This window comes from Dromiciops gliroides, chromosome 4 (assembly GCF_019393635.1).
Source record: "Dromiciops gliroides isolate mDroGli1 chromosome 4, mDroGli1.pri, whole genome shotgun sequence".
Classification (NCBI taxonomy): Eukaryota; Metazoa; Chordata; class Mammalia; order Microbiotheria; family Microbiotheriidae; genus Dromiciops; species Dromiciops gliroides.
The window spans coordinates 31,342,456-31,413,569 of NC_057864.1; the positions used below are offsets into that span (position 1 = coordinate 31,342,456).

Genomic DNA, 71,114 nt, shown 5'->3' on the forward strand with positions numbered 1-71,114 from the left:
ACAGTGGGACCACTCCCTCCCTCTTCCCAGAAGCTCTGTTCCTCTTCAGGTGGGCCAAAGTCACATGAATGTTTTTGGCAACCATATCACACTACTGACTTGTATTGAGCTTTCTGTCTCCTCAGAACCCCAGATCTTTTTCAGAACAACTATGGTCTGTACATGCCTCCCTCACTTTATACTTGTGGATTTGTTTTTTGGGGTTTTGGTTTTGGTTTTGTTTTTTTTTTGTAGCCAAGTTCAAGACTTTACATTAATCCCCCTTTAATTTCATATTATTATATTAAGCTGAATTCACCCCCCCTGTCAAGATCCATTTGGATTCTGACACTGTCATTGGGTGTGTTAGTTTTCCCTTCCAGCTTTGCATTATTTGCAAATCTGATGAGCCACAGCACAGGACCAGGCACAATCCTTGAGGTCCTCCACTAGAGACCTCTCCATGTTGACACTGAATTATTAACGACTCTTTTTTGAGTCCACTCTTGTGATCTAGTCTTTATCTCTTCATCTTCTCCACAAGAAAAGCCTGGGATACTTTATCAAAAACTTGGCTAAAATCTAGGCAAATTGTATCTACAACATTCCTCTCATCTACCAGTTTAGTGATATTGTTAAAAAAGGAAATGAGGTAGGGGGCAGCTAGGTGGCACAGTGGATAAAGTAAACTCCCCTCCCCCATTCAGTAGGACCTGAGTTCAAATCCAACATCAAACACTTGACACTTACTAGCTGTGTGACCCTGGGCAAGTCACTTAACCCTCATTGCCCTGCCCCCCCCAAAAAAAGGAAATGAGGTGAGTCTGATAGGAGCTGTCCAGCCTTGATGGAGCCAGTCTGTCTATTTGTGATTGCTTCCTTCTCTGATTATTCACCCACCATCTCTTTAACAGCTGACGCTAGACTTTTATTAGGAATTGAAGTTGATTCTATTCCCTCTATTGAAGACTGGGACAACGTTTGTCCTTCTCCAGTCTTGTGACACTTCTCTTGTTTTCCACAATCTTTTACACATCATTGATGGAGGTCCAATGATCACAACTGCCCCTCCTCTCAGGACCCCCAGCATGCCCTTCCATCTGGGTCAGGGGACTTGAATTAATCTAGGGCAACTTAGTGCTCTCTTACTGTTTCCTTATCTAATGGGGTACTGGCTAGTGAAGATTCAGTTCTTCGAGCAAGTGAAGGGAACAAGCACTGTTAATTACCTACTATGTGCTGAGCACTGTGCAAAGTGCTTTGTGAAATATTATCTCATTTGATTCTCTGTTATTATTATAACCATTTTACAGTTGAAGAAACTGAGGCAAATAGAGGTGAAATGACCTACCCAGGGTCACATAGCTACTAAGTGTCTGAAGCTGAATTTGAACTCAGGTCTTCCTGACTCCAGGCCCAGTGTTTTAGGCACTTTGTCACCTAGCTGCCACCTAGCAGGCTCAGATTTGTTCTTCCTAGTGGGTTATACTAAGCATGGGCAGATATTCCCTGCCTGGTTCTAATCCAACTTGATTTGGTGAGCCTCCTTCTGGCTACTGAGGGGGTGGAAGTATGTGATGACGAAGAGCTTTCTGATTGGCTGAGGAGCCAGAAAGACTGATGGCTCCTGAGTTGCTCAGAGGGAGCTAAGTGTGCACACGCAAGGTTCTCAGGCTCTTCCCTGATGGTTTTTTAGTGAGAGGGATTGCTTGGTGCTCCTTGGGGCAGGGGGGAAGGGAGGAAAGCTGCCAATAACACAGACATACACATAGACACAGACACAGACACACACACACACACACACACACACACACACACACACACAGAGGCCTTGATGCCATGTATCTCTGGGTGTATGATAACTCCATTTGTTTTGTGTTTATTCTGTCCTAATCTTGAATAGTTTGAGTGGGGAGTTCCTGAGTGATTGGAGATCCATCAGAGATCTCCTTGGCAGAATGCCCCAGAGTCACGGTGGCTGATGATGGAGAAAGCCCAACAGACAGAGGCAGAAAAACAGCCCCGTGAGGATGGTGACAGCTTCTGGGATCATGAGCCCTTTTGACTGGGAAATGCTGGCTGTGAATTCTAGAAGTGCACTTTTTCTTAGAGGCCATTGGAGATCTGCACCTAAGGGGAACCTTGCTAGGCCCCCACAAAGGTTCAAAAGAACTCCCAGGGTCAATGGTGGAGAGATACCCTTTGGCCACATGTATGCCATTAGATCATGGAGTCCTCAGGGTCAGGGCCATAGGTTTTCCTTAATCCCCTCCCCCTACACACACACACACACAGAGCCCTTGGTATAGTGCCTAATACAGAGTAAACACTTAATAAATGCTTGCTGACTTGATTTGTCTTGTTGGCAAATGCTTCAATACTATTGTGATTTAAGTTTGAACCTCCCCCCTCCCCCCTCCCCCCAGAGGTTTTTTGTATGCTTGGAATCAGAAGACAAAGGGTCTTGTTTGAGGGACAACAAGGTCAGTGTCACCGACTTAAGTACTTGAATACTTGGGGGAGGATGGAAGGTGTAAGAAGACCAAAAAGATGAGGGGAGCAAGTTATGAAGGACTGGGCGGGGGGCCTCAGGACTGTGAACAGAGAATGGCTGGGAGGGGCCTTAGAGCAGAGAATAAAGAATATTTAAGCTGGCAGGGACCGTAAAACAGTGTCTGAGGCAATGCCAGAACTGAGAGGGCTCTGAATGATCACTGAATCCAAACCCTCCATTTTACAGAGAAGGAAACTGGGTCACAGCATAGGGAAGGCGCTTGTCCAGAGTCACACAGCTCAGGAGTGGCAGTCAGAATTGGAATCCAGGTCCTCTGCTTCCCCCTACTCTATACTGAGCTCCTTGCACTATACCCCACTGCCCAGTCTGAGCAAGGGTGCAGTGGAAACCACCTGGAACCACCTGCCCTGCCCAGTTACTGTCTCCCTCCTTGCCCATCCCAAACTACTCCCCAGCTCAGGTTGCTTCAGCCTTATTCATAATGCAGCCCTCGCCTTTATCTCCTGGAGAACCTGAGCCTTGTGGTCTCTGTGTTTCACCTCTCCCTCCCCATGTGGGGTCACGGGGTCTCTGGAAGGAGCACTGAGCAGACGGGAGATGCCTGGGGCAGGAGGAGCTGCTCCTGAGTTCTCTCTGCAGTAGTAGGCAGTGGGCAGCTTACAGCAGGGTGAGACATGGTCCTCCCAACTCTCGACAAGGCCCAAGCAGAAATCTTGCCCCAGTGGGACCTGGATAGCAACCCTAGCCAAAGGGAACCTTCTCGAAGGGGGGCGGAGATTAGAGGCAGAGGAGGATCCGGGCACCTGGGAAGGCACAGGTGAGGAGGGGGTGGGGATGGGTCTGGGGCAGTGCCACCCAGGACTGCAGATAAGCCAGGATGCTGAGCAGCCTGCTGGAGTCTAGCCACAGGCCGGAGCAGTGGCTCACATTCTAAGGCCCGGGCAGGGTCTGGACTGCAGCAGCTGAGAGCTGGTGAGCGTTCATTGCAAGTGACCAGAGACGAGGCCCAGGCCAGCCCTACATGGATGTCCCCATCAGTGGCCGGGACCTCCAATGCCTGAAGCTGGCCTGTGCTGCCCTGGGCCTGCTGGCAGGCAGCATCATTATCGGGGTGTCCGTTTCATCTGCTGCAGCAGCGGTGGGAGGCATCTTCATTGGAGCTGCAGGTCTGGGTGAGTGACGAGATCCCGGTGTGGCAGGGAAGGGGACAAAGTGGGCAGGAGGGTAATTTGGGGAGGGTCTCAGGTGGATGGGAGGGCAGAAGAGAATGAAGAGAGCCTGCAGGGGGAAGGATGCCTCAGAAAGTTCCTTCAGAGAAGGGAAAGGAGACTGGGCACCTGCTCCCCTCCCTGCACCATGTAGGCCTCCATCTCTGATCTCACAGCCTGGCTTCAGGTGAACCTCACCACCTTTTACAGAATGGGGTGCCTGTGTCCCCACTCACCAGGCTGTCTAATCCTCCCTGAAGACTCGAGCTCTGATGTGGTCACCCCCATCAGGGCAGCCCATCACAGCAGGGAGTGAGGAAGAAGATAGGTTTATAAGAGAGAGACAGAGGAAACCCTGGGCATGGGCTTGAGGTTACATGATAATATGCACTCAGTCCTCGACTAGCACTCAGGGCCTGAGGACTCCAGCACTTATCAGATGCATGACCTTCCCCTCCCAGGGCCTCAGTTTCCCCCTCTGTTCAATGGGAGTGTGTTCACTCTCTTTCCCAGGGATGCTGAGAACAAAGGGCCATGTATTATCATTGTTAGTAACCTTCCTCCTCCTCCCAGCAGCACAGCACCTTGGGCCAGTCCTAGCTGCTCCCAATGGAGGAAGGAGAGTAACACCTGACCCCTTCTCTACCGTCCTCTGAGGTCAGGGGTGTAGTGAGTGCCTGTGGGCAGGGAATGTGGGAGCCCAGTCATCCCCTTCCTCCTAAGCCCCAAACAGCTGCCTGCTGCTCTTCAGTGTTTAAGAGGCAGGGGTCTGAGGGCAGGCAGAATGGTGAGGGAAGTGGGGGTGGAGACCAGGAGGATCAATTGAAGTAGAGGTAGCAGATGTCAGCTAGATAGCAGGAAGACCTTCTTAACCAACAGAAGATCCCAGAGTGAAGTGGGCTGCCTCAGGAGGTAGAGAGTTCCCTGTCACAGGAAGTCTCCAAGTGAAGGCTAGAGAAGCAGCAACCCGCTTGTGAGAGGGGCTTTGGAGTTTCAGAGATGCCCAAATCTAGCTCCAGAAGCCCATTCGCTGCCATTACTTGTGCGGGGGGAGAAGGGAGTGGGGTCCCAGACTGTTGGTTTTCTGGGCATAGAAGGTGGTACCCAGTCCCCAGGCTCCCAGGTCAGCACAGTGACCCAGCTTGAGGAGGAAAAGAGGAAGGCAGCAGGGGGTGGGGCTGGATTCACTAGTGTTGAATATCACAGTGACCTCCTTCTCCTGATCCAGAAGGAAACAGAATACCGGATCTCAAGTTTACCCCACCTTATCTCAGCCTCCATCTCTCAGGTGCTGAGCCGTGGGCTGAGGGGCCCAGGGAGGGAAGCTGCCATCCCTCAGGGGCCCACATCCAGGGCAGAAGGGCCTCAGACTCCTCCCTTGCCACCCCCCAGGAGAGCTTCACTTAGGGTCTCCTTAGAGCCAGAAGGGACCTCACCCCAACCTCCTAGTGTAGGAGCCCTCCGTGCAGTTTCCTTGATCAAGGTCCATCCAGCCTGTGTTTGGACACCTCCAAGGGCGGAAGGCTCACTACCTCCTAAGCAGCCCACTCCCCTTTGGGACAGCTCCAACTCCTGGAGAGTTCTTTCTGTCATCAAGATGAAACTGGCCCCTCCACTGGTCCCTTTGGGACCAAGCCCAATGAGCCTCCTCCGTCTTCCAAATGAGAGCCTTCAGATAATTGAACCCAGCTCTCATATCATGGCCTTAACTCTGCCTTCTCTTCTCCAGCCCAAACATCTCCAGTCCTTTTGTATCATCCTCTTTGGGCTTATACTTGAGGGCCTTTACCATCCATCCTGCTCTCTACTTACTGGACAAGACCCAGCCTGTCAATGTCCTTCCTAACAAGGAGTCCCAGACCTGGACCCAAAGCTCAGCACTGATAACATCTCACTGGAAACCCTAGTGCTTGGTGACAGATGGAAAGTCTAGGCCTGGGACAAGCCCCAGATCCAGCCACTCCATGAGATCGGGGGAGAGCTTTGCTGATCCCCATTCTGACAATCACAGGGAATACCAGTGATCCATTAGCAAATCTTTGCATACCTTCCCCCCATAGCCTGTGTGCCCAGACACGTGCCAAGCTCTGCACTGGGAGAGACAGAGGAGAAGGAGGAGGAGTTGGGGGAGAGCCAAGGTCTGCCTGCCCTGGTGCTTTGAGTCCCTCCCCCCTCTATAAAGCCACAGGGCCAGACTCAGTGGTCTCTAAGATCTCTTCCACTTCTTACCTTCTATGGTCCATGCCAGCCCTCCCAGTGTGGTTAGAGAAAGAGATCCCTGACAAGGAATATCCAAGGGAGTTGTGGGGGCTCTGTTTATTCACTCAAGCACTGGTAGCAGGATCTTCCTGTTGCTTAAAGTTAAGTGCTTCACAAATCATTTCAAAATTTACAAAATCCACTGTTAGAGCATGAGGTTCCAAGCCAGAGTTGTGGAGGCCAGAGCCATTGGTAGGGGATTCTGAAGGAGGAACAACCTGATCTGGGCTTGTTTGTGGGAGGCAGAGGGCTGAGAGACAGAGAGCATGGGGCCAGGATGGGGTAGAGTGGTCATGCGAGGGGCAACCTGAGCTCACCGGCAGGAGGGACCTGAATTCTCAACCTGCTGAGTCATTCTCCCTCCTTAGGGACTCACCCATCTTGGACACCTGAGTTCTTCCCCAACCCTCCAAAAGCTGAGTCTCTCTCTTCTCCCTGACTCCCCAGCACCCCCTTTTTCCTGCCTCCACTCCCAATCCCCATACACCTTTATTTATTTTTTTTTTTGCGGGGCTATGGGGGTTAAGTGACTTGCCCAGGGTCACACAACTAGTAAGTGTCAAGTGTCTGAGGCCGAATTTGAACTCAGGTCCTCCTGAATCAAGAGCCAGTGCTTTATCCACTGCGCCACCTAGCTGACCCCTCCTCATATACCTTTGCCCCAGAAAACCTGGATTTACATTCTGACTGCTAACCTGGCCACCTCTGTGATCTGGACAGATTACATAAGGTGTCTGGACCTCAGTTTCCTCCTCTATAAAATGGACTCGGTGGCTAGTTCTAGGTGTATGGTCTGATTGTCCTGCGAGTCTTCCCCATAGGGATGGTTTAGAACAAGAGTAGAACATGCAGTGGAATCACAGCGGCTCATGGGATCTTATTTCTCTCTCTTATGTCCAGGGCTCCTCATCTTAGCTTATCCCTTTCTAAACTCTCGGTTCAATTTGGATCGATTCCTGCCTTCCCTGGGTAAGTGTGATGGGGGAGGGGAAGAAGGGAGATGTGTCACATGCAGACATGTGACACTACGGGCGATTGTGTGAGGTTATTTGATTGGGGCTGGGGCTGGGGAGCTGCAAGGCAGTTCAGGGCTGCAATGGTGTACCTGACCCCAAACCAGGAGCCCAGGTTTGAAATTCAGATCCAGCATTTCCTAACTGGGTAATCACTGTCTGGGCATAGTTCCTTAACCCGCCTCCTGCCCCAAAATCTAGATACCATGCTACCTGTAGCCTGTAGCCTTCACCGAGGGACTAAGAGCTCTTAGGACCTTTTGCAGCTGTTGAGTGTGTGTGTGTGTGTGTGTGTGTGTGTGTGTGTGTGTCTCCCTGCCTGTGTGTTTGCATCTGTGTGGGTTTGAAGCCTTCACAGATGTGTTTAGGTGTTGCTATGACAACAGCGATGCCTTCGAGGACTTACATCCTGCTGGAAACAGACAAATTTAGAAAAGACCATACCCTCCCCACCCCAACCCCTTCCAGCCTAGCCCAGCTCCTCCTGTCTTGGATCTTCTCTTCAGGAACCCATCCATTGCTGTCTTTGATCCTTCCCTACCTATACACAAGAAAACTATGGTGGTGATGGAGAGGACCAAAAAATATAAAAATAAAAAGCTAGCTTTTATACAAGCCCATTTAAGTTTGAAAAGTGTCTTATTTTATTTTCACTTCATTTTATGATCATAGCAACCCTGGGAGGTAGGTGCTCATTTTTACAAATGAGGAAACCGAGGCAAACAGAGGTTAAATGACTTGCCCACGGTCACATAGCTAGGAAGTGCCTAAGGCCGAATTTGAACTCAGGTCTTCCTGATTCCAAGTCCAGCATGCTACCCACAGTGCCACCTACTTGTGGTGCCTACCATGTACCAGTCAATATACATTTATGGATGCCAGGCACTGCGCTAAGAACTGGGGGTGCCAGCAAGTCACCAGGTAGGGTACCTCATAGGGGAAGTGATTAGAAAGCCAGCCTCAAAGTTGGGAAGACCCAGATTCCAGTCTTATCTCTGACAAATACTGGCAGAATGACCCAGGTCAAGTCATTTAAACTCTCAGTAATGCCAGGCAATTCTTTAAGACCATGAAATGTAGGGAAAGAGGTTAATTTAGGAGTTTTGTCCCTGGGTTGTTCCTCACACTGATGAAATCATAGATCTAGACATCCCCCACCCACCCACCATTCACCCAGCCCTGTGCTATGTGTTGGGGACAAAGAAAAAAAAGAACTTCCTGCCATCTGGACTTCCCATTCTATTAGGGGAAGGGTTCTACAAGTATACAGATAAGTCAATGCAAATTATGCATCCAGTCACTTGTAGGGAAGCATGAACAATTGGGGTCCAAAGAGAGTACAGCAAACCAGAAGTGACAACAAGGAATGGTGGAAGTCAGATGTGAAGAACGTTCCTTCTCAATTGGGACTGTAGAACCAGAGGACAGGGTCAGGGAAGCAGTGGACAAGCTGTCTTATCTGAACTGAAATCACATCTCCCCCTGCAGGGAATCTACGGATCCACCCCCACCCTGGGAACAGTGGAGAGGAAGGAACATCCGGTGGCGGAGGGAAGAGTGACGGTAAGGATGCTCCCACCTGGTCCCAGCCCCAACCAGAGGGGAAACCCCTCTAGAAGATTCCAAGTGGACACAGGCTGGCCACTTGTCAGCGATACTGTGAGGGGAGATTCCCTAGCAGATGTCTCTGACGTCTCTAACTGCGCTTCTGTGTCCTCCCACCCTCCCTCCTATAGTTAATCAAGGAACCAACAACCAGCATTTATAAGCACCTATAGGCCCTCGGGTAGACCCTGGAGATACAAAGACAAAAATTAAAATAATCCTTTCCCTCAGGGAGTTTATATTCTATTAGGTGTGAGGAAAGAACATGAACACACTTGTGCATTCTAGATAGATCCCAAATAAATACAAGGTAATTTTGGAGGTGGGAGCATCTGTAGACCTCATATCCTCACCAAGCCCTGTCTCCTTAAGGCTTAAATGCCAACCCCACCTCTTCTCTTCACCCTGAAGTCATTGACTCCATCTCCAAGGCTCTGAAACAGGGATTGCCCAGAACCCACCCCCAATAACCAGGATATCTCTCCTCCCCTCATCCCCTCCCGGAGTCTGTCTTCTGTCTTCAACAACACAATTGTTTTTTCTCCCTTCCCCCAAGGAATAAGGAGCCATATTCCTAACAGTCTCTCCACTGTGAGCCGGACCCTGGAAAAGCTGAAACCTGGAGGTGGCAATGCTGCTGGGAGCCGAGGGACAGAGGAGGGCTGAGGGACCTTAGGCTACATTCTGCCTCATCAAACTCACCCCTTCTGCTTGGGGATGCATCGCCCTGTGGAGAGGACAGGAATGGAAATCCCATCGATCTCTCCCAGCCCTCCTCAGTCTGGCTGCCTTGGCTTCCCTGGGCTGTGTCCCTGGGACAGGAACCCAGCTGAATAATCCCAAGCCCCAGACAATCCTAGCAATTGATGGCCTGAGCAAAACAAGAGTTGCTAGAAACACGAGGGGCTCATCTCACAGCTGGACTCCCCCAGCACCATAGGACAGTCCCAAATGGTGGCGTTTGGCCCAGATGAGTTTCTTCAGGCCCCTCGTGAGTGCTGGCAGGAGATTCTAGGTCCTGCAGGGCTGGAGACTTACCCAAGGTCATGTGGAGCTGGGAAGGGAAGGCTGGAAGCCACAGACACCAGGCAGATGCCATCATGTTCTCCACCTGTGGCCCTAAACAGGCTGCAGCGGTATTTCTGTTTTCAAAGCCATTGCCTCATTTCTCCGTCAGACCCGCAGTCTGATTTCTTTCAAAGCTGTCGCTTCTTCTCTATGAACCCGATTCATTTCAGGCCCGCTGTCTGGTTTCATTTTTAAAGGCTGGGGAATCATATCACTTTATTTATTTTGGGGGGGAGTGAGGTAATTGGGGTTAAGTGACTTGCCCAAGGTCACACAGCTAGTAAGTATCGAGTGTCTGAGGCTGGATTTGAACTCAGGTCCTCTTGATTCCAGGGCTGGTGTTCTACTCACTGCACCACCTAGCTGCCCCAATTATATCACTTTTAAGGCTGGATGATGGTTTCTTTCAAAGCTCCACCAAGCTGAACTCTGGCTGACTCCCCTTACATTTAGCACAACTCACCAGGCCAAGAACTGGAATAGTCCAAGTTCCATCTCTTGTGGCCGTGTGACTCCGGCATGTCCCTTGCCCTCTGTGGCCTTCATTTTTTTTCATCTGACCAATGAGGTCCCTCCCAAGCCTGTGATTCAATAGTTCACCAGCTACAGAAGGCAGTACCTCTGTCCTTGGCCCACACTGGGCTCCCTCTTCAAAGGTCAACTCGCGCCCACCTCCTATGCAAAGACTTCTTTGCCTGGCTGACTTTGGGGTATGACAGGGAATAAACCTGTGAAGCCAGGGACTGCTGAACTGCTAGGCTTAGTTCATGTCACAATCAGGGGAGACCCTGGGGAGCAGGATTGGGGCGAGGGAGGAGATGGTGAGGGAATTCTGAGCCTATGCATGGGGCATAGCCCCATGGTCGTCTCACTGCTTTCCCCTTCCTAGTCATCCATAGAGTCTACAATTGGCTCTCCAACTGGGTCACTGTGAGACCTTGGCCTATCCCTTTCCCACTCTGAGGGTCAGTGTCTAACTGTGAAATGAGAGGGTTGGGCTGGATGAACCATGAGGGACACTCTTTTAACCTCCCTATACCCCAAACTAAGATGGACACAGATGTCTCAGGATGGCCCTGGTGCATGCCCTCCAGGCTCTGGGCACTCAGAAAGTCTTCCTTTCCCCTTTTTACTTTCTTGAAATAACCTGGAGGAAGGAAAAGCACCTGAGATTTGGAAGCAGAAGAGCCTGCATGGATACCCTGGCTCTGCTACTTCTCATCCATGAAACCCAGAGCAAGGCTCTTCCCCTACCTGGGGCTCAGTCTCTTTATCTGTAAAATAAAGGAATTGGCTGAGATCAGAGCTTCTTGAGAAGGCATCTGTGGGGAGATTTTAGGTGCTTTATGAACTTGGAAGGGCCAAAATGTAGCTTTCTTTTCACCGACTTCCCATTGAAATTAGCATTTCCTTCGATTTTGAATATTTTTTTAAAACCCTTATTCTGAGAAGGGGTCCATAGGCTTCACTGGTCATCATGCCCAGGGGGTCCATGACACTAAAAAAATGCTTAAGGGGCAATGAGGTGGCACAGTGGATAAAGCACCAGCCCTGGATTCAGGAGGACCTAAGTTCAAATCCAGCCTCAGACACTTGACACTTACTCTGTGACCCTGGGCAAGTCACTTAACCCTCCTTCCCTCTCCCCCCCCCCCCAAAAAAAAACTTAAATAAGAAGCCACTGGACCCTATGAGTACAGTGGTGTTATGGAAAGAGTGAAAGGTTGGCAACCAGAGGACCTGGACTCACCAAATCCCAACTTTGTCATTCATTGCCTGTGTAATCCTACTTACTCTCTGGGCCTCAGTTGCTTCATCTACAAAATGACTTGACTAAGATGAGCTCTGAGGTCTGAGGAGTCCCATGTCAGAGGGGAGAGTATTTGGAGTGAGAGGATCTAGGTCTGAATCCTGGCTCTGCCACTTACTAACGGTGTGATCTTGGGCAAATTACTTCCACCTCTTTCGGTCTCAGTTTCCCTCCTCTGTAAAATGAGGGAGTTGGACTAGAAAGCTTCTGTGATCCCATCTGGCTCAAGACCTATAATCCTATAAGCCCATCCGGCTCCAAATCCTATGATCAGACAAGGGTCATCTCCTCCAGGAAGCCTACCCTGATTCACCCAGTCAGAGATTATTTCTCTCTCTCTCTTTTTTTTTTTTGGTGGGGCAATGGGGGTTAAGTGACTTGCCCAGGGTCACACAGTTAGTAAGTGTCAAGTGTCTGAGGCTGGATTTGAACCCAGGTACTTCTGAATCCAGGGCTGGTAGTTTATCCACTGCGCCACCCAGCTGCCCCCTATTTCTCTTTTTTCTAAACACTGCAGGCACTTGGACCCCAACTCATGATCCTTTGCAATCCAAATTATGGCAGCCAAACTATCTACCACGTAAACTGGGGGGCTTCCTGAGGGTAAGGACTGGGTCTTACTCTGTTATTGGTCAATGTTCTCCTCCATTCATTTAGTCCCCTGATCATAGCACTACACTTGGATTGAAATAATTCTTGACTCTGGGATCCAACCTCCTTTTTCAGCCTAATCTTCCTTTTCTCCTCTTCATATCTATGAAGTGAGTTTCTCTCCACCTCCATACCTTTGCTCCTCTCTACCCCTCTTCATCCAGCCAGTTGTTCCCTCTCCTTCTAGGACCAGTTCAAGGCCATCTCCTTCAGAAATGCTCTTCCTATTCTGAATGTCTTGGCATTTACTACTAGGTCCCAGACCTCCTGCCCTTTAAGTTTTCTTTTTCTTTTTCTTTTGTGAGGCAATTGGGGTTAAGTGACTTGCCCAGGGTCACACAGCTAGTAATTGTCAAATGTCTGAGGTCGGATTTGAATTCAGGTCCTCCTGAGTCCAGGGCCAGTGCTCTATCCACTGCACCACCTAGCTGCCCCTGCCCTTTAAGTTTTACAAAAAAAACTTTTAAAAAATCACAACAATCAGAACGATTGCTGTCCTCACTGGAGGGAACAGAAGGATTAGGGAACCTTAGGATTGTTCTCCCCACTGTGGGTTGGGCAGGGAAGGATTGGGCTGGACCTGTGGTTTCAAATGCAACTGGACAAAGGACAGAGAAAATCATTCCTGGGGGAACCTGGCCACTTGGTAATCAATTCTTTGTTTGTGGCAGCCCAGGAAACAGAGAACAATATAACATGGCCCTTGGTCCTCTGTGGTATTTTCTACTTCTTCAGGGGTGGTGTCAGGGTGGTGGGAAAGAGGGGGCCAGGAATATTCCAGTCTTTAGCATGTCTATAAGTATTACCAAAACAGATGATAATCACAGTTTGAGGTCCTTGTCTGCTATCCAACAGGAGGACATACCGTTGGAAAGGCTCTAAAGGATCATAGAGCTAGAACTAGAAGGAATCTCAGGGTCTACACCTAACTTCATTTTGCAGGGGTGGTGAAGGTATCTCCCACCTAATGGGGCTCTGAGGAAGGCAGGCTAGGCATCTCTAGCCTCTCATGGCCCACTCCCCCACTGTTCTCCAAAGGAGACTTAATTACCTACCCAGAGGTAAATCAGGAGATTGAGGCTAGAAGCTTGGCCACTCAGCTTTCATCTGAGAGAAAGGGATACTGGGCTAGAATTACATTCATCCACTCCCTTAATTACCATTAATCTCAGGGATGTAGTTTTCTGGTTCAGGCTAAAATCTGATTGCTGTTTACTACCGGGGGAAAGTGGGATCTCAATCTTTGTATCTAACACTTGAATCCCTTCCCACCAAATACCAGTTCCACAGTGAACACACAGAACAAGTAGCAAATGAACCCATTTATCTAGGTTGGTGGCAAAACAGCTATCAGAGAAAGTCTACATCGAGTAATATATGCTAGCCTACACAGGGTGAAGGAACTTTCTCATTGGAAGTGAGATCCCTCAGCTCAGCCAAGAGAGAGTCCCAGATCTCATTCAAAGGGAAATTTTCCAGTCTCTAGTGGTGCAAGTTGAGGATAGGGACATGATGGAAACTGCCAGTTCTTCCCATGTCATCTTCTTCCCAGTCTAATTCTCCCTCTAGCAACCGGAAGTGGGTTTGGCATTTTTTGTGCTTTCTCTCTCAAAGCACTCAGTAGGACACAGCCTGAAGAAGCCAAAGAGGCTGACACTCTCCTCTCTCCCACATTCATCAACTTCCCTTTGCCCCTCATACAGTCTCAGGCTTTAGGATTCCCCAGTGAGTAGAGAGTTCCATACCAATGGGCTCTGGGATTCAGGTTATGCAGGTGAGGAAAGGGAGACCAATGGAGGTGAAGTGACCTGGAAGTGAAAGCATTACACAGGTAGAAAGCATCATCATTGTGTTCAAATCCAGGTTTTGTGATGCCTAAATTATTCCCTTCATCTTCAGAGCTCTGGTCCTAGAGCCCATCTTAGTTGACTAGTGGTGGAAGAGCCTACTTCACCCGCTACATCTAACTACCAGGCCAGACTTTGACTACCCCTCCAGCCACCCACCTAGGCCACCTTGACATCACTCCACCCTCCCACCCAACACTTTCTACCTCTCCAGAACAAAACTCTTTTCTCTGCTCATCTCTCCCCTATATGCGTTGTTCTCTGCATTAAAATGTAAGCTCTGTGAGTGCAGGGACTGACCATTTTTTAGTATCCCTAGAACTTAACATAGTGCCTGTCACATACTAAGCACTTAATAAATGCTCATTCATTCATTCATTCTACTGCACTATGCTATAAATGAAGCCAGAAGACATAGAAAAGTCACAGCTAAAGAGAGGCAGGTGAGGAGTGAAGTAGTTAGAGTGCTGAAATTGTAGTCAGGAAAACCTGAGTTCAAATCTGACCTTATACAATTACTGTGAGACCCTGAGAAAGTCACTCCACTGTTCTCTGCCTCAGTGACCTTCTCTGAAAAATGGATAATAGTAGAACTCAAGTGCCAGAGTGTTTGTGAGAATAAAATAGATGTTTGAAAAGTGCTTTAAAAACCTTAAGTGCTATACAAATACTATCTATCATCATTATTTTTTTTGTTTGCCCAGGCAATGAGGGTTAAGTGACTTGCCCAGGGTCACACAGCTAGTAAATGTCAAGTGTCTGAGGTCGGATTTGAATTCAGGTCCTCCTGAATCCAGGGCCGGTGTTTTATCCACTGCGCCACCAAGCTGCCCCTATAGCATTTTATAAGAAAAAATTTACCTGCATAACGAAAGTGTCTTTGATAAGGGAATAGAAAAGAATAGCTAGGTAATATTCCACAGCAGAGCACATATGACTGACTGAAAGGTATCAAGAGCATAGGATCTCACTATGACTATTGCCTGTTGACTAGACAAAGGCATTTGTCAATTAAAATATTACCCTAAAGGCTTCAAAAAGGTATCTCCTAGGCATATATCAAAATTATGCAAGATACAACAGTCTCGTACATTATTACCCTGATTATTAATGTCAAGTGAGACATGAAATTGAGAGATATATTTGTCAAAACTGTTTGCTACTCCCATGGGAGAGTTAGAGATCAGAATCCAAATCGAAGAGAGATTCCTTATAGATGGTGAAGTCCTCCAGATGTTCTTCTTGGTAGATGACATTGTCTTCATTGCATGAAGCCCCAGAACACTGCAGAGACTCCTAGAAGAGATCTGTAATCCATCCAAAGACTTTGTCCTATCTATATGAGGGTATCCATGTGGATAAAGAATGCTATTCTTTAGCCTGCAATTGGATGGACAATATAAGAGCTCATCTGTTGGTGTATATATCTTGGTCAAATGTTGCAAGTATACAATGAGTTGGGTCCATAATTGAACAGAAGGCCAGACTTGGTTGCCTTGAAAATTCCAAAGTTCTTTTAATGACCCCAAGCTTCTCTCTGAAAGAAAGCCTATCTTTTTCACACCTGCATTCTTCAGGTGATATTATATGGCAAACCAAAGAAGACCATAGAACTAAAGAAGTGAAGCTAAGGATGTAACATCCTGGTGGGCGAAAAAGGAATTCTGGCAACCATACATTAACAACAAGCAATTAGGAAAGAGAATCAGAGGGAAGGATATCATCAAAGAAATATATGATTGAAAAGAAAGTTGGGCTGGAGATAACCAATGGAGAGGTCAGGTATGTGCCCCACTGGTTTCCTCACAATGTCAAGAGCACTTGAGAAGGGTCCCCAGCATGCGGAATGACCCTGCTACAATGGAGTTAGGGGAAGACTTAGACAAGAATCTCACAAGATGAGCAGGTATGGAGGGATGGCAATTTGTATCATTGATGGGAATACCCACATTGAAGAGATCCTAGATTATTATATTTGGAGTGCTGGGGAACTTCCTGTGCTGAAATTCCATCCACCTGACTCACATCGGCAATTCCTCTGTAACTCTGGCTTTAGAAGATTGCTTGGAGGCACTGAGAGGTTAGATCATTCACAGGATCAGTATCAGGCACTGTGATAGGTTCTGAGGTCCAAAGTCTAACATGTAACAGTCCTTGTTCTCAAGGAGTTTATATTCTATCAGGGAAACAACACATACACATAAGCAAACACAAAATAAGTTAGGGGAGGGAGCTTGCACTTGTAGCTGGAGGGATCAAGAAAGTCTTCATGTAGGAGGCAGAACATCACCTGAGTTTTGAGGGAAATTCACTGTCTTCTGTTTCCACACCCTTTCTCTAACAGCCCACTGAGACAGCTCACCAGTCTGTGCTCAAGTACTTCGAGGTGCTGCCATTCTATGTTCTATATATGTTCTCAGATCCCTAAGTTCTGAAATTCTTTCTAGATCTGACATTCTGTGTTCCACATTCTGATCTGATTACACAGTGCCTGGAACACAGAAAGAGCTTAATAAATGCTTAATCTAAGAGAACCTTCAGGCTCTGAGAAGTCTAACAACTACAGAATCATAGAATTTCTAGAAGGCCAAACTCCCCTCCATCCAATAAACCTTTATTAAGCAGATAGGGTGAATAGAGTTCTGTGCTCAGCAGTAGGGGAAGTACATAACATTCAAAATGCTTTCATCCCCCTCCTTCTGCTGGGGACAATTAGGGAAGGTATTGAAGAAGAGAAGGACAGCTGGGTAGTACAGTGAATGGAGTTCCCAAGCTGGAGTCAGGAAGACTCATCTTCCTGAGTTCAAATTTGGCCTCAGACACTTACTAGCTGTGGGACCCTGGGCAAGTCATTGAACCCTGTTTGCCTCAGTTTCCTCATCTGTAAAATGAGCTGGAGAAGAAAATGGCAAACCACTATAACATCTCTGCCCCGCCAAAAACCCCAAATAGGTTCATGAGGAGTCAGGCTCAACTGAAAAATGAATGAACAACAACTGAAGATGGGAAAGATTCCCTCTGAATCTATCCAATCCATTCACCCATCCCTCTATTTTTCTTTTTGAAATTATGTGTGGCCAGAACTCTTTAAATTATTTCAATATAGTTCTTTTTTCATTCATTCATTCATTCATTCATTCATTTCTTTGCCTATTCACTCATTTATTTAGCTATTTACTCATCTATTTATTTATTTGTTCACTTATTTGTTTATTTATATATTTGCTTATTCATTCATTCGTTTGCTTGTTCATTTGTTTTTGCAGAGCAATGAGGGTTAAGTGACTTGTCCAGGGTCACACAGCTAGTGAGTGTCAAGTGTCTGAGGTCAAATTTGAACTCAGGTCCTCTTGAATCCAGGGCCAGTGCTTTATCCACTGTGCCACCTAGCTGCCCCCTCTATCTTTCTTTCTTTTTTTTTTTTTTTAGTGAGGCAATTGGGGTTAAGTGACTTGCCCAGAGTCACACAGCTAGTAAGTGTTAAGTGTCTGAGGCTGGATTTGAACTCAGTTACTCCTGACTCTAGGGCTGGTGCTCTATCCACTGTGCCACCTAGCTGCCCCCCTCTATCTTTCTTGATATGGTCCCCCTGTACTTTGTTCTCTCTCACATTTTAGGATCCTCTGAACCCAGCTACGAGTGTGCAGTTGCCCTATATCCTGATGAAGAGGGGGAGACAAAAGGGACTGTCATCAATGATGGCCTCTCTTTCCAATCCTCAGGTGAATGTGCAAGGGAACATCTCCCTACCTAGAAAGTGTAGAACTCTACCTATGCTTGGTCTAAGGGCTACCAGGCTGAGGGAGACACATGGATACAGCACAGACCACACATACACACACACACACACACACACACACACACACACACATACACACACTGGCTGAAGAGACACTGAGAGATATGAATTCTTATGGATTTATATTGAATTGCTTTAGTTCTTGGGGGTGGGGTGGGGAGGGAGGGAGGAAGAGAAGTTGGAACACAAAGTTTAAAAAAATTGATGTCAAAATTTGTTTTTACATGTAATTGGGAAAAAATTAAAATCCTAAGCATTTCAAAGAGAATTCTCATGGAATGGAGCACCCATGTCTTAAGAAGGAGGTAGATGGCCCTGACAGCCTCTGGATGCTCCTGCCTCTTGGTGTCTCCCAGGCCATGAGCACTGAACTTGGAATCCATCAGACCCGGGTCTGAATCCTCGCTTTGCCACTGAGTAAGTGTGGAACACTGGGCAAGTTACTTTGCTTCTGAGCCTCAGTTTCATTACTTGTAAAATGGGGGTGGTAAGCCTTGAACTATAGGATGGAAGTGCTTTGGACAACTTAAAACCCTACAGAAATGTCAGCTATTGATATCTGTGGAATCCAGGGGTCTTAGCTCCAGAGATGGGTTTCAGCACCTCGGTGGCGGACAGCTCCAAGGGATCTTGGTTCAGGCCTCGAATTGACCCATTCCATTCAGAAAGTAGGCGGAGGCCCTTCACTCTCCACTGAGTTCTGAGCTATGTCCCCAGCCCTGAGGAGGGTCTGCTTGAGTCTTTCACAGTAGGAGTTACAATGTACCCACCAGTTCCAGGCCTGCAAGAACTGGGTGAGTCCTTACCTGTAAGGTTGCTTGAAATTCCTGACCAAAGGGTGAAGGTTAGGAGTTGGGAGGAAGGGGAAGAAGCTCGAGAAGACAGGTAGAGGGATGGGAAGAAGGGGGGTAGCTGGAAAGGTGCTCCCCGAGAGCATCAGGTTGGGGTAGGGGCGAAGGCGGGGAAAGTGGACAGAGGAATGAGAGGATGGTTGTTGGGTCGAATAGCCGGCGCCCCCTGGGTGAGCCCGCCATGTTCTTCCCGCCTGGGAATAGTGGGATTACGTGTGGCTCCCTTGCTCCCTCCCTCTCTTGCTCGTTCGCTCGCTCGTCCTCCCGCCCGCCTGTTCAGCCCCTCCCCGCGACAGCAGACGCTGGGCGCCTTGAAGCCTTGAGTCTGAGACTGAGCATTGGGACCCGGAGTCAGCTGCCTGGACCGCTTCCCCTGGGCAGTCCCCCGGGCTTGGCCCGCAGCCCAACGCCGCTGCCCCACGTTGAAAGAATGATTTCTTCCAAAGCTACAGGGGTGGGGAGACCAAAGGCACAGGATTGTGGAAGGCACAGAGCCTAGCCCCGCCCGTTGCCTCCAGTCAGGGAGCCCAGTCCAGGATCTCCAAGCGGCTTGCGAACCTGGAGTGAAGCTAGACTCCTACCTATGGTGGATTCAATACCCCACAATTTTCCCTGCCCCCCAATATCTGTCGATCTGTCCTCTTAAATTCGTCTCTCTCCATCAACCCACACCCCCACTCACTGCAAAGTTTGTGCCCTAGAAGGGGAGAGGTACAGGCCCCTTGCGGGAGATGCTTCTCCTTTCGACGCCGTACGGCCAGTCCTCCTCCCTCTCGGGTGACCCCCGCCCCAGCTCAGGCCCCAGCTCCAGCATCTCTCGGTCCGGACTCCTGGCTCCAGGCAAGTGAAGGAAGCAGATTGGGAGGGGGGAAAGGGGGGGGGGGAGAAGCTGGGATGATGGTACAGGGGCGAGGGCAGTGGGGAGAAAGAGGGAGAGGAGGGCGAGATAGATCAAAAATGGCAAGCCACAGGCGGCAGTGGGGGGGGGGGGTCGCGTGGTGAGGAAGAAAAAGACAAGAGGGAGAAAGAGTCAGAGACACATAAAGCCTGGTAGCTAGGAGATGCCCTGAGCTGGGCTCTGAGCTCTGAGCTCTGAGCTCTCTCTGGTCCGGACTCTGGGCTCTGATTTCTTAATGGGTTCTGGGCTCTGGGATCTGAGCCGGGCCACCTGTTGAATGCATGGCCTTACTCCCCCAGGTCTAGGGTCTGGCAGCTTGTTCCCTGGAGGACACTGGGAGAGAGAGGGAAGAACTGCTTAGATGAAGGCAGACCTCAGTTTAAGCAGTTTCTCAAATGGAAATGCAGCCCTGGCCCAAGGATTTTTCCCTTTGAAAAATCGCCCCACCCCCACTCCACTTTCCTTTTAAATAGCATATTCTACCAGTAAGGGGGGGGGGGGAGCAAGCTTTGAGTTTATCAGGTTCTGTGTCCTAGGATCTGTCAGATACCCCAAGCAGCTCTGATTCTTGGGCCCCATTTTCCCCATTCCCCACCCCCACCCTTTCTCATTGTATTAGTATATAGAATGTGGAGGCTGAACTTGTGAGGGACGATAAAGATCAACTAATCCAGTCCTCTCTACTCCCCCCCACCCCACACATGGTAAAGATGAAGGAACTGAGGCCCTTGGTTAATAAGTATTCATTAATTTGATTTACATCCAGTGAGTGTATAAAAGCCCTGTCTAGCAATCAACAAGCATTTGTTGTTGTTTTGTTTTGTTTTCGGGGCAATGGAGGTTAAGTGACTTGCCCAGTGTCACACAGCTAGTAAGTGTCAAGTGTCTGAGGCTGGATTTGAACTCAGGTCCTCCTGAATCCAGGACCAGTGTTTTAACCACTGCGCCATCTAGCCGCCCCCAGCAAGCATTTGTTAATGTATTTGTGTATGTATGTATATACGCACTGCCTATGTGTGTGTATACACATAGATATCAATGTATATCTGTATATATCCCTGACTCCCAGCTCAGAGTCCTATCCTCAGACTGGTATTGCTTTATGTGTCACCCAGTCATGGAGGAACTGGTGAACTTAGCCTTGACTGGATCCATGTTATCTAACCTTAGTCAGGCTCTCACTTCTGTAGAGCAATTCTAGTTCTTCCCTAATAGACCCTTTCCCATTCCCATAGTGGCTATTGTAAGACTTGTAATATTCATCCACGACTGTTCTGGACCCTCTTTTCTCTTTTTTGTCCTCTCTACTTTCTCTCACTCAGGGATTTCATAAATTCCCATGAATTCAACTCACATCTCTATGCAAATGACTCTCAGATCTTTATACTAGCCTCAGCCTCGCTCCTGAGCTCCAGTCCCACATTTCCAACTGGCTGCTGAACAGACCAAATTGGATATCTCAAAGCCATTTGCAATTCAACGTGTCCAAAAGGAAACTCCTCTTCTTCCTCCTTCAGCCTCCAACCCTGCCCTTTTTGAACTTCCCTGTCTTTGGGGGAGGACACCACCATCCTTTAAGTCGCTCAGGTTTGTGACATCAGAAACCTCCTTGATGCCTTGCTCTTCCTCATCCCTCACTTTCAAATACCTTTCAGATCTTATGGATTCTACCTCATAAGATCATATGATTTAGATTAAGAAGGGACTTTAGAGGTCATCAATATGTTGACAGAGAGCCAGAGCCAGATATTTTTTACAGATAAAGAAATATAGGCTAAGAGATTTTAAGCAAATTTCCCTGGGTCACAGAATTAGTCAATATTTAAGGCAGAATTTGAACTTCGGTCTTCTTGAACCCAAGTCCAGTATTTTATCCACTTTGCCACTTAGCTGCTTCTCATAGGTGACACAGGTACTAGAGAAGGATTCAAATCCAGGGCTTCAAATTCATACCATGTCACCTATCCTATCTCCACAACCTGTCTCACATCCATGCCCTTCTTTTCATTCACATAACCACCCTGCACCCTGGTGCAAGTCCTGGTCACTTTTCCTATAGACTATTTCAGTAGCCTCCCTGCTTTAAGTCTCTCCTCACTCCATGGAATTGTCAAAAATTGATATTCCTTTCTTTCTTTTTTGGGGAGACAAGCAGAGTTGAGTGACTTGCCCAGGGTCACATAACTAGTAAGTGTCTGAGACTGGCTTTGAATTCAGATCCTCTTGACTCCCAGGATAGTGTGCTATTCACTACACCACCTAACTGCCCCCAAATTGATATTCCTAAATCTCAGGTCTAACCATTTCATTCCCATACTTAAGAAGGTCCAGTGGCTCCCCATTACTTGTAGGTTACAATAACCCTCCTTATTTGGCTTTTAAAGCTCTTTGCAGTCTAGTCTTTACAGACTAGAGCCTCCCTTTCAAGGCTTAGTGCCCATTACTCCCCTTGATGTACACTTTGTTCTAGCCTAACTGACCTTCTTTCTGCTCCCCATGTCTCAGCCCTTTTCACAATCTATCCTCCTTGCTTGAAATGCTCTTCCTCATCCCCCTACCTCCTTTAAGGAAGCCCTACATAAATCCTAGATTTACTTACCTTTGAACATATTGTATTCCCCTGGTAGGATGTCAGCTCCCTGAAGACACAGACAATCTCACTTCTGTATTTGTGTGCCTGGGTGTAGAACACACTAAGTGTGTCCACCACTTTTGGTAGGTGCTAAATAAATGCTTGTTGATCAATTGCTTGAGTTCTCTGCTTGAGACCTCCTTCCAAGCTGACATCAAACCATTATTTACTACTCTTTTGGTCTGGCCATTCAACCACTAGAATCCACTTACTTGTGCTACTATCTGCTTCATAGCTGTGCACTTTGTATATAATGACAGCAGGACAGACTTCTAGGAAAATGGCTCCAAATCTCTATAGTTATATCCAGCCCATACTCATTCTCTCTCTCTCTCTCTCTCTCTCTCTCTCTCTCTCTCTCTCTCTCTCTCTCTCTCTCTCTCTCTCTCTCTCTCTCTCTCTCTCTCTCTCTCTCTCTCTCCCACCCACCTATGTCTCTCTGTCCCTCCCCCCTCCTCTCCCTGTGTCTTTGTCTCTGTCTCTCTCCTCCTCCCTCTGTCTCCTCCTCCCTCTGTCGTCGTTGTCTTCTTCTTCTTCTTCTTCTTCTTCTTCTTCTTCCTCTCTCTCTCTCTCTCTCTCTCTCTCTCTCTCTCTCTCTCTCCCCCTCTCCCTCCCCCTCCCCCTCCCTCCTCTTTGTCTCTGTCTCTCCTTTCTTTCTGTCTCTGTGTGTGTCTGTGTCTCGGTCTCTCTCTTTGTCTTTCTGAATCTCTGTCTCTGTGTGTATCTTTCTGTGTTTCTCCCTCTGTGTCTCTCTGTCCCTCCCTCCTCCTCTCCCCATGTCTCTGTCTCTGTCTCTGTCTCTCTCCTCCTCCCTCTATGTCTCCTTCTCTCTCTCTCTCTCTCAATTGCTTGCTGGACATATCTACCTGGATACAGGAGTGTGCTGGAGCCAGCTTGAACCATCTCTGAGCCAAATATTCAATGTGAACATTAACACCTCAGAAATTAACAAGCAATAAAATCAGAGCTTGCTCTATTGTTTTGGTGATGGTCTAATCTTAAGAAAGTGATGGAGAATATGTTAAAAGGTCAGATTAAACACAAAAGTATGTCCTGAGTATATTTTTCCAGAGAGCCAGTTGCTAAACATTTACCAGCACACCTCTGCCTAGATGTCACTTCAAATTCAATGTTCAAAAGTAAGCCCTCACCCTTAACCAATCCCTTCTTTAAAATTTCCCATTTCTTTTGTTGGTGCCAGATTTAAGTTTGATATTAAAAAAAAAAAACACCTGCCCTAACTGCCCCAAAGTATAATGACCTGCCTTGAGTGATGTCAGTTGCTTCCTCCTTGGTGGTCATGGGGCGGGTTGGTATCTTCACTTGTATCTTCAAACAAAGGCTGCACAACCATTTGTCTAGTGTGTTATAGAGGAGATTCTTTTCATGTATAGGTTGGATTCAGTAGCCACTGCAGTAATTTCCATATCTCAGATTCTGTAGTGCTCATTAATCAGAGCAGTTTTCATTTAAGATTTCTTAAAATATGGTGTCCAGGCTTTTTAAAATTGTGATTTTCAGGATCTTTAATGACTTCTTCTTCTTCTTCTTTGTGGGGCAATGGGGGTTAAGTGACTTGCTCAGGGTCACACAGCTAGTAAGTGTCAAGTGTCTGAGGTCGGATTTGAACTCAAGTACTCCTGAATCCAGGGCCGGTGCTTTATCCACTGCACCACCTAGCCACCCCTTTAATGACTTCTAAATTAATTTTTCTTAATCCATTTTCCAAGTCAGTTGTCTTTGATAGTAAATTTTATTCTATTTTTTCCAGATTTTTTTTTTCATTTTGTTCTAATATTTCTTTTCTCATGGAGTTTGTAAGTTCTTTTGATCCATTCTAATGATGGGGGGCTTACTACTTGAGTAAAGCAGAAAACCTTTTGATTTTAGCTATTTATTCTTCTGACTCCTCCTCTAGGCTTTGATTTACCTGGAGTTCTTATTTCACTTACAATTTCATTTTTTATCTCTTGCTTCATTCCTCCCAACTGCTATTGTCATTCTTATAACCAATTTATGTTTTTCTCTGAGGTTCTGCCTTTAGCTGCTGTGTAATAACTCTCTTCTTCTTGGGTTTATCCTGGGCATCTCTTGCCCCATGGTATTTTCCCACAGCATTCACTGTCTTCCTCAGTTTACCCATATCTCTGGCCTCAGTGCTTGGCTCCAGACATTGTGCCACAGGCAAACTTTAACTCCTCCTGGACTCTTGTATGGTGTGGTAGTGCCCTCTTTGGTCCTGACCTCAATTTCTGGGGCTCCTGATACTGACTTCCACTTCACCTGATGTTTCTGTGCCAAGAGCACTGACAGGCTTCACTATCCTCAGTGGGAGCTCTACAATATTAACCAGCTATTAGTCTGGGATCCTAGTCAAGGCTTTTCACATCACCCTGGGACATGCTAGATCAGTAATTCAACAAGCATTTATTAAGCACTTATTATGTGCCAAGCATTGTACTAAACTCTGCTTGGGGGCAGCTAGGTGGCACAGTGGATAAAGCACTGACCCTGGATTCAGGAGGACCTGAGTTGAAATCAGACCTCAAATACTTGACACTTACTAGCTGTGTGACCCTGGGAAAGTCACTTAACCCTCATTGCCCTGCAAAAACAAAAACAAAGGTAACTAAGTCCAGAGATAATCAGGGATAGCTGGTCTGGAGTCCTTCTCCAAAATGGAGGTTTGGGGAAGAACTCATCAATAGGAGAAGGGACTACAGAAGCAGATTTGAGGCATAATGGCTAAGTCCAGAAAAGGAGAGGTGCTTGGTCTGGGGCCTTTCCCCAACATGGAGGTTCACCAATAGAATAAGGGGTTTGCAGGAGTAGAGGAAGATGGCAGCTGAGGCATGGTGGCTAAGTCCAGACAATCAGGGATGTCATAGCCCTCCTTTGGTCTTTCATCATTCCTCAAGTATCTCTAGTCAAGGTGTAGGAAAGCTTCTCAGTTGGTCACTTTCTTCCAGATTCTTTACTCTTCTATCCATCTTTTCCACTGCTGCCTAAAATAGAAACTCCAGAAATTCTGACTCGGAATGGACTTCAAAGGCATCCTAAATAGAAATCATTTCCACAACATCCCCAGCAAACGGTCAGTCAGCCTCTACTTGAAGAACTTCATTGAGCTCTTCGTTGAGTTCCCTCATTGAGAGGGAATTCACTTGCTTCTCTAGGCAGCCCATTCTTCTTTTGGACAACTCAAATTATTGGTGTAGAACATAGCACTTACCCCTCAAGTCTCTCCAAGATTTCGCTCTTCCTGGGCTGGGGCTGGCTTGATCATACCCACCCTGCACTCATGTGGGAAGTTTTAGGTTAGTTTCCCAAAGGGACATTGAAATGACTGCAACTCACTCTCAGGATCCTGAGGGTAACCCTGGTGTCAGGACATGTCTATACTCATGACTGTAGCTCCCAAATCCCTGCCATTTTCTACAAATCATTCATAGTGACACCATCAACTCTTTTTTTTTTTTTGAGTCACTGAAGCTAATTTTTTGATCTTCAATGATGAACATTTTGATTTAAAGTTTTGAATTCCGAATTCTATCCCTCCTTCCCTCCTTCCCCTCCCCGAGGCAGTAAGCAATCAGATATGGGTTATATATGTGCAATTATGTAAAACATTACCATATTAGGCATTTTGTACAAGAAAACTTGAATAAAAGAAAAAAATGAAAGAAAGTGAAAAATAGCATGCTTCAGTCTGTGTTCCATCAATATCAGTTCTTTCTTTGGAGGTGGATAGTATGTTTCATCAATAGTCCTTTGGGATTGTCTTGGATCATTGTATTGTTGAGAAGTTAAGTCATTCACAGTTCTTCATCAAACATTATTACTGTCTCTGTGCACAACATTCTCCTGGTTCTGGTCACGTCACTATCCATCACATCAACTCTTTTTTAAAGGAATAATCAATTCAATGACACTATCACCTCTTAAAACAAAATATTGATTAAACAAGAAGGCAAAAGAAAAAATCATAGTACTAAATAAAATACAAAAGCTGAAAAGTCCAACCATAAACCTCTATCACAATCTCCAACCAATTCGCACAGGGTCAGTGAAAGAAGATTGGTCAGACTAATGCAGAAATATGTTTAATGTGATTGTACATGTATAATCTATATTAGATTACTTGCTGTCTTGGAGAGGGAGAAGGGAGGGGAGGGATGGAGAAAAATTTGAACCTAGAAATCTTATAAAAACAAATGTTGAAAATTATCTCTAAACGTAACAGGAAAATAATAAAATATTTATACGGAAAAAAGAAGATTGGTCAGAAACTTTTTTAAAAATAGCAGTGAGGCAGTAAGGACATCCTTGTGCCAAGAGTAATCTGTAACTCTAGACTGCAGACCTGGATGCTTGTGGTCCTTTAGAGAACAGTCTACACCAGGTACCACCAGCTCCTCTTCGGGGCCTCTCCACTCTCTTGTTCAATGAATTTGCTTCTTTACTCCTGAAACAGCATTATACTCTTAGCTAATAGAAGCCTTAATCTTGGAGTTGGCAGAGCTTCCCAGGCCCTTGGCAAGGTACTGAGGCAGGATGATAGGCTTTCAGTGAAAATCAGTTTCCTTTAATCCTGGTTACAAAGCTAGTCAAGTTGACCCTCTATAGACCCTAAAGGGTTTCCCCTTTTGGAGTCATAGAAGGGAAGAAAGAGCAAGGTAAAAAAGCTTCTGAGTCATTTTCCCCTTTCTCAAGATATAGATAGCTCTAAAGATCAAAGAACCATCCCACCCCACCCCACCCCCATTTGCCCTCCTTCCCCTATCAACCAGTTCTTTATATACCATGGAATATGGTTTTTGACAATCAGCTCCCCGCATCATAGGTTTCCTCCAATCAGATCAACTCACCACATTATCTCTAATGTCAGCCATCAGCTGTGCTCAACACAATTGGCTTTTGTTTTTATCATCTGTAAGCTGCTTCTCTTACTGGCTTCTCTGTGACTTCTCAAACTGGCTTCTAAAACTTTTGATAACTAGCTTCTAATGCCTCAAATTAGGGCTTTCTTTTGAGTAGTGACCAATCTCTAACATAGGCTGAGTAACCCCCAAATTCCTGTTTCTGTCAGATATGACACAAATAGCTATTATACAATAGTCCCATAGTCCCCAAACAGTTCTTTGATTCACATTTTCTCCACAATAAAGTCCAAAGTCCCCAAAACAGTCATTCAAAAAAGCTGATCAGAGAAACAATGGATAACAATCTTCAGGCAATCATTTTGCCTCAGAGAAGGACTGCTTTCTCTCAGTCCTTCAGGATTCTCCATGTTTCTTCCCAAGTGGTTTTCCTTGTATTTCTCTCACCAATGTTTTTTTTTCTTCCCCTTTCAGTAAATACAATGTCAGCATAAGAAGGTGAAGAGCATTAGGAAGAACCTTATACTGTTCAGCCTTTTCATTGTACAGATGGGGAAACTGAGACTCAAATGGAAGAAGGGTCTTGATACAGAAAAATAAAATTAAACAGAAGTCATTAGTAGACCAGAGAGAGTAGAGGCCTTGTGTGTGTGTGTGTGTGTGTGAGAGAGAGAGAGAGAGAGAGAGAGAGAGAGAGAAAGAAAGAGACAGACAGACAGACAGACAGACAGGCAGACAATCTGGGAGAGACTGAGACTGTGTCTTCTCTTCGTCTGCCTGTACATCTGTATGACACAAAGGGAGGGCAGGAGTCACAGAGAGGGATTCTCACTCAGGTACATGTTGAAGGTTCCTTTCCATTCTCAATCTCTAAAATGCTGTGATTTGAGTTAAAATCATAATTTGAAACCAAAACTTCAGCCTTCAAATTTGAACTCTGATGTCAGAGTGAGGACAGAGAAGGGCTCACATTGGTCCCTGCCTTCTCCCCCAGTGTCAGACAATTTTCCCTAGGGACCACATCGCTGGGTCCAGAGGAGGTACAAACAGCTTCTCAGGTGCCAGGGAGCAAGGATCCAATCTGGAAAAAGCAACTCCAAGACTCCCCGAAGAGTGAACAATTTGAGCTTAGTGCCAGTGTAACCTATTCAATTAGAGTGACTCATAATGCGCCTATCTTGATAGAATTGAAGTGAAATAAAGTCACTGAATGAAGGAGCTGGAAAGGCCTCCTGATTACAGAAGAGAAAACCGAGGTTCAGAGATCGGAAAATTACCCAGAACCCCAGCAGCCAAGATAAGATCCAAGCTCAGGCTTCCTAGCTCCTAGTCCAGAGCTCCCTCTCCTGCCCTCCCCTGACCCTGGGAAGCTGACAGGAGAGATGAGGCACCAATTCCATTTCATCCCCTGAGCTGGCTGAAAAGAGGACTCCCCACAAGCTTAGAGAAAATCCTGGGGAAAGCAGAGTTCATGAAGGGGCCGGAGAGTCCAGCCTAGTCCTACCCTGTGACAACAGTGCAAGGGAGGATAACCCATTTACCCTCAAATGATCATGGCATCATTGGTTTAGGGCTAGGAAGGACCTTAAAGGCCACCCAGATCTACCACTTCATTTTACAGATGGAGAAACTGAGGCTCCAAAAGGTTTAGTGACTCATCCAATGTCACACAGTAAGTAACAGAGTTGGGATTTGAATGATCTCCCACTCTTTCCAGGGCTGTATCTTTCGATTAACCCTATAGTTTGAATGAGGTAATAGCAGACATTCTTCCCAAATCTGAGGTTCTGAAGTTTCCAACACCTATTAAGTCCAGGGGCCTGTGCTGGGTATAGAGTGGGGAGAGGCAGGAAGGAATCCATTCCAAGACCTACTCTCATGGTGTCCAGAACCTACTGAGTTCAGGGACCTGTGGTGGACAAGAAGAGGGGGGATACAGAAAGCTTTCAAAGCCAAACCTTGCCTTCAGTGTGCCCACAGCCTACCAGGGGCATAGGATACAAGATTGAATATAAAAATGCCATAGGAAGGTCCAAAGGGTTGGCCTAGAGATGTTGGAGAGAAGTGAGACAAGGCTAAACACTGGAATAAGCCAGCAGGGTGCAGGGCATAGTTTCCTTTGAAGTCTAAGAACCTCAGTTCAAATCCATCTCTGTCACTGAGTACCTGGTGAACTATGGGAATCTGGATATTTGGTAGCCACTTCACCCCCTGGTTTCTCCTTGTTCTTGGTCTGAAGAGGGATGGGAAAGACCTGGGACATCACCATCCCCATGCAAGTGTTCCTCCCTGCTACTGACTGCCCAGAAGCATGCACACTCTCCTGAGCTCCTGTTCTCTAGAACTCTGACCTTTCTTGCCTTCCGCTGGGGCTGCGGAGGGCTTGGCCTAGAGTTCTGGGTAGATGATAGGCCCTTTCTGGTGTCCAGGCTTTGTGGTGAGGAGAAGCCCAATCAATTTCCAACCACCAGCACCTCCACCTTGACTTGCCTATTTCCTGAGTGTCTCCATTCCTGTTATTTAATTTCCAAGAAGAAACCCTTAAAATTCTAGAAGGGACTTTTCCTAGAATCCAAGACCCCTCCAGGATCCCATTAGGGAGTCACTACAGTCCCACTGGAGCATCTGGCAAGGGAATTGAGGCATTCTCTTGCTATAGATGGCTGGAACAGTCACTGGCCAGGGCCAGCTGAGTAAGCATCCATCCACTGTGAGCAACTCAGAACTGAAAGGGACCTTAAAGACAATTACTTCTGGCCTCTTATTTTACAGGTAAGGAAACTGAGACTCAGAGTCTTGACTTGACCAAGGTGACTCAGCAAGTCAGTTGTTGTTCGTCCTTCCTTCTCAAAGAGGACCATGACATTTGGGTGATGTCATGACTTGCGGTGAACTGGATTTAAGTGAGGAAGGGTTGTGCAAAGTCACCAACCTCACTCTCTCCTCCAGAGCCATCTGGGTCCATTGGCAAGATATAGATCAGGATGATTGGAGATGGCCCCAGATGTTTAAGGCAATTGGGGTTAAGTGACTTGCTTAGGGTCACATAGCTAGAAAGTGTCTGAGGGGAGAGTTGAACTCAGGTCCTCTTGATTCCAAGGCCAGTGCTCAATCCACTGCACCACCTTGCTGCCCCTAGCAAGCCAGTAACTAAGATCAGCTGACCAGTCAGTCAACAAGAATCTTTTAAGTGCCTACTATATATGCTAGGCACTGCTAAGCCATGGGGATGTTAGCTCACAGTCGAAGTCACAAACCATACTCCTTTCCTTCTAGGACTGACATGATTGGTTTCATCTCCTCTGGGAGATTGGCAAAGGAGGCACATAGGGAGGGGAGGTTAGAAGGAGAGGCCTGGGGCCAAAGTGGATAAAGCACTGGTCCTGAATTCAGTAGGACTTGAGTTCAAATCCAGCCTCAGACATTTGACACTTATCAGCTGTGTGACCCTGGACAAGTCACTTAACCCTCATTGCCCCACCAAAAAGACAAAAACAAAAAACAAACAAAAAAAGGAGAGACCTAAGGGAAAGGGGAAGAGAGAAAGAGAAAGGTAGCACCCCACCCCCAGGTGAGGGGGAAAGCTGACCCCTGCTCCCACGGAGTCCCTGACCTCATGAAGCCTCAGGTGGGAAGCAGACATGTCCACGGTTAGGAAGACAACAGAATAAAGAACCCAGCCAGAACCACAGGTGTGTGTCTAGGATAAGAGAATATTTGGGGTGGGCAGTGGCTGAGAAAGCCCCATGGGTTGTATTGGAAATTATTACTACTTCCTTTCCAGACAATCCAGAAGGACTTCCTGACAGAAGCATGAAAGACAGAGGTAGACCTAAGGGAGAACTCTTCCTGATTGTGCGTGGTCAGATTGATGAGGAGTATCTGAGGGAAGCTCTGGAATCAAGTCTTGGTAAAAAAAAAAAAAAAGGAGGGAATTATGGGAGACAGCGTATTTTAAACATGGGACATAAAGGGTAGGGTGGTCTTTCCAGAGGCTGAGGTTAAATGAGATCAACTCTTGAGATTCCAGTGGGGCAGTTTTCAGTCTCCATTTCTATGACAGTGTCTTATCCCCATGCATAACTAGGGCCTAAAAGAAACTGGTAGACAGCTGTTCTGCCCCTCTGGATCAGGTTTCTGGAGGATCCTGGGTCCTGGAGTTGGGGTAAGGGTTAGTGCCAAAGGTGTCCCACCAGCTATGTGACCCTGAATAAATTACTGAATACAGTAATTTATTATTAATTCCCAATAGGGGGAGTTGGCTTCATTATCTTCAAAATTGGGATGAAATACCTGGGTATTTTCCTCCTGCAGTTTCTGTGAGGATCAATTGAAACTATATATGAAGTGCTTTACATACCTTAAGATATTGAGAAAAGGCTGTTAGATTTGTCGATTGGATCTGATCATTGGACCTTTGAAGAGAGCAGTTTTTGGTTAAATGGTGAATACAGCTGATAAATGATGAATACAGAGAAGCATGGAGAAATCTACGTGAACTGATGCACAGTGAAGTGAGCAGAGTCAAGAAAACAATATATGTAGTAACTATAACAATGTAACTGAAAAGAACAATAACAAAAGTGGATGTAACAAAATAATATCTTTTTTTAAATTCAAGCAGGACTTGAAAGAAGAGATATGGGAAGATATGCCCAACCCACCCCTTGGTAAAGGTGGGAGCTCCACAGTTGTTTACATATTGCACATATTTTCAGACTTGATCAGTTTTTTTCTTATCTTAAAAATACTATTTGTCATATGAGGTGGCTCTCAGGGAAGCAGAGGGAGAGGGATGCATGAGATACTATGGTGAAGTAAGAAACAGAAAACATCACTAAAATTTATTTTTAAAAAATTTAATGAAGTAAAATTGTAGTGAAAGTCCTGTATAGGGAATCTCAAGTCCTAACTTTAAAACATCCATTTTTTATGTTTTGTCTTTCTCTGGAGAGTCCTTACGAAGTTTGCTGTGGGGCATAGTATTAGTGGAAGGTAAATCATCCCATTACTCGGCTGGGCTTGCTCCCTATAGGACACAGCATCTCCACTGGATCCATCAATCTACTACTGAACTAGAGTGCACGGGTTGTTCAGCTGTGGGGTATAGCAGCTGCTGGGTGGGGTCAAGAAGGGCATTTGCCATTGGTCAGCTGCTTTTGCATCAGACTGGACAGGAAGCTTGTCAAATGGGCTCAGTTCTCCCTGGTCCTGGGCCAGGAAGGTCATTAACTACAGAGCTTTTCTCAAGGACTTGGCATTTCTACTGAAGGAGTTGATGGTCATGATAACACTATTAAGAATAATAGCTGGGGCAGCTAGGTGGCGCAGTGGATAGAGCATCGGCCCTGGATTCAGGAGGACCTGAGTTCAAATATGACTTCAGACACTTAACACTTACTAGCTATGTGACCCTGGGCAAGTCACTTAACCCCAATTGCCTCACCCCCCCCCAATAATAATAGCTGGGGGGCAGCTAGGTGATGCAGTGAATAAAGCACCAGCCCTGGACTCATGAGGACCTGAGATACTTGACACTTAGTAGCTGTGTGACCCTGGGCAAGTCATTTAACCCTCATTGCATCACCAAAAAAACAGAAAAAAAAACAAATAAGAAAAGAATAATAGCTAACATTTATATTGTGCTATAAAGTTTCCAAAGACTTTTTTTGTTTTGTTTTGTTTTGTTTTTAGTGAGGCAATTGGGGTTAAGTGACTTGCCCAGGGTCACACAGCTAGTAAGTGTTAAGTGTCTGAGGCTGGATTTGAACTCAGGTACTCCTGACTCCAAGGCCAGTGCTCTATCCACTGCGCCACCTAGCTGCCCCAAGTTTCCAAAGACTTTTACAAATATTATCTCATTTAGTCCTCACAACATCACTATTTCCATTTTACAAATGAGGAAACTGAGGCAAACAAAAGTTTGAGACTTGCCCATGTTCATACAACTAGTAAGTGTCTGAGACTGAATTTGAACTCAAGCCTTCCTGATTCCAAGTCTAACTATTGAGTTGATCTGATAGATTCCATGGGCAGCTGATAGGCAGCTGTGATACATTCTCTCAACCACCTACAGCTACTGTCTTGGCTGAGTGTCACTGTGCTCTCTTCAACTAGAGTGCTCTTTTCAGGTGCTCTCCTGCTCTTCCAGCCAGGGCAATGAATCAATTTAGCATTGTCAGAAGCCTCTTCTCTTTAAGAGAATCTCTAAAATGGTAGCTCTTGGGTTTATTACCTCCAAGCAGGAGGTGGGAGAGAGCTAGCTTCCCCTCGACAATACTTCTTGCTTTGAGGCCATTATTAGCCCAGGACTCTTCCTAAACTTATGATGATCATTTTTGATTCAACCAGTTACACTTCTCAGCCTGCCTTTGAAATTTGATGGCAGTGAGCGTCCAGGGGGAAAGCATGAATGCAGCCTGTGACTCAGAGGTGACTTCATTGTCTTTTCTGGCTTCTTTATAGGCAATTGAGCTATTCAAGCTTCAGATTCTTTCTAAGGTGTGGATCGTTTCTTTTGGATCTGCAGTTCTTCACTTTACATTTCAATGCTTCTGTCTTTTTTATTCCTCTTGACCTTTTGGTTTTTTGAAGTCTCACTGGGGCACACCATTGCATCAATAAACCTCCAAAAATGCTTTTGTGGTCTGGAATGTGTAGAGACAGACAGGTGGTCGGTCATAAGAGAAAGAGAGAGCAGGTTTCAGAAGGAAAAGGCTTAGAAAAAGTATAAAAGGAAAACCTTGCCATTTCTCTAGCTGCCCAGAGCACTAGATTTGTAATCAGAAAAATCTAGATTCAAACACTACCTCTGAGGTGCTGGGCACTAAAATGAGCAGGAATGATTCAGAGACAAAAGGATAGATTGTCCCTATGCTCAAGGAGTTACTAGAATGAAAAGGTAAAGGCAGATATAAAATATATATACACCTGGGGAGGTGGGGGGGGGCAGGGTTCATCAATAGACAGAGCTCCTGGTAAAGAATTTCCTCAGTCAATGCAGCTGATCAAATCACTCTCTTTGCAATTTGTTGTCTTAGTTGTCTAGGTAACTGAAAGATTGAGTGATGTGCCCAAAGTCACATAGCCAGTCAGTCAACAAACATTTACTAAATGCCTACCTGGGCCGAGGGAAAGTAGGTAGCACAGTGACTAGAGCACCAAGCATAGAGTCAGGAAGACCTGAGTTCAAATCTGGCCTCAGACACTCCCTTGCTTTCCCTGGGAAAGTCATTTAACCCCATTTGCCTCAGTTACCTGATCTGTAAAATAAGCTGGAGAAGGAAATGACCAACCACTCCAGTAGCTTTGCTAAGAAACCTCCAAATGGGCTTACATGACTGAAAAATGATTGATACCTGGATTAAGAACAGGGGATACAAAGAAAGGCAAGGGATAGTCCCTGCCTCCAAGGGGCTCCCAGTCTAATGGGAGAGACAACATGCAAACAACTATGTACAGTCAAAATATAGACAGGATAAAGAGATAGTCAGCTAGCACTAGCTAGAGAAGGTACTATCATGAAGGGGGATTGGGAAAGTCTTCCTGTAGAAGGTAGGATTTTAGCTGAGGCTTGAAGGAAGCCAGGAGGTAAAGATGAGGAGGGAGACCATTCCAGGTATGAGGGACAGTCAGAGAAAGTGCCTAGAGCCAAGAGATGGAGGATATCATTCAAGAAATAGCAAGGAAGCCAGGGTCACTAGATAGAAGTGTCCATGGGATCTGAGGAGGGCAGTGGCAAGGCATAAAGAGACTGGAAAGGAAATTGGGGGCTAGGTCACAAAGGGCTTTGAATGCAAATAGAGGATTTTACATTGGATCCTGGAAGGGAGGACTGGAGGGAGCAAGTGAAGAACACGGAAGCCACCCAGCGCTAAGTAGACCGAATCCATGATGAGGGGCAGCGTGAGCCGTAGCTCCTTGTGGTCTGTGCCTATACGCGGTACATGGGGGACCTCTCTGGGGGCCAGGCACTGAAGAAGGTGGCTCAGCGGGTCCTGGAGCTGCCCAGCCCAGGAGAAGGGACCCAGTTTTATGTGTTTGAGAATGTAGACAATGCCCAGCTTTTATCGGGCCAGGATGAATGCCCTGGACCTGGATCTGAAGGCCAAGGAGAAAATTGTCGAGGAGGCTAATAGGGCCTTCGAGTACAAAGTGCAGATTTTCAGTGAACTGGACAAGGTCAGCTCTTTGATGGCCAAAGAATCCCAGGATGGAGGGCTCCTAGTACATGACCGGAGGGGAGATTGCGCAAGTGCCCCTACTCTGATGCTCAAGAAGGTAAAGGTGGGACAGCTAGGTGGCGCAGTGGATACAGCACTGGCCCTGGATTCAGGAGGACCTGAGTTCAAATCTGGTCTCAGACACTTGACACTAGCTGTGTGACCCTGGGCAAGTCACTTAATCCTTATTGCCCCGCCAAAAAAAAAAAAAAAGAAAAAGAAAAAAGAAGAAGAAGGTAAAGGTGCCCAAGAGAGTAGTGCTTGTCCCTTCCAAAGTGTCACAGGCGTTTTGAGGCCCCCCCAATCTTCAAGTCATCCTCGCTGCTGTTGTGGCCCTGACTTCTGGGCTGATGGCCTGGTGCTTCATGTGAAGGAGAAGCCCGTAACCCTGGTACCCTCCAGAAAGGATCCCAGTCAACCCCCCCCCCATCCCTACCCTAACCCCACGGAGTAAACCACCTCCTCATGTGACTTTTTTTTAAAAGCTAGGTTTGAGAAAACAAGCAACCAATCAAATCAGACGCTAAAGTCAATGCCCAACAGACTGCTCTCTGCAATGTGATTTTGTAATCCAGAGACTAAGGGGAGGGGCATGGATTTCCCCAGGACTTAGTGATACAGGAAGCACAACTTAGATCCCCAAACCTCTATGCAGTGGAGCAATTCACCTCAACCTTGCGGAGTCAGCTCTCCTCAAGGGCTCCACCATGTACTTAGGGCTCTCCTCTTTCCTCCTTGTCTCTCATCACTCAGGTCTGTGTTGATCACTCAGTCGATGAGATGTTTCACTCAGAACAATGGTAACTTGTTGGGGTGGAAGGAGGGGAGAGAGAAAAAGAATAAAGCTGCTTCACTGTGTCCACCACACCAAAGGTGGGGGCAGATAGCCCTGGGAGGAAAGCAGCCCGTGTTTCTGGGCCTGGGAGCCTGGCTTCCACCACAGACTGAGGAAGAGTTTTATTTGGTTGTTTCCTTCAGCAGACCAACCCTTGCTGTCCTTCCTGGATGGAGCAACAGAAGCAAAGAGTTTGGCTCCTCATGTAACCAATGTAAATGCTAAAGCATCCAATAAAGTTTATACTAGAAAGAAAGAAAGAAAGAAAGATAGAAGGAAGGAAGGAAGGAAGGAAAGAAAGAAAGAAAGAAAGATAAGTATAGGAGATATAATTCTAGTCATCAGTTCATGTGTTTGTAGGTATTCAGGAGGTACTCTATTTTTACACTCTGCAGTCTAAAACACAGTCTCTCCCATCTCCTCATATAATCTACATTGCTTAGCAAATTGGGATTCCTTAAAGCTAATCCTTCTGAAATCTCTGGTAATTCAGGTAGATCTAGTCCTGAATATCTATCATACATGCCTATTCCCACCAACAAATTTGTACCATCCAATCATTTCTTGACCTTCTTTTTGTTGATATGTTTGTTGTTAGCTGAATTTATGTGACTGTTGCCCGTGAAGAGATTTTTAATTCTATTCTTGTAACTTAGTTTTTTCCTAGGCTTTATTCTGAGTTAACCACTTTAGACACTTTCAACAAATCTGATGGTATATCCCTGTTATCAACAACCTTTATCATTACTTAATAAAGTGATAAAATCTGTTTATTCCCCAAGCATTTCTCTAAGTTTTTTTAAGTACCAGTACCAGACAGATGTATTTATTTATTTATTTATTTATTTATTTATTTATTTATTTATTTATTTATTTATTTATTTATTTATTTATTTATTTATTTATTTATTTATTTTTGCAGAGCAATGAGGGTTAAGTGACTTGCCCAGAGTCACACAGCTAGTAAGTGTCAAGTGTCTGAGGCTGGATTTGAACTCAGGTCCTCCTGACTCCAGGGCTGCTGCTCTATCCACTGTGCCACCTAGTTGCTCCCTAAGTTTTTTGTTTTGTTTTGTTTTGTTTTGTTTTGTTTTGTTTTGTTTTTTGTTTTTCGGTGAGGCAATTGGGGTTAAGTGACTTGCCCAGGGTCACACAGCTAGTAAGTGTTAAGTGTCTGAGGCCAGATTTGAACTCAGGTCCTCCTGACTCCAGGGCTGCTGCTCTATCTACTGCACCACCTAGCTGCCCTGCTCCCTAAGTTTAAAAAACAACAACTTGTGGGCATTGTTTTCATTATTTACTTACTTATGTAAGGGGGCAGGTGAAAAATAGGGGCATAATCCCAGAAGTTTATGTAACTTGGTGACACTGCTTCTGGAAGTGTGTGGCAACAGGCCCAGCTATCTTCTTCAGAGCATGAGCAACTATTCAATGAAAGTGTCTTGTCTGCTTACTTTGTGTGGTGAAGAGGATTGGCTGCTGGGCCAATATGAACTCATGTTCTCTTCCTTCCTACCAACTACAAAGGCATAAGGATGACTCTCTGAGGTGTAGAAAGCAGATGTCTTTGGTGTATATTCACAGTTCTAGCTCATCAGCCAACCCAAGTAGAAGATCCCTATCCACCCAGTAACTAGACCCCTCCCCCCCAAAAAAAGTCCCCAAATACCAGAATAGTCTCTGAAGTAGAGGGCCAGAACCCTCTGACATCATATCCACCAAACACACATGCTCCTGTGACTGGGCTCTCATCAACCATTCTCCTCATTAGATTTACTAGCTGTGTGACCTTGGGGAAGTCCATTCCTCCTCTCTGGGCCCTTCCTTCTCTGTAAAGGGAGGAGTTTGGTCTAGATCAAGAGTTTTTAAACCTACAGTTCATGAACTTTTCAAAAATATGTTGATAACTATTTCAATATAATTGGTTTCCTCCCTAATAGTAGATATTCTATTTTATGCATCTAAAAAATGTTATGCTGAATAACCTATATCAAATTGCTTGCTGGCCTCAGGAAGGGGGAGGGAAGGGAGGGTGGGAGAAAAATGTGGAACTCAAAAATAATCTTTACATGTAATTGTGGAAAAATAAAATTAAAATAAAATTCAATTAAAATTTAAAAACAGGAACAGATACTACCCCAAAAAAAGTTATGCTGAGAATAGGCTTTGCTGTGCTGCCAAAGGCATCCATGGGGGGTAGCTAGGTGGTGTAGTGGATAGAGCACCAGCCCTGGAGTCAGGAGGACCTGAGTTCAAATCCAGCCTCAGACACTTAACACTTACTAGCTGTGTGACCCTGGGCAAGTCACTTAACCCCAATTGCCTCACCAAACAAACAAACAAACAAAACAAAACAAAACCAAAGGCATCCATGATGTTTAGGAAGCTCAGATGAAGATGGTCTCTGAGGGTCTTACCAGCTCTAGTTTGTGTGAGAGCCTATCACTGTCCCTCTCTCCCTGCAGGAGCAGCCCAGTCCCTGGACTTGAAAGGGCAGGAAGAGCCTTGATGTCTGACTGGCAGCCCCAGGACCATGACGGGGGAGAAGAGCTTGGGAAGTCAGGCCCCCAGCACCCTGAGGAAAGCTCGCCCAGCTGGCCTCCCCTCCCCTGCACTTTGCTGCGCCTGTGGCCTCTGCATTATGCTCGCAGGCATCAACATCACCCTGGTGGGGGCCTTTGCCACCTTCCTGCCCGGCTACAACCCACCCATCATCATTGGGCCAGTTCTGCTTGTCCTGGCTCTAGGTTTCTTCGGTGCCTGCTGCATCTGTAGCCGTCGGCCCCCTGCTCCTGGCACTCGCCATGCCAAGGCGGGCAATAGGCCAGGCCCTGGTCGGGCAGGCCGTGCCACATTTGAGATGGAGACCAGTGAGCACACAGTCCAAGACACAACAGCTGTGCAGCTGAGCCCTGTTCCATCCCCTGCCTCCTCCCGCCGCTCTAGCCCTGGCCCTGAAGGGGGTCCCCGGGCCTGCCGCCTCTTCACTATGGAGTCTGAGGGCACAGTGGGAGCCAGCTATACATCTGGGGCAGAGGGAGTGCAGCTGAACCTACCTCAGGAGCTTTCCACTTCCTAAGGGGTTACCCTGTGGGGCAGACCAGCTGCACTTCAACCAAGAGCAAGTCACTGGACAGAGCCCACCTTAGGACCCTCCAAGGGCCTTTTGGGGGTGATGGGTGAAGTGTACTGGCAAGCCCAGAGAGAAAACAAGGGGACCACGGGGACTAGTGGTTTAGAACTATTTGGGAACCAGCAGGCCTGGGTGTGAATTCTAACTTTGTTATTTACTAGCTGTCTCTCTCTGGGTCTCAACAAAGCCAGACCTCTCACATGACCTTACCCCTTCCTCTGCTTAAAGGCCTAGGGAGGATGGAGGGAAAGAAATACAGAGAATGGGCACAAAAACTTGATAGTCAAGGTCCTGCCTGGTTCCAAATCCTCTTATCTTATGACATCAGCAGAGAAAACTAGATTGACTGCTGTTATAGCATACATATACATATATGTGGGGGGGGGGTGTCTATCAGAGTAGAGGACATAGAGTGAGCCTGAGATCCCAGGGGGAGGACAGTTACAAACAAGTAAAGATCCTGGGAGGCTTCCTGGAGGAGGTGACCTTCAGAGGCTGGGAAGGAGCTAAACCCATACAGATACACAGTCCAACCCTTCTGTGCACAGAGAGACACTCTCAGAGGTACCAGCACACTGTCCCATCCATACACATATAGCCCATCCATTGCCATCTTCATCCATCAGCCCCAGTGAAGCTGGTCTGCAGGGAAATGTGGCAGCAATGGTCCTGTCTACAAAAGGAAGCTGTGTCCAGGCCTTTGATTACTGCCATCCTTCTTGGCCTCACCAAAGTCTGAGGCCCCTCTGCCTCTGCCTGTCTGCTAATGACTGCATAGATCCAGCTCTATCAGAGCCCACGTATACACTCATTCCTATTCCTTAGTGGCCATTGATTTGTGTCCAGCTCTTCATCTTTGTCTAATAACCCCTGCCCCCATCGATTGGGAGGGTCTCTCAGTCTATGAATGAGTGACCTACAGGTCACATCTTTGAGTTCTCTTTCAAGCAGATCCATGGATCCCATCGACTGTTCTGTGACTCCCACAGGCCGCTTTGTGTGGGAGAAAGCACAATTGCTTGCTGGCCTACTGATCTACCACGCTGAACAGTAGACTTCCGTGGCAGTTCTATGTGGTCCATGGCTGCTCTTACCTGTCAGCCCCTGTATCCTTCTCCTTCTCTGTTGATGCCTGAACAGATCTATGTGTCTCTCCAGCTCATCAGCGGATCGCTGTCTGTCTGTGGGCCCTGGCTGTCAACCTGCTGCTTCCTCTTGGGGCCATTAGTCCATGGGGCCCAGAGGGAACTGGGGACCCTGCCTTCAAGGAAGTTGTATTTCCTGAAACCTAAAGAATCTGCTCCCCTTCCCACAGTCATCTACCTCTCCTCCTCCTCCTCCTTCCCCCCCTCCTTCTCTTCCTCCTCTTCCTCCTCCTCCCCCCATCTCCTCCCCACCTTCTCCTCCTCCTCCTCTTCCTCCCAAGGTAGATTGGGCCCTGAAAGTCCATCATTATAGGTCCTCCCTTCCTGAGCCCCATAGACTTAAGACTGAGTCCTGGAACAATGCAAGCCCCACCCCTCCACACACACACACATACACACACTTCTCAGATCCAACCCCTTCTCATACTCTCTTCTCTCAAGCAGGGATCAGGGAGGAGGAGGAATCAGGAGGGTGCGAGGAGGAGGGAGAAGGGCACCAAAGAGGGGAGGGTGAGGCAGAGGGGACTAGACACCACACCCTATAGAAATCATCAGAACAACCAAGGAACAGTTAGCTGGAAGAGTAGACTTGAGGAGGGACAGGAGCCTTGTCTCCAAGATCCTGAAGGGCTGCCCTGAAAAGGAGGGGTCAGCTTTCAATGGCAAATGTGTTAAAGTTACAAAACAAAGTGCTGAGTGAGATTGAAGGGGGAGGATGGCAGGCTTCCTGGAGGTGAAGGCATTTGAATTGGGCTTCAAAGAATGTTTAGAGGGCAGCTAGGTGGCACAGTGGATAAAGCACTGGCCCTGGATTCAGGAGGACCTGAGTTCAAATCTGGCCTCAGACACTTGACACTAGCTGTGCGACCCTGGACAAGTCACTTAACCCTTATTGCCCTGCAAAAAGAAAAGAAAAGAAGAATGTTTAGAAATTCAACTGATGAAGAAAAGGAGGGCATTCCAGACAGAGGAGATGGATCATGAACAAATACAAAAGAGGTAGCGGGTCCCAGAGCAGAGAACAGTCTAGTTCTCTGTTACCAAGTTTATTCTAAATTTCAGCCTCAATTAGCCTCCACTCCACAGAAGGTGAGGCTGAAACACAGTGACATGTCCAACTGAGGAAGGCTTTGAAAGTTAAACAAAGGGATTTGAACTTGGGCAATTGGGTTTTGAGTAAAGAACTCTATCATAGAACTTCATCTATACATGAGGTTAATCTGGTCAGGCATGAAAGATGGATGGCAGGGTTGGGGATTAAAGAAACCCAGTTAGGAGATTGCTGCTATCACCCAAGTGAATGCTTTTGAGGGTCCCCACTAAAGTGGAAGCAATGGGAGTGGAGGGTGAAGGGGTGGGGAGGAGAAGGGTCTGAGAGATGTTACAGAGGTGGCATCTCTAAGAGTTAGTAACTGATTGTGGGATACTCTTGTTCTCTTCCATGGGGTCAAGGAAGGAGAAGAGAGTGAGTGGGATATGTCATAAATCTGCAGAAGATGGACATGCCTACTGAGCTTCTACTGTTGAGATAGGTAAGAAAATAATGAATGGACCTGGCATAGAAATGATGTAGGACACAACCAGCATGATTGAGGAGAGTTCAAGGACAAACGAGATGAATGGCTTAGTTTTGCCCTTGAGAAGTGATGAATAAGTCTCAAGGTTTGACTCAAAAGTTGTATTCAGCCCAGTTGATGAGTCAGCCTTTGGGGGAACAGGTGCAAGGTTGGAACTGAGATCTCAGCCAGAAACAGAGTAATGAGTGAGGAAAAGCAGTACAGAAGATGAATCAGTGTCCTGGATCCTCAGCTCCCTCAAATGATTAGACACTGATGCTCTGAGAGGCTGCAAGTGGAGTATGATTAGGAATGCTTGGCAGCCTCCAGAGGAGAAGCTGATGTGGCAATCTGAGTCTAAGCACTTGAAAAATGTCCCTGTAACTTGTGTGGTTTGGACCCACCTATAGCCTGGACCAGTTCATTCTAGGAATGCAGCTCATCAGGTGGTTGTTTGAAAGATATTTTATTTTATTCCTTTTGCTCCTTTAGTTATAAATCATGCATGTAACCCTTTTCCATTATACCAAGCTCACATGATGGGGGCCTATCAAAATTCAGCAAGCAAAAAAGCAGTGTCTTCCAGTGGATGGGGCTGAATCAAGAGACTAATTCAACAAATCCACATGGACAATCACTGCTACACAGGGTGTGACTGTGTGGAGGTGGAGATAGGAGATGGATATTGCCAGTTCCACGAGAACCACAAAGAGCTTGTTGTTTCTATTAAGCAGATAATGTATGGAATATATAACCATCAGGATGGTCCTGGGATTTCTATATCCTGTTACTCAGGTGGTTAAAACTGTATATGAGATGTAGGGAGAAGAAAGAGCCAAAGGCAAGCCCCAGGGTTTGGTTTGGTCTTTAATGTGAGACACTAGGTTAGTATTGGTGCCATGGACAGAAATAATGACATCAGAGGGAGAAAATTGTTTAGGGCAAGGATAATGAACTCATCTGGGACTTGTTGAGTTTTAGCTGAGGAAAAATCCAGGAGGCAGGTGGAAATGAGAGACTGACATTTCTTTTTTTTATCATAAAAGTTTTTTTTATTATTTTCCAGTTACATGTAAAGATAGTTTTCAACATTTGTTTTCATAAGATTTTTGGTCCCAGATTTTTCTCCCACTCTCCCTTCCCTCTCCCCTCCCCCAAGAAGGAAAGCAATCTGATATATGTATAATCACATTAAACATATTTCTACATTAGTCATATTGTGAAAGAAGAAGCAGAACAAAAGGGGAAAACCTCACAAAAGAGAAAAAACAGCCAAGACGTAGAAACAGTATGGTTCAATCTACATTCAGAATCTGCAGTTCTTTTTTCTAAATGTGGAGAACATTTTCTATCATGAGTTTTTTGAAATTGTTTTGGATCACTGCACTGCTGAGAAGAGCCAAGTATATCACAGTTGATCATCACACAATGTTGCTGTTTCTGTGTATAATGCTCTCCTGGTTCTGCTCATCTCACTCAGGATCAGTTCATGTAAGTCAGTCCTTCCAGGTTTCTCTGAACTCCTCCTGCTCATTGTTTCTTGTAGCACAATAGTATTCCATTACATTCATATATCGCAACTTGTTTAGCCATTCTCCAATTGATGGGCATTCCTTTGATTTCCAATTCTTTGCCACCACAAAGAGAGCTGCTATAAATATTTTTGTACGTGTGGGTCCTTTTTCCTTTTTTATGATCTCTTTAGGATACAGACCTAGTAGTGGTATTACTGGGTAGAGGGGTGTGTACAGTCCCATAGCTCTTTGGGCATAGTTCCAAATTGCTTTCCAGAGTGGTTGGATCAGTTCACAGCTCCACCAACAATGCATTAGTGTTCCAATTTTTCCACAGCTTCTCCAACATTTATTATTTTCCTTTTTTGTCATATTAGCTAATCTAATGGGTGTGAGGTGGCACCTCAGAGTTGTTTTACATTTCTCTAATCAATAGTAATTTAGAGCATTTTTTCATTTCTTCATCTGAAAACTGCCTGTTCATATCCTTTGACCATTTCTCAATTGGGGAATGACTTGCATTCTTATAAATTTGATTTAGTTCCCTACATATTTTAGAAATGAGACCTTTATCAGAAATACTGGCTATAAAAATTATTTCCCAGCTTTCTGCCTCCCTTCTAATTTTGGCTGCATTGCTTCTGTTTGTACAAAACCTTTTTAATTTAATGAAATCAAAATCATCCATTTTGCATTTTTGTAATATTCCCTAGCTCTTGTTTGGACATTAATTGTTTTCCTCTCCATAGATCTGAGAGGTAAATGACTCCTTCCTCTCCTAATTTACCTATGGTATCATACTTTATGTCTAAATCATGTACCCATTTTGACCTTATTTTAGTATAAGGTGTAAGATATTGATCTATGCCTAGTTTCTGCCATACTATCTTCCAGTTTTCCCAGCAGTTTTTGTCAAATACTGAGTTCCTATCCCAGAAGCTGGAGTCTTTGGGTTTATCAAACAGTAGATTACTATAGTCATTACTGTGTCTCCTGTGCCTAGCCTATTCCATTGATCCACCACTCTGTTTCCTAGCCAATACCTAATAGTTTTGATGGCTGCTGCTTTATAGTATAGCTTCAGATTTGGTATGGCTAGCCCACCTTCCTGTGCACATTTTTCATTAGTTCCTTTAATATTCTTGACCTTTTATTCTTCCAGATGAATTTTGTTATTATTTTTTCTAACTCTATAAAATAATTTTCAGGTAGTCTGATTGGTATGGCACTGAATAAGTAAATTAATTTAGGTAGAACTGTCATTTTTATTATATTAGCTCAGCTTATCCATGAGCAATTGATATTTTTTCAATTATTTAGATGTGATTTTATTTGTGTGAAAAATGTTTTTGAAATTGTGTTCATAGTTCCTGGGATTGTCTTGGGAGGTAGACTCCCAAGTATTTTATATTGTCTACAGTCACTTTAAATGGAATTTCTCTTTCTATCTCTTGCTGCTGAGTTGTGTTGGTCATGTATAGAAATGCTGATGGTTTTTATGAATTTATTTTATATCCTGCAACTTTGCTAAAGTTGTTCATTGTTTCAAGTAGTTTTTTAGTTGATTCTTTAGGATTCTCTAAGTATATCATCATATCATCTGCAAAGAATGAAAGTTTTGTTTCCTCCTTTTCTATTCTAATTCCTTTTTCTTATTGCTAAAGCTAACACTTCTAGTACAATATTAAATAATAGAGGTGATCATGGACATCCCTCTTTCACCCCTGATCTTAATGGGAATGCCTCTAACTTATCCCATTACATATAATGTTTGCTGATGGTTTTAGGTAGATACTGTTTACTATTCTCAGGAAAGCTTCACCTATTCCTGTGCTCTCTAGTGTTTTGAATAGGAATGAATGATGTATTTTGTCAAATGCTTTCTCTGCATCTATTAAGATAATCATATGATTTTGGTTAGTTTTGTTATTGATATGCTTGACTATGTTGATAGTTTGGGGACTGACATTTCTAAGAGACATCAGGGCTAGAGGTGATAGCTGATGCCATGGAAGTGGAGGAGGTTGTGTGAGGTAAGATATTTAGATTAGGGCCTTGAGGAACACCCATATTAAGGGGTCAAGAAGAGTACAAGGAGCCAGTAAAGGAGACAAAGCCCATTGACTCATGTTAGGAATATACTTAGTGTAAATCAAAAGAACTGAAGCAAGTGTAATGTAGCTTGAGAAAAAGGGGTAAACCACCAAGAAAAAGAGGAATGAAATTTGCCTGTAAAAAGGGTTTCCTCAGGAGCCCCCAGCATAACAAAAATGACTGGGGAATTTGTACCAGCTCTTAACAGGAATCACCGCCAAGAACCAGAGGTTTCTGCAAGTATGGAGGACATGGGAAACACACCACTAGCATGCTGAAAGAGTACAAGTTGGTTTCTCTACTAGTTAAGAAGATAGAGGGGCTAAAAGAATGACATTTCTGTTCATGCAACGTGCCCCAACCCAGAAAGCAGCTGATAAAACTATAGGATTTAGTCACATACCTAATGAGGTTTATGTGTTAGCAAAGTATAATACCTGGGACCCTTTTATGAGATTTCAATGCCTCTCAGATTGAGTCAACAAGGGATTAATGAGGTTGGCTAAGCAAACAAATATACCACAATTCTGGGAGTTTTAAATTTCTATCACCAAGTTGGAAAGTTGGAGACAAGAGTAGGGAGCTACCTATTAATGAGACTCCTGCACAAGGGTGAGGAGGGAATTTTTTCTCTCTTCTACCAAGTTGCTTTGAAGGGAAACTACATGACCAGTAGGAGACATTGCATCCAGAAAGTAGCAGATACTTGCATTTTAAATGGATATGAATATAGAGAAGGTAGAAGCAGCTTTGAGTAATAGGACTCCTGGCAGCAGAGAAAAGAGCTGACTACGGAGAGGAGTAGACCCTGGGAATCCAACTGAGCAGCTCGCCAAGGGAGAACTACATGAGAACATTATGAAAAAAAAAAAGATTTCCATGTTCTGTGGCATCAGAAGTTGTGAGTTGCCGTTGTCACATATGAATCCTACATCTGCGACTCATTTCCATTGTACTAAGTTTGAGCCTATTCTTTCCATGGAAGTTGTGTGTACTTGTGGAAAAATGTGCCCCTGGTTTATAGGGGGAATGTTTTATTCCTTCAGTTTTTACCACACTATATTAATAAAATCCCTTTCTAAGAGCAAAATTAGTCTACTGACTGATTTTTTAAAATACATTTTTATTAATATCTTGTTTTTCCCCTATATCCCTCCTCCTTTCAGAGAACTGTTAGATAATTGGTTGGGGTTTTTTTTTTTGTTTGTTTTGTTTTGTTTTGTTTTGTTTTGTTTTGTTTTTGGTAGGGAAGTGGGGGCTAAGTGACTTACCCAGGGTCACACAGTGAGTGTCAAATGTCTGAGGTAGGATTTGAACTCAGGTCCTCCTGAATTCAGGGCCAGTGGTTTATCCATTGTGCCACCTAGCTGCCCCCTAGATAATTGTTCATGGGACATTCAAAAGCTATACTGTGTGGGGATATTCATAAGGGGAGTTCATAAGTTATACTGTTAGAAATGCTGATCCATAGGGTTGCCCCTAGTTAATAGCCACTCTCTGGAGAAGGGACCCATGAATTCAAATGCAAATTGGGGGAGCAACCCAGAGGACTTGCTACACACAGAATCAGAGAATTTCACAGTTGGAAAGAATCCCATTTGCCACAGAATCCAGCTTGAAGACCTCTAGAGGAGAAGAGAGCACACCATGCCCCCAGAGGTAATCCATTCAATTGTTGAAGTATGGCCACCTCTCTGAATTGAGAAGGGAACAATGAGATGGACTGAGCAGATGGATTTGCCACATATCTGGAGGCTTTAAATATCTAAGCTAGCTCTACTTATTAGGAAATGTTTCTTGACCTCAAGCCTAAATTGGCTTTTTTTTTTTTTGGCATCTTCTACCCATTGCTTCTGGTTCTGCACTCTGAGATCAAGCAGACCAAATCTAATTTTTCTTTTTCTTTTTTTTTGGGGGGGGGCAGGGCAATGAGGGTTAAGTGACTTGCCCAGGGTCACACAGCTAGTAAGTGTCAAGTGTCTGAGGTCAAATTCGAATTCAGGTCCTCCTGAATCTAGGGCCAGTGCTTTATCTACTGCACCACCTAGCTGCACCCCCCAAGTCTAATTTCTCTTTAAAATTTTCTTTAAACACTTGAAGAAAACGATTATGCTCCCCTGGAACTGGCTTTAGGCTAAGCATCCTCTGACTGACCTTGATATGGCATGGGCCTGGGGCCATTCCCCCATCCTCTTTGTGGACACTGGGTTCCAGAATGTCCTTTCCAATATGGGGCCCAGAACTAGACATAATACCACAGTTATTATCTGTCCAGGACAGATGACAAAGGGACTCACTTCCTTCTTCCTAGAAGCTCTGCCCCTACGAAAACAACCCAAGATCCAATTGGCTTTTGGAGCTGCCTTATCCCCATTGCTGACTCAGGTTGAGTTTGCAATCTACCCAAACCTCCAAAACTTTTTTTGAACCAATTTCTGCCTGACCATGAACCCCCCTACCCCAATCTTGTTCTTGGGTGGTGGATTATTTGAACCCAGGTGTAAGGTCCGATGTGCACTGTTATTAAATTTCATCTTAATAGAGCTGGGACAGAGTACAAGTGAATTGAGATTGGTTGGAATTTGACTAACATCTAAGGGGTTAGCTCTGTGTGTGTGTGTGTGTGTCTATCTCTCACTGTCTCTCCTGTTTCTGTCTCTCTGTATCTTCTCTCTGTGTATCTCCTCTCTCATCTCCTCATCTCTCTCTCTCTCTCTCCTCTCTCTCTCTCTCTCCTCTCTCTCTTTTCCCCCTCTCTCTCCCTCTCCTACTAAGGATGTTACCTACACATTTTTCCACTGATAATTTTTTTAAATGACTGATCCCTGGGCCACTCCACTGTAAACTCCTTGCCATGTTGACATGGAACCACCATCCTCAACATCCCTTTAGGTCTGGTCACTGAAACCACTCCCACTCCATCTACTTGTACCATATCGTCGTCACCATCTCTCCATCTTTTCTATGAGATTAACAAAACTAGCAAATGTTCTCGAATGCTTTCTGCAGCCCCTGGGGAGACAGGTGCCACTGCTGGGCATCAGGGAGTTGTTATCTCCCCCGCCTTCATTTTGGGCCCAGGCTCACCCTGTCTCTCCTTCTCCCCCGTCCTGCTTGTGCTTATGACTCTCTAGATTTCAATGTCCAAGGTACCTTCCCCCATGTCTTCACTTCTCTTTAAACGTTATCTTAAACCGCTGGAATGTAAACTTCTGGAGGGCAAGGACAGTCTTTCTCTTTGCCTTTATTTGCATCCCCAGCACTTAGTGTGGTTGTTATTAAGTCGTTTCAGACTCTTGATTCCAAGCCCAGTACTCTAACCACTGCACCACTTAGCTACCCTGATTTAGTTCCCGATGTCTTCCTATTGTATGTTATTGTTCAGTAATTTTTCAATAGTGTCTGAGTCTGTGGTCCCATTTGGAGTTTTCTTGGCAAAGCTACTGGAGTGGTTTGCCATTTTACAGATGAAGAAACTGAGGCAAATAGGGGGCAGTGACTTGCCCAAGGTCGCACAGCTAGGAAGTGTCTGAGGCCAGATTTGAATTCAGGTCTTCCTTACTCCAGGTCCTGAGTTCTATCCAGTGCACCATCTAGCTGCCAGATATATAATAAGTGCTTAATAAGTGCTTGTTGATTGCCTGTTTATCTGCCTTGGAGCCCTGCCTTTACCTCTTTGCATTTCCTGACTTTGTCCTGGTCAAGGAGAGGTCAGGAGGATGTGAGAATGTGGAGGAGCAGCTGGTGTGGAGCTCCTGGACATGGGGTGGCCCATCAAATAGCCCAATGCATTTAGATGCTGCCCAATTGGAGGTGACAAGCCTACTGTGTGCAAAGTCTTGTGTTCAGTTCTAAGATCCCCAAATGATTTGCGACCCAGGGCCTGCTCTACTCTCAAGGAACTACAGAGGAAAGACACAGGTAACTACTGGAGGGGGAGGCAGTGGGGCAGGGGGTGGAGATCAAGGCAAAGAAGAGGCCTTGCCAAGGGCTGTGAGAATCCTGGAGAGAGAGAGAGAAAGACCTTTCACCTGAATGGGAGATGGAGGCCCAGGGAAGGCTCCATGAAAGACTTGGTACCTAAGCTGGACTCTGATGTGGGAAAGCCCTTTGGGGAGCAGCTCAATCACACAGGCAGGAGAACATGGTCCCAGAATAGGTACTCAGACAGGACACATAGAGGGGAATAGTTTGAGCTATAACTAGACAGGGAGGTTGGACTGAGGTAAAAGAGGCCTTGAATGCCACAATCAGTGCCCTTTCATAATAAGAATATTTACATATCACTTTCAAATTTATAAAGCCCTTCAATGGGTATTCTCCCTTATTTCTTTTTTTGTTTGTGTCTTTTGGTGTTTTGTGGGGGTTGTTTTGCGTTTTTTTGTTGTTGTTTGTTTTTTTGTTTTTGTTTTTGGTGGGTCAAAGAGGGTTAATTGACTTGCCCAGAGTCACACAACTAATAAGTGTCAAATGTCTGAGGCCAGATTTGAACTCATGTCCTCCTGAATCCAGGGCTGGTTCTTTATCCACTGTGCCACCTAGCTGCCCCTGGGTGGTCGCTCTTAATTGGGCTTCATGAGAGTTCATGGGGCAGGTACAAGTCATAAATATTCCCCCCCTTTTTTTTAACAGACCAAACTGAGGCTCCGAGAGATAAAGATATTTGCCCATGGTCAGGCAGCTAGTCAGGTGAGATTTAAAGCTAGGTCTTCCTGGTCCATCAATCTACCCACTATGACACACTGATTCTCCCTGCCCAGTTCCTGGAGCAGTTTTTCTGAATCTTGTGAATAAGGCCCCCAAAATGTTCTTTGTGGGCATTTGCGAGGGTGCTGGAAGGGGGCAGGAGAGAAAAAGGGAAGTAGATATACTAGAACCAGAAGACAGGGGCAGTGACTGGGATACACAGGAGCCAAGCAGGCTGGGGGGGTGGGGGGGAGGTCAGAAGGCTCAGCCTCCTCAGTGTTACTGTTCAGCCTCTACATAGCACAGCTTTAGGCCTCCCAAGTCGAGGACGGATCAGCGCCTTGAAGAGCCACAGGCCACAGTGTGGCTGTGGCAGTCTGATACGGGAGCTGCAGCTCCTGAGTGACTGAGTGACCTGTAACTGCCACCATGTTGTATCTACCCCATGAGGAGTAGCTGGAGTGTCCTCTCCAGGGCGCTGGCCTGGGCGGATCAATATGGAAAACAAGCTGTTGCCCATGCAGCAGGTTTCCCCTCTCCGCGACATTGGTGGATCCAAAGGAGAGGCAGAGCCAGTACAGTTTGGCACCAGTGCCCAGCAGGAGTTGCCAGAGGGATGTGATGTCCAGCATCCAATTGCCTAAGGGACTCCGACTCCTGATTTTTCCTCGGGGTTAAACCTCCCGAAAGCCTTTCCCATATATGGGTATAGCCACAAGGCAGCAGAGGTTTAAAATCAGGGTTCCTTCCCCTAGGCGGTTTGCCTGCCAAGGCTGGGAGCCCCACCTGCCTGAAGCAACTGGTTTTAAGGCACCAGTGACTCGCCTTCGCCCCTTCTCCTGTTAGTAGAAACAGTTCCTCCAGGAGAAGGCCAGGAGTTGGGCTTTGGTTGTCAGAGGCTATTTGAGACGCACGGCTTTGGAGCATTTTATAGAGAGTGGGAGCTTATCCCCACTCCCACCCCGGCATGACAAACCTTTTTTTTTTTTTTGTGCCCTAATACACATAGCCTAGAGCAGTCCCTGGAAGTGTAAATAGTCGAGCTGGGCAAATGTCACTTAAGGCTTGGGAGCTTCAGTTTCCTCCTCCGAAAAAATAGGAGTGGGGGGTTGGCTAGATACTCTCTCAGGTCCTCCCCTCTTCTCTCCCAAGGCTGTGGGACTGAGGCTAGTCTAAACCTAAACCACAGCATTCCCCAATGGCTTTGTCCCCAGATGGCGCTTCCAGTTATTGTCCACCAGATGGCGCCGAGGGTCCCGCACCTGGAGACAGCCTGACCAGTCTGGAGAAACTTCAGCACTTTTCACCTGGAGTAATTCATTCATATGGGTCGGGATGAGGGCTCTGATCTCCGTGAGCTCTGCCCTGGCCGCCATCATTTAGAAAGGACACGGCAAGGAGGAGAGAGTCCCGGGGAGGGCGAGCAGATTGAGGAAGAGCTTTGAGGCCCACGTCCTGTGAGGAGCCGCTGCAGGATCTGGGCAGGGTTTCAAAAAACCTGAGGGCAGGGACAGGGGCGGGGACGGGAGGAGGGGCAGGGCAAGGGCAGTGGGACAGAAGCGGGGTGGTGAGGAGCAAGGCGTGAGAAGTCTTCAGGTATTTAAAGGGCTGTCGGGCGAGGATGGCTTAGCCTTGTTTTGCTTGGCCTCGAAGAGCAAATAGGAGGGGAGGGAGGGAGGGGGGGTCGAAGGTGTCACTAAGAGGCAGATTTTGGCTGGATGTCAGGAAAAGTTCCTAACAATGATAATCATGCCAGAATAGGAAAGGTAGAAGGGGAGAGGTGCGCCCTTCTCCTGGAGTTGTTGGTGGGAGGACCATTTGTGGGAGCTGTTGTGGAGAGGGAGGGGATCCTTGTTCAGATATAGGTTGGACAAGATGGCCCCTGAGCTCTAGTCCAATTCTGGGGGGAAATATTGCGTAGGTTTCTCCCCAAATCCCAGACTGAAGCTGAACCTTGGCCCTGGTCCCAGACAGATTGATCCAAAGTCTGATCAAAGATTGAGCCCTTAATCTGGCTGTGAGCTCACCACAAACCCAGTCCTAGTGGTGGTCTTAGTCCTAGTCTGTTCACAGAAGGCAGATAACCAAATTGTAACTTTTTTCCTGAGAGGGAGAATCCTCTGGATTTCTTTCTTTTTTTTTTCTTTGTGGGGCAAATGAAGGTTAAGTGACTTGCCCAGGGGTCACACAGCTAGTAAATGTCAAGTGTCTGAGGCCGGAATTTGAACTCGGGTCTTCCTGAATCCAGAACCGGTGCTTTATCCACTGCGCCGTGCAGTTGGAGTCCAACTGGATAATAGTGATTCTTCTCTATTTGTCTGACTGCTTTCCTCATTTTCTTGGCTGGTTTCCTCATCCATCTCATGCCCACTAATGATGAACAGAACATTTACCCAAGGTTCTGTCCTGGCCCTTTTCTCTTGTCCTCTCTTGGTGATCTCATTAGTTCCCATGTCAGTTATTAACACAGAACAGGAGATTCCCAAATCTATATATCCAGCCTAATCTCTCTCCTGAGCTTTAGACCTACATTTCCACTATCTATCTTTTTTTGGGGGGGGTTGGGGTGGAGGCAATTGGGCTTAAGTGACCGCCCCGGATCACACATCTAGTAAGGGTCCAGTGTCTGAGGTTGGATTTGAACTTAGGTCCTCCTGACTCCAGGGCAGGTGCTCTATCCACTGTGTCACCTAGCTGCCCTTCATTTCCAACTATCTATTGAACATTTCCATTTGGATATCCGCTAGGCCCCTCAAATTCAATGTCTAAAACATTTCTCCTTATCTTTTTCCTCAAGCCTTCCTCTCTTCCTATTACCATCCGAGGCATCACAGTCCTCCCAGTCACCCAGACTTATAATCTTGGTGTCCTCTGTACCTCCTCTCTCCCTTTTATCCAACACATCCAATCTGTTGCTAGGTCTGATCGTTTCTTCCTCCACAGTGTCTCTTACTCATGCTTCCTTCTCTCCACTCACACCCTAATGAAGGCCTTGGAGCTTGGACTAGTAGCCTACCAATATCCCTGCTTCAACTATCTACCTACCCAACCCATTCTTTCACTGGCTGCCAAAGTGATTTTTCTAAAGTGTAGATCTGACTGTGTCACTATCCCAGATCAATAAACTCAAGTTGATCCTTATTACCTCCAGGATCAAATATAAGGTCCTCTATTTGACATTTGAAGTTCATCATGAACTGGCCTCTACCTACCTTTCCATTCTTCTTATATTTGATTCCCCACTACACTATGAGGCAGCTAGATAACACAGTAGATAGTTTGGGACTTGGAGCTGGGGATACATGAGTTCAAATCTGGCTTCAGACACTAGGTCCTCCTCAGTTTTCTCCTCTGTCAAATGGGACTAATAATAGCACCTTCCTCCGGGGATGGTTGTGAAGATCAAATGAGATAATATTTGTAAAGGGCTTAGTACAGTGCCTAGCACATAGTAGGTGCTTAATTATTGTTTTGTTTGCTTCCTCCGCCCACATTCTATGAACCAGTTGAACCTGAGACAAGCTTATCTCCGGCCTTTGCCCTGGCTGTTCCCATGCCTGGAATACTCTCTTTCCTCACCTGCACCTCCTGACTTCCCTAGCTGCTTCAGGACTCAACTCAGATCTCGTCTTCTCATCACTGGCAGGGGCTTTCCTGTAACCCCATCTCTTACTAATAATATCCACTTGTAAATGGGATCAACCTCCCATTTACACTGTACATACCTGGAATGTATCAAGATATCTACACATCATCTCCCATCAGAATGTATGGGGCTGGCAGGAAGGGTAGGGAATGAGCATGACTTTTCCTTTCGTTGTAACCCCCCCCAGGTTTAGCACAGTGCCTGGCACCTTGGCAGAATACTTATGGGCTGCTGACTAGTTGACTGTTGGAGGATTATGGCCAGAGCCTAGGACGGAGACCCGGGAAGCTGGGAGTCCCTGGGACTCTTCCGGCGTCCCGTCTCGCCCACATCGCCTTCCGCTCTTCCCTCTCCTTTCCCTCCCCCACTTCCCCCCAGGGGAGGGGGGGGGCTAGCTCCTGGCAAGGAGGGAGCCGCAGCTCCGGGCAGCCAAAAAACCTGACGCGGACGGGACGGCCTGGAGCGGAGAGGACGGACGGCGGGCCTCGCTGGCTCCTCGGCGCTCCTCGCTCTCGCTCTCTCTCTCTCGCTCAGCTCGCATCGCTCCCTCTCTCTCGCTCTGGCTCTGGCTCTCGCTCGCACGCGGGGGCAGCTCATTTGGGGCCGGCCACGCTTTATTAAATTCTCATAAACCTGTCGAGGGGGACAGCCAGCGCTTGAGTTTACCTCATTAGCTCAACACAATGACAGTGCGGGAGGAGGGGGAGGATGGGGAGGGGGGGGAAGGGGGAGACAGAGGGGAGGGGGAGGGGGCCAAGGCAGCTGAGCCGCCACCGCCACTGTCGCCTCCGCCTCCGCCGCCGTCTCAGCCGCCGCCACAACCGGTTAGGGGAATATAATTGAATTAAGTGGCTTTTGTTAATGGTGTTTAAGACTCGGAAGTGTAAATAAAAGTTAGGGGCTTTCTCCTAATGGGGCCTGGGTTTTTAGGGAGAGTCGGCTCAGCGCCCAGAGAGCTGGAAAGAGAAGGGGAGAAAAGGAGGCCGCCAAGGGCCAAAGCGAGGGGAAAGCCCTGGATAGGGTCCGAACACCCGGGTTCGAGTGCCCTGGCTCTGCCTCTGTCTCCAAAGACTGTTGGGGACAGTCGGAATCCTTCCTCTGGGCCTCAGTTTCCCTACAAGCACAGTGAGGGTCTTGGTTTTGAAGCTTTCTCAAGTTCCTCTCATCTCTAACCTTCTACATATTCAGGTCACCAAAGATCAAAGACAGAAAGACCTTCCAGTGCACCTGCTCCCACCCCTACCTGCTCAGGAATCCCTTCTACAACATCCGAAGCAAGGAGTGGTCAGCTCCTGCTTGAAGACCTTCAGGCAGAGGGGCCTCTGGCCTTTCCAAGAAGCTCAGGCTACTAGGAGCGGCCTCTCAACATTAGACCAGCTTTCCCTGCCTCCCTGACACTTCTCCACTTTGCCCTTGGGTCAGCCCTCTGGGGCCCAGCAAAAGAAGACTAAGCCCTTCTTTCTGTGACAACCTTCCAGATAGGTGAAGACAGCTCCAAAGCCCCACCCCCCAGTCCTCTTCTCCAGGCTAAAGCTGCCCAGTGCTTTCAACCTGTCCCCTGCCCTTCACCAATCCTGATGTCTCCCAGCTCTGACACTCTCCTGTCCCAGATTCTAGGAGGAACTAACTGGTGTTAAATGGGGGAGGGGAAGGGGGACATGTTCCATAAGTGGAGTTTGTGAGACGTGGAAGGAGGGTTGGAAAGACATTGAGAGAACAAGGGACAGACATCAGAGAGGGCCTGCAGAAGAACCCCATCTTTCCTTGGCCAAAGTCTGGAGAGCAAAGCCTCAGAACCTTCCCAATGCCCTGCTGAGGTCCATAGGATCCTCATGGAAAACTGAAGAATAGTCTGCCTTGTAGGGCCCTTGGGTAGTGGAAGCAGCCATTGACTGAACCCCTGGATCCTGGGCCAGTGGCCTGTCTGGGGTTGGGGGGCAGCAGTAAATACCTGAAGGAGAAGGTGTCCAGCTAATTATCCAGTGTGTGACTCATACAAGCTCCTAGGGAATCATGGGTGGAAGAGAAGGATCTCTTGGAGTTCATCACATTGAACTCCTTCATTTTACAGAGTGGCAAACTGAGTCTCAGATCTCGGAAGGGACTTTTCCAGAGTCAAATAACTAGTAAGGATGAGAAGCAGGATTTAAAACTGTTTCCTTTGTCCAAGGTCAGGCACCCTTTCTCCTAGGTCAGGATGGGAAAGTTTGACTAGATGACTTAGGGCTGGGAGCTGGGGGGGGGGGAGGGGAGTTGAGGAAGATGGTGGGGAGGGGCAGTAAGAGCACAGTAGGAGCAGTACACACACACACACACACACACACACACACACACACACACACACATACCATGGGTCTTCTCCTGCAGGTCAGCAGGAACCTGCTGAACAGGAATTGGAATCATTGGCCCAGAAAAGCTGAGGCCTTGATAAGGCTTAAGGTGAGGAGGGGAGGGAAATGGGGAAGGGGCAGCTCACAGACTCAAACTGCAGTAAGAGGGATCGGAGTGTGGTGCTAGGGAAAGATCCCAGCATAAGATAAAAGATAACCTGATGCACTAAGCAGGGAGATGGACTGGATGACTTGCTGAGATTCTCTCTCTCTCTCTCTCTCTCTCTCTCTCTCTCTCTCTCTCTCTCTCTCTCTCTCTCTCTCTCACACACACACACACACACACACACACACACACATACACACGGAGTCCTCAGTTCCTCCCTAGAGCTCCCCCAGGGATTCAGAGGAGTCTACCGTGGTGGGGGATGAGAAGTGAGTCGGTGCTGCCAGAGCCAGGAAATTCCTGCTGAGGTCTGCACCTGTCTGTCTCAGGGAACTTGGATAGAGACCGAGATGAAGACCAAGATGGGAATTTGGATGAGGAGGGATACCAGGGATTGAGGGAAAGAGGGTTGCCTTTGGCTGGCCCACAAAGAGTTAAGAAGATAATGGCACACACCCCCCCCCCTTCCTTTCCCCCGTAACAAAGGGAAGTGCGTTTTCTGATCCAGAAAGGATCAGTCCCCGGGAAGCGTCATCAGGCCCTTCAGCGTGAAATTACAGCCCAGCGGGGCCCCATCCCCCCCACCCCAACACACACACACACACACACACACACACACCCAGCCTGGCACAGGGGATTAGGGCCGGCAGCCATCAGCTTAATAGGCCCAGCCCAGCCTCCCCCCTCCTCCAATCAGAAACTACCCAGCCGCTGTTGGTCTAATTATTACTCCTTCTCTTCTATGTGTGTGCCTGTCACGTGTGTGTTGGTCATGGGTGTCCCATATATGTGTGGAAATCATGTGTGAGTGTCTCAGGTATGCCTGAGAAGTATGTGCCGGCCGATTTATCTTTCAGTAAGGGGGGGGGGGGCGGGGGCGGGGCTGACCCATAAGAGCCCAAAGACTGGGCCACCCAACAGGACTAAGTCCCCTGGGTGGGCACCTGGTAGAGGGCCTACTGCCAGGGAGCCTGGAGGCAATGCCCTCTGAGGCACTCAGAGATATCACATGCAAATACGTCCCCAGGCCAGGCAGAGGGGTGCTTGGCATCTCCATTGCAGATGAATTTCTGTGCTGAAGTCTCCCTCCACCTCCACTACAAAGAGTGTGCATGAAGGGATCTTGAGGGTGTGCCTTCCCCCAATACCTGAAGGGCCCAGCCTGTGAATCTTGGCCCATTGAGATCAGATCAGGCTGGGGCTGAAGAGAAGAGAGGAGTGTGAAATTTAAACTGGAAATGTGGGTGGGTCCCTGAGAGACAAAAGCCATGGTTTGGGAGCAGAGCCTTTCAGGAGGCATGAGGCAGATCTGCAAGGTCAGTCCTCCTTTTTTTTTTAATGTCTTTTTTTTTATTTTTTAAAAATTAATTAATTAATTTTCCGTTACATGTAAAGATAGTTCTCAACTTTTGTTTATACAAGCTTTCCCATTTCAGATTTTTCTCCCTCCCTCCCCTCCCTCCCCCCTCCCCTAGACAGCAGGTAATCTGATATAGGATATATATATATATATATATACACATAATAACATTAATCCTATTTCTGCATTAGTCATGTTATAAGAGAAAAATCAGAGCAATGATGAAAAACCTCAAAATAGAAAAAACACCAGCACCAAAAACAAAAGAAATAGTATGGTTCATTCAGCATCTATACTCCACAGTTCTTTTTTTTTTTCTTGGATTTGGAGATCCTCTTCTATCATGAGTTCCCTGGAACTCTTCTGTACTATTGCATTGGTGAGAAGAATATAGTCCATCACAGTAGATCAACACTCAATGTTGATGATACTGTGTACAATGTTCTTCTGGTTCTGCTATCTCACTCATCATCAGCCCACACAAGAAGGTCGGTCCCCTTAAAAAATTTTGAGAAATATCTGGGGTTGGGGAGATGAGAGGAAGAGGGAAAGGAGCAAAGACAGAGAGGAAGAAGAGAGTGGAGGTGGTCCTGGGACCTTAATCACAATTTAGAGCTTAACATCTGATCCAGCTCCTTTTTCCAGTAGAGGAAAGTGAGGCCCACTGTGGGAAAGTGACTTGATCAAGGTGACACAGGTCAGGAATCCCAGGAATTGCACTTGAACCCAGATCCTCTGATTCATCTATCCCATCTTTTTTTTGGGGGGGAGGCAGCGGACAATGGGGGTTAAGGGACTTGCCCAGGGTCACACAGCTAGCGTCAAGTGTCTGAGGCCGGATTTGAACTCAGGTACTCCTGAATCCAGGGCCAGTGCTTTATCCACTGTGCCACCTAGCTGCCCCTATCCCATCTTTTTTTAAAGGGACTACTGGGTCTGCCAAATCACCCATTGTGTCAAAGAATCCTTTTTCTTTGGGGAAGTACTTCTTTATGACTAACCAGAAAGGCAGTGAGGGCAACTAGGTGATACAGTAGACAAAGCACCAGACATGGAGTAAAGAAGACCTGAATTCAAATCTGGCCTCAAACACTTCCTAGATGCATGACCCTGGGAAAGTCACTGAACCCTGCTTGCCTCAGTTTCCTCATCTGTAAAATTAGCTGGAGAAGGAAATGGCAAACTCCTCCAGCATCTTTGCCAAGAAAACCCCAAATGGGCTCACAAAGAGTTGGAAAAATTGCTGAATAACAGAAAGGCAACATGTTGGGTGGAAAGGTCCAGGAACCTGGAATGCAATCCCAGATCTCTCACCTGCATGACCTTCCTCTCTGAGCTTCAGTATCTTATCTCTGTGGATGACTTTAAGACCTGTTTCACCTCTAAATTTCCATTTTGGAGCCTCCTGATGCAGGGAGACGTTTCCTCTTCTTTCTTTCCCAAAAGTTGTATATTGAAAGAGGAGGGAACTTTCTAAAGGTATTTTGTCTATTTTCTTTCACAACCGGACTAATGAGAAGATGTTTTGCATAACTGCACATGTATGACTTATATTTCATAGGGAGGGACGAGGAGGGAGGGAGGGAGGAAGAAAATTTAGAACACAAAGTTTTGTTTGTTTTTTGTTGTTGTTTTTGCAGGGCAATGGGGGGTTAATTGACTTGCCCAGGTCACACAGCTAGTAAATGCCAAGTATCTGAGGCTGGATTTGAACTCAGGTCCTCCTGAATTCAGGGACTGTGCTTTATCCACTGTACCACCTAGCTGCCCCCTAGAACACAAAGTTTTTAAAAAATCAATGTGAAAAGAAATGATGAGCAGGAGGAGTTCAGAAAAACCTGCAAGGACTTACATGAACTGATACTGACTGAGAGGAACAGAACCAGGAGAACAGTGTACACAGTAACAGCAACATTGTGTGATGAACAATGATGATAGACTTGGCTCTTTTTAGTAATGCAAGGGTTCAAAACAATTTCTTTTTTTTTTTTTTTGCAGGGCAATGGGGGTTAAGTGACTTGCCCAGGGTCACACAGCTAGTAAATGTCAAGTATCTGAGGCCGGATTTGAACTCAGGTACTCCTGAATCCAAGGCCGGTGCTTTATCCACTGAGCCACCTAGCTGCCCCGGTTCAAAACAATTTCAAAGAACTTCATGATAGAAAATGTTCTCAACATCCAGAAAAAGGAACTGTGGTGTATGAATGCAGAACGAACCATACTGTTTCTACTTTGGGGCTGGGCTTTTTTCCTTCTTTGTTGAGGTTTTTCCCTTGTGCTCTGACTCTTCTTTCACAAGATGACTAATGCAGAAATATGTTTAATGTGATTGCACATATATAACCTATACCAGATTGCTTTCTGTCTTGGGGAGGAGGGAGGGTGGGAGAAAAATTTGGTACTAAAAATCCTATGAAAACAAATGTTGTAAACTATCCATATATGTAGCTGGAAAATAATAAAATACTGAACTAAAAAAAAGAAAGAAAGAAAGAAAGAGGAGGGAAATTCACAAATAGACTACCTTCCCTTCCCCCTCCCCAAAGTTCTGAATGGATTTGGCCTTTCAAGACTGGAAAGTTGTCAGAGACACCCAAGGGTGGCAATGCTGCTTGTGGGATTGTGGGCAGTAGGTAGGGCCTTCCTGATGCAGGCAAGGGAACAATGAGGGACTTTGTGCTTGATGAGTAAACCCCCACCTCCCCCTCTACCCCCTCCACAATATACTCTCACACCCACACCCATACAAGAGCCTAGAGGGAAACACAAGCCCTTTCCAAGAATAGGTGTTGGGAGGGGGAGGGGGAAGGAAGTGTGTGTGGTGGGGGATGGGGTTCCCTGGTGGGGGAGATTCCTCTCCCAGCTTCCCAGAGATAAAGGAGACCATTAGTCCCACACTCAAGCAGGAAATGTTGGCCCTTATTTTGTTCTTTGTAAAGGATTTTTTGAAACCTGCTCCAGAATCCTAGGCAACAGAGGCAAGAAGGGACCTTGTCCTTGCATCCCTACCTGCCTCACCCGTACCTGCCATAGCCCCTGCTCCAGTCTTTTTTTTTTTTTTTGGTGGGGCAATGAGGGTTAAGTGACTTGCCCAGGGTCATACAGATAGGAAGTGTCAAGTGTCTGAGGCCAGATTTAAACTCAGGTCCTCCTGAATCCAGGGCCGGTGCTTTATCCACTTGCCACCTAGCTGCCCCTCTCCCCCAGTCTTTATGCCTGTCTGACCCACTCTGTTTCTGTCTCTGTCTTTGTCCCCTCCCCACTGTGCCCCAGCCTACATCTCTGTCTCTGTCCCTGTTCCTGCCCTAGGCCATTGCTTATTGGTTGTCCCCTTGCTAAGAAAATAATGAGGGAAAAGGAATTAGCTTTTGGAAATGGTAGAAATTTGGAGAATTAGGACAAGGAAAGCGGGGCAGCTATATGGATATAGATTTCACCTTGATGTAAGGAAAGACTCTCCCATCAATTTGTCCTTTATAAAAATAGAGTGAACTGCGTTAAGGCTAAAATTCTAGCTAAACTGTCTAAAATATATAATGAGTGGTTGCCAATAAATTATAAGCTTTAGCAAGAGTTAGACTTTTAAGCATTTATTAAGGAGAATAAGAATTTGGTAAAGAGAGAAGAAAAGGCCTAGATTCATATCTATTAAAGGGAGAGCACATTTCTAGCTCCCTTCTCCACCAGCGTCCCCAGGAAAAGAGAAAGAGGCAGAGTGCCCTGCTCCCCCTTCCTCCTCCCACCAGCAAACGTCACTTCCTGACACCAAAGAAAAGACGAATGGTCTTGCCCTCAAAGACCTTCCTTCATGGCGGAGCTTTTCTATAGTAAGTCTCCAGTAGGTGGCGTCATTCCAATCATTACAGTTGCCTTGTTAGATAGTGAGCTCCCTGTCAATAGAGGTGTTCAAAGAGAGGCTAGGTTACCACTAGAGGCCATTCCTACTCATTACTTTCTGATATGCCTCATAATCCTGAGGTTTCTTCTGGGTGAATTGAGCTACAGAATTTCAGGAGTGGAAGGCATCTCAGAAATTTGGAGTCCAGCCTCAGGCTAATACTAGAATCACCTCCACAGACTCTCTAACAAGGAATGACTAACTTAAATGGTCTGTAGGGTGTGGGGATAGGGGAATCTCAGATGTTTGAAGCTGAATGGCCTAGGGAGTGACTGACAGATTCTAGATCTCAGAGGCAGGGAGGAGCTAAGAGGACCAGGGGTGGGTGTGGGGGGTGCTGCGCTGGTCACAGTGACACACACAGAGCACTTGATCTAAGTTCAGAGAGTGGACACCATGGGTCTGGGTCTGATTCCTCATTCCAAATGTCCTACCACTCCCCCCACCCCACCCCACCCCACCCCTGCCGAGACTATCAAAATCCTGCCCACCTTGACAGGTCCATTCAACCCCCAACTCCAACAGTAAACCCTCGCTGACCATCAAAGTCTCAAGGAACTCTCCATCTTCCTCCACTGGGAGTTTGCTTCCCATGACCATGAGCCCAGGCTACTCCATACTACATTGGTCATATCTGTATCTTCTCTTCTTACATATATTATGACCTCCCCAAGGAGCTCCAAGTGCAGGAAGCACGTGCAATACCAGTCTTGTGTTCTCCTCCATTGTGGTAACTGGTGGGAAAGGATACCTTTAGATGACTTGGGGGAGGGACTGCAAGTCTTATTGTCACTTATTTAACTCAGATATTTAATGAAATATCTTTTGCTTGGAGCTAATATGTCTTCTGGTTTGATGGAAAAAGAAACATCAATGGGGGCTTCGTGAGCTATGATTTTGAGGCCATTTTGACCCACAAAGTACCTAGAACCTAAGAAAGCTTTCTAGAGACCCAAGTTGGGAGAAGGGGCTGAATGATACCACAATACAATGTAACTCCATTTGGGAACTACTAACAAGAGGGTCCAAAAGATCTTGGTGTTGTGAGGAAGGATTTTCCTAATACTGAGCATAAATCTGCATTTTTTGCAACTTCCTTTGATTGCTCTAGAGCCAAGAAGAACAAATCTGAACAGTCTTCCAGCGATAAAATACTTGGAGAGAATTCCTGCCTTAGTTGGCTCCTATATTGGGGGTCTCCTGATCCAGAGTGCCCAGCTGAACTCAGCTACCCTTAACTGCATCCATAAGTTCCCAGGGAGCATGCCTGTATGCTGGTTGGGAGAAAGTGTTGGCCAGTGGCCAGATGGTAGATGTGTTATTATATAGTATTGTTTCTTCTATGCAAAGCATTAAAATGTTGAATACTTCTAAATACTTCCCAGTTTGTGTGGGTGACTGGCTCCAAGTCCAAGGTCATGGGACAAGGGTTCAGTGAAATTCTGTAGGTTTGGGGAGGAAATGGGATTTTCTGTAAGGAGAAGGTGGGGCCAGAGAAATTTTGATGTGTATGAATCCCTACTGGTCATCTCTCCTCTGCTTGGACACATCTAGTGATGGGGAGTTCACCAAGGAAGCTCATTCTTTTTTTGGAAAGGGTGATCTTGGACTGATATGATAAATGAGATGAGCTCTATCTCACAGCTATTGCATAGGTTATCCACTCTCTGAGAACCCTACAGAGCCTGGCCTGACCTGAATTCAAATCCAGCCTCAACTACTCAAAAATCCAGCCGCATTCCACCTCCTTTCCTTCCCAGGAACAACCCCAGAGTGGCTGGGGAGAGGAAGGAATATGGACAAGGCAGGGGTGACGTAGTTTGTGGTCTCCTTGTGTGACTTCAGTCAGGCTTTGTCTGCCTCAGTTTCCTCAACTGCAAAATGGAGAAAATAATGGCACCAACCTCTCTGGGTTGATATGAGGATCAAGTGAGATGTTTATAAAGAACGTAGCGTAGGATCTGGTGCGTGTCTGTTTCCTTCCAGCCCATCACGGGTCTGTGTGCAATTGTGTGACTAGAGGTTTTGTCTGTGCTTACTGGGGTCTGTGCAGGGACCACTGGCCCCCCAGTGGGGCTGAAGGCAGGTCAGGTTGCGCCCCTCAGACACATTCCTGCCTCAGGGTGGGGCAGACCATCGGTCTGGGCCCGAGGGTAGGGGTGGGTGAAACCTCAGGTGTCAGATTCCCCCCACCCCCAACATTCAACCCCCCCCCCCAGCCTTTTAGAGTGGTCTTTGTTGGGAGCTCAGACAGACCTGGCAGGGGGGCGGGGAGGGGCGGGGCAGGGAGTACAGCCTCCTCATCTGTTTGCCCAGAAGCCAAAAGCAACTGGGGATGGGAGTGGGAGCTCCCTGGGAAGGGCCCTGTCCCTATCTATCCAGAAGCCCCTAACCTTCCACTGCCCTTCCCTGCTTGCTGCACTCTGTGCCTTCTCCTTCCTAGGAACAGCACCAGAGTGACTGGGAAATAAGATGGGGCTTTCTTCTCCAGCTGTTTCTCCTCCAGGTGGTGAGAGGAAGGAATATGGGCAAGGCAGGGGTGAGGCTGCTTGTGGCCTCCTGCATGCATTCCCCCCTTTGCTCCCCAAGTCTTGGGTTCTCCCTGAAGGCCCCACTTCTGCACAAAAGCCCCCTGCCCCAAGGAAACAGCACTCTCCTGCCAAAGAAATCTAGTTTTTACCTTATTTTAGAGTTTCCATTTCACATCTGGACCAATAGGAGTTAGTTACACAAACAGCCCCCTCCCACTGCCATCTGGGGGCCATGTCTCCTCTGGCTTATGAATCAATGAGAAGAGCCTGGGGTGGGGGAGGTCGAAGCCCCTGGCCTTTCTAGCTTTACTGATCACTCCCTAGCTTTGGGACCTCCATGGAGTCACTGACTTTCTTGGAACCTCAGTTTTGTCATCTATAAAATCTAAAATCACATCATATCAAGGAACTCACAGGACATCCAGTCCAACATCCCCATGACAACTTGTCCAGTAAGTCCATGTGCAGCAACCAAGACCTCCAATGAGGAGGAACTTGCTGGCTCTCAAAGCAGCCCAACCCCCTCTGAGAGGGGCCGTGCTGGTCTCCTGGGGCCTTTCCTTTCAGTGAACTTAATCCTGACTGAACCTAGAGCCAAGCATTGCCAGGAGACAGGATGAGGTGGGAGAGCTGGCCATAAGCTCTTCACCACAGCTGTGTGACCTTGGACAAATCACCTCATCTCTCTAGTCTGTGAGACAGCAGGGCTGGAGTCAAGAAGATCAGAGTCTTCCCAGCTGTGTGACCCTGGGAGAGTCATTTAACCTCTGCTCCAGTTTCCTCAATTGTAAAAAGGGGATAATAACAACACCTAACTCCCAGAATTGTTGTGAGAATCAAATGAGATAATATTTGTAAAACAAAACATGGCATGGGTTGCCCGGAACATAGTAGGTGCTTAACCACTACTTACTCCCTACCCCTCCCCTCTAATGTGCAGTGCCATCATGCTTGTCAAAAATGCAGGTGACATGGGGGCAGCTAGGTGGCTCAGTGGAAAAAGCACGGGCCCTGGATTCAGGAGGACCTGAGTTCAAATCTGGCCTCAGACACTTGACACTTACTAGCTGTGTGACCCTGGGCAAGTCACTTAACCCTCACTGCTCCACAAAAAAAAAATAAAAAGAAAGAAAGAAAGAAAGAAATGCAGGTGACATAAAGCTGCAAGGTAGTGATACCCAGAGATCACTATAGGTTGGAACAATGGGCCCAACCTTAAAAGAGATGGGAGAAATGTACCATTCTACATTGGGTTAAAAAAAAAATCGATTTCACCAGAACAGGAGGAGGGGTTTGTTCAGTGGAACTGAACAACAGGTTTCTTGTAAAAACAGACCTGGGGATTTCAGTGGCTTCCAGCTCAGTATGAGTCAGCCATGTGCTATGGCAACCAAGAAAGCTAATTTCATTTTAAGCTGCCTTGAAAAAAGCCCAGCATCCAGGCCTAAGGAAGTAATGGCACCACTGGAACCTGTCTTGATCAGACCCCATAAAGAATGTTGTGGTCACTTCTGGGCATCAGGCTTTAAGAAGGACACATTGAGAAGCTGGAGAGGGTCCAGAAGAGGGTGATGTGCATGTAGTTGGGAGAGGGATGTTTAACCTGGAGAAAAGAAGACTTGGATTGGTCGTGGGGGGAAGGGGGGAAGGGGGGAAGGGGGAAAGGGGAGGGGAGAGCAGGAGCTACCATCATACGTGAAGACTTGTTCTGCTTGGTCCCAGAGGGTAGAACTAAGAACAACGGTTGAACATTTCGGAGAGGCAGACTGAGGCTTGATGTGAGGGAAAAAACCTCCTTAAAAATGAAGAATAGTCCCTAAAGAGAGTGAAGGGTCACAAGGATGGAGGAAGCTCTACTTCACTGGAGCAGAGTCTGGCTGACTCTTTGTTGGGAATGTTGCCAAAAGAATTCAGAATCAGAGGCAAGTTGGCCTCAGATAGCTCTGTGGTCCTTCCTGCTTTGATCTTTGGGGATCTCTAAAATGGATTTGATAATCCTTGGACTCTCTTTGTTTCTGTTTATATCTCTACCCTTGGCCCAATCTCTGTCTTGGTCCCTGTCTCTGCCCCTGTCTTTCTCTCTTCCAGGCCTAGGATCAAGATGACCAGTGAAATAGGTGTTTTCATTTGCTCCTCATAGAACACAGTCTCCAGCCCTGCACCTTTTGCCCTCCTCCCTCTACTTCCCTTTCCATCTTAGAACATCTCCATTCTTTCAGTCAAATCACTGCCCAACCCTTCTCTCATCTTTTCTCTGCTGTTTCTATATCTCTGTTCTCTCTGTTCTCTCTCTCTCTCTCTCTCTCTCTCTCTCTCTCTCTCTCTCTCTCTCTCTCTCTGTGTGTGTGTGTGTGTGTGTGTGTGTGTGTGTGTGTGAGAGAGAGAGAGAGAGAGAGAGAGAGAGAGAGAGATCTCATACCTGCCACTGGAGGCTGCCTGAGAACAGGAGCCATCTCTCACCCCCACCCACTCCCAGACCATCCCCTCTCCCTCCCCTCTCCCATTCCCCGACCCTCCTCCCCCCAATCAACAGGACCTGAGACCTTCCTCTTTGGGCCTTTTGCCTTTTATTTATGGAGTATGAAAAACAGCCACAAGGTCACAGGAAGCTGGACAGACAGACAGATAAGACACAGCACAGAGCGAGCGGCATGCGGCACATGGGAGCCCAGCAGCAGGGCGAGTGGCAAGGGCACGTGCCTGGGGTCTGGTTTTCCAACTAACAGAATAAATAAATATTGTACCTTATAGTGTCTTGGCCACGAGAAGGCCATGATCTCTAAGCACACATGTCACACAACAGCAGTTTTTACAGCAGTTTGTACAACCCGCCAGCCAAGGGGCTTGAGGGTGGGGGTGGGAAAGTCTAGAGGTTCACAGGTATCTAGGGTCAGATGGTCTCTCGGGCATCACCTGGGGACTGGTTTTGTTCCAAACTTTGGACCAAAGTGGGAGGCAAGGGTGAAGGAAGGACTAAGGACAAAGACCCAAGAAGATATATCAGGAGACTGGGATGGTGGCTGAGCAGTACAGGGAATACGGGCCTACCCTGGGCTGCTTCGTTTTCTTGGGGTAAGAGGTAGCAACCTCCATATACTCAGGACAATGGGGAATTCTGGTCTTGGCCCTTGACAATGTAGGTCTTTGCGGGGACAGAGTGGCCAAGTGTGTTCTCTCTCTCTCTCTCTCTCTCTCTCTCTCTCTCTCTCTCTCTCTCTCTCTCTCACACACACACACACACACACACACACACACATACCTCCTGTTCCTATGGAGGAGTCATGGATCCCCAGCCCAAATGAAAAATAACCAGACTAGGTCAGGATCTGGGGTCTCACCTCTTCCTCACAAAGGAGCTGAGCCTGACTAAGACTAGGTCCACAGGGACTCAGCAAAAATGACTGAATTGAGTTGGAAGGTGGGGAAGGACTTAGGCCCATAGGGTCAGAAGCTTGAGTCCAGCCTGAGTTAGCTCTGGGCTGAATTAGACCGGGCCAGGTTATGCTAGTGTTCATTGAAACATTGAGTAAGTCACTGACTTAAGGGTCTCTCTGCTCACCTCCTCCCTGGGAAGCCATCCCTGGGGTGAGATGAGGGGCTACAGCAACTATTTGCCAATGACACCAGGGTCAGGACCTTGCCCGGGCTCCCCCTCCTTGCCCTAGGATTCCTAACCTATTTCACAGTTCACAGAGGCAGGGGACAAGAGTTTGGGGGAGCAAGGACCACTGATTACTTGGATCGGAGTCTCCCAGGTGTAGAAGCTGGGGTCCTCAGGCTGCCTGTGAGCTAGGCCCTCCTCTTCCCCCAAAGCGCCTAGCCCCTGCCCCCCTGCCCCCCTCCCCCCTCCCCCCCTCCCCCCTCCCCCCCTCCCCCGGGCATGGGCTACTATCTCCACTCACACAGAGGATGGTAACCCATTGTTTGGTCTCCAGCTTCTGAATTCAGCTAAATTAACTCTGAACAAATGAACACTTATTATCTCTCCTGTGTACAAGGCCCTATTCAGGGCAGTGAGGATCCCAATGCAAAGATGAACCTTTCCTCGCCTCCCCCTCCTCCTCCCCCAACCTCCTCATGCTGCCCAAATGATCTTTCCAAAGTCTCGCTCTGAACATATCTGAACATGTCAGAACTGTACCCCTGAGACCCTTCAGAAGGTCTCCATGCTCACATCCCTCCCCTCAAGCACTAGTCCCAAGCCCCCTTCCCAGCCTTAATCCCCTTTACTCATCCTTCCATTCCAGCCATGAAGACTCCTCGCCATTCCAGTGCCTTCTAAACTCAGTCCCCCCTCCAGATCTTTGCTTAGCCTGATTCTCATTCCCTGAATACCCTTCTCCTTCCTCCCTGCTCCTCCAATTCTCCCTGTCCTTCCAGGAACAGCTGTAGCCCCTCCCCCAAGCTCCTCTGACCAGACCAGCCAATGACCACTCCCTCCTCTGAGCTCCCAAAGCTCTGCTCTAGCTCAGTCTTTCCTATCTTAGCCTCTTCTTCCTGAAGGTGTTTCTAATCTCCCCCAACATCCTGGATACTCCCAGAGGTCAAGGTTCTGATCCCGCTTTCCCCCCATTAACCCATCTTCAATGGGGCAAGTCACAGGCATGAACAATAGAAGGAGCTCAGGAAAGAGGATGGATAGAGGAGGTAGGGATAGAGTGAGAGTGTAGGCAGAGCACCTGCTCCCAAATGGATTACTTAATTTTCCCAGCAGGCTGCTTGTCCTCTACCTATGTCAGGTGGGAAGTCCTAGGCAACCTTACCTCCCTCTGTGACCAGAGACTAGACTTGGAGCACATGGCCTTGCAAAAGAAGCCTTGTTCCTTTATCCAATCTGTGCATGATTTTTGGGCAAGTCTTTGCCCCTCACTGGGCCTCAGTTTACTCCTCCTGTAAATTGAGCTAGCTGGTCTCTAAGTCTGGAGTTCTTAATTTTTTTATCGTGGACTCTTTGGGCACTCTGATGAAGTGTGTAGACTCCTCAGAATAATGTTTTTAAATAATCGAAGGAAATGCTAGATGTAAAATAAAGATGTATTTTTTTGCCATCCAAGTTCCTAGACCCTCTGAAATGTATCCAGGAACCCCTAGGGGATGAGGGGTTAAGGATCCCTGATCTAAGTTCTCTTCCTATAAGTCCTATGGGCAACCCCATCCTTGACCAGTCAAGGGGCATGAGGTCCGACAGAGCAGATTTCCCTTCCTCATAGGCACAGATTCCTAACCCCAGAGGCTCCAACCAAGCCTCCTTCCCTTCCTGAACTCTCCTGAAGGAGTTGAAGTACTTGCTTCAGAGTTTAAGAGCTAGAAAAGTTTAGGTAGGAAGGGGAAAGGGGGAGAAAGTGAGGGATGCTGGGTAACACACAATTGGCAACACCAGTTCTGCATAAAGGGGAGTCAACAACCCTATCCCAAGGGGCTAAGCCCATGGCCACTCTCCCTCTCCTCATCCCAAGGGAGGAGGGGCCATTTCAGCCATTCCCCATCAAGTGGGAGGAATACAGCTCTCTACTGGCCTGTGGTAGAAGCCTTAGGAAGGAGAAATTCCATCAAAGCCTCCTCAGGGCTTGCAAGGCCCTGGGCCCAGGAGGGAGAGACCAGTCTTAGGGAAGTTGAGATGGGCAGAAGGGCAAAGGCGTGGCTCTAGGGCTCCTGGCAAGCTTCATGGGTCGGCAGTGTGGCCGCAGAGGGTCATCAGCTTTAGAGATGGAAGGAGATTGAGAGACAATTTAGTCCAACTCCCTTCTTTTATGGAAGAAAAAACTGGGCCCTGGAAAGTGAAGGGGGCATATTCAGGGTCACTCAGAGCTGGGATTCCTACCCAAGTCCTCGGACTCCAAATCCAGTGCCTTTTGTATGATGCCATGGGAACTGACCAGCTCCAGCAGGGTCTGTGGGCAGAGTAGAGGTATTCCCAAGCAAGCTGGAGTCAGATCCCTGAAGTCTGGGAAAGGCTGGGCCTCAGAGAAAGGTCCTTGATGGCCCAGGAGCATCTAGGGAAGTAGAGACCTAGTACAGAAGTTCTTTTCTGCAGGGAAACACTCACACCTTGGCCTGAGAGAGTCCGGTCCCCATCAGCATCCTATCAGGGTGGGATGTGCAGAAATACAAGTGATTCATATATGGGTCATGGCCAAAAACTGAACTCCGTCTATCTTCAAACAGATGGATCGTGCTTCTAGTTAGCTTTCTGTTTCTAAGGCTGATTGCTCATCTCTCTAACTGAAGGCTTCTGCCCTTGATCATGGGAATGACTGGAAACAGGGGATCCTTAAGATGAAAAGTCACCCATTTACTATACAGGAGGCCAAAAGGGGGAGATGCCATGGTCACACAATGAAGTGTCAAAACCAGACCTAACTCTAGCCCCCACCCAGACCTGCCTTAGCATCAGCAGAGTTGTGTAAGTGCTTGCCCAGCTAGTCCCGGGTGGACAGCAGACCTTTCCTGCACTAGGTGCTAGAAGCCAAGCTTCTGTTTTCTCTCCTCCTTACCCTCTAGGAATGAGGACAGAAACTCTTACTAAAGCAATTAGCTTTGAGAACCCAAACCTAAGGAAACCCAAGATCTGATTGACTTTTTCCCCTCACTGAAGCTGGTGTCCAAGCCCTCCGTTTGGGAATAATAGCTGTGTAAAGGATTTCCAGACATATGTTTATAGTACCGTCTCCTAGAAAGTTCGGGGAACTGTTACCATCTAGTTTTGGAGAGAGGATTCAATTGTTTTTCTTGCTTTCTGTTCTTCCTTGCCTTAAGAGGGAAAGTCAGCTTCCTAGTTCGGAAGACAAGAAAGCTCCTTTATCCTCCGATCCTAGTTCCTTCCCTATTTTCAGGGAGATCCTGGATCTTAGAACTGTAGGTTACCTGTTCTTCAGTACAGTAAAGTATTTCTGCCTATGGTCACCCAGAACACCTTAAGAGCATGTGTGCTTCTCTGTCCTAGGAGTTAGAGAAGGACAGGAAAGGCTCTGGGCTTTATTGGT

The 71,114-nt window shown here is 46.8% G+C and overlaps 2 protein-coding genes and 1 pseudogene across 2 annotated transcripts; all 3 read left to right on the top strand.

The window, feature by feature from the left end:
* The first annotated feature begins 3,515 nt into the window (after positions 1-3,515).
* KNCN (kinocilin) lies at positions 3,516-9,267 on the top strand. The gene is made up of 4 exons (XM_044000182.1): positions 3,516-3,666; positions 6,862-6,930; positions 8,463-8,537; positions 9,136-9,267. Exons 1-4 carry the CDS (start codon positions 3,516-3,518, stop codon positions 9,243-9,245), a joined length of 405 nt encoding a protein of 134 aa, XP_043856117.1. The 3' UTR covers positions 9,246-9,267.
* Positions 9,268-34,808: 25,541 nt separating this feature from the next.
* Positions 34,809-35,608, top strand: LOC122754553 (annotated as a pseudogene).
* Positions 35,609-38,559: 2,951 nt separating this feature from the next.
* On the top strand, positions 38,560-43,003 carry TMEM275 (transmembrane protein 275). The gene has a single exon (XM_044005476.1). The coding sequence runs from the start codon at positions 38,606-38,608 to the stop codon at positions 39,149-39,151; it is 546 nt and encodes a 181-aa protein (XP_043861411.1). The 5' UTR covers positions 38,560-38,605; the 3' UTR covers positions 39,152-43,003.
* Positions 43,004-71,114: the final 28,111 nt, after the last annotated feature.

Bases quoted from the DNA above. Each gene is read 5' to 3' on its own strand.
- KNCN (XM_044000182.1), top strand. From the start codon at position 3,516: ATGGATGTCCCCATCAGTGGCCGGGACCTCCAATGCCTGAAGCTGGCC. The intron at 3,667-6,861 runs GTGAGTGACGAG...TCTTATGTCCAG, and splicing joins CATTGGAGCTGCAGGTCTGG to GGCTCCTCATCTTAGCTTAT. The intron at 8,538-9,135 runs GTAAGGATGCTC...CCTTCCCCCAAG, and splicing joins TGGCGGAGGGAAGAGTGACG to GAATAAGGAGCCATATTCCT.
- TMEM275 (XM_044005476.1), top strand. From the start codon at position 38,606: ATGACGGGGGAGAAGAGCTTGGGAAGTCAGGCCCCCAGCACCCTGAGG.